This window comes from Glycine max, chromosome 3 (genome assembly GCF_000004515.6).
Source record: "Glycine max cultivar Williams 82 chromosome 3, Glycine_max_v4.0, whole genome shotgun sequence".
NCBI lineage: Eukaryota > Viridiplantae > Streptophyta > Magnoliopsida > Fabales > Fabaceae > Glycine > Glycine max.
The window spans coordinates 37,877,188-37,948,024 of record NC_016090.4 but is presented as its reverse complement, the minus strand read 5'-3'; the positions used below and the strand labels follow the sequence as shown (position 1 = coordinate 37,948,024).

At 30.8% G+C, this 70,837-nt stretch overlaps 8 protein-coding genes and 1 pseudogene across 11 annotated transcripts; 4 read left to right on the top strand and 5 right to left on the bottom strand.

The window, feature by feature from the left end:
- The first annotated feature begins 9,436 nt into the window (after positions 1–9,436).
- Positions 9,437–12,399, top strand: ALMT6 (aluminum-activated malate transporter family protein). The gene is made up of 6 exons (XM_003520515.4): positions 9,437–9,821; positions 9,919–10,065; positions 10,395–10,670; positions 11,409–11,518; positions 11,600–11,743; positions 11,873–12,399. Exons 1-6 carry the CDS (start codon positions 9,485–9,487, stop codon positions 12,221–12,223), a joined length of 1,365 nt encoding a protein of 454 aa, XP_003520563.1. The 5' UTR covers positions 9,437–9,484; the 3' UTR covers positions 12,224–12,399.
- A 1,467-nt stretch (positions 12,400–13,866) lies between these two features.
- On the top strand, positions 13,867–14,238 carry LOC102663458 (antifungal protein ginkbilobin-like protein). Its single transcript, XM_006577629.3, has one exon. It carries the CDS (start codon positions 13,867–13,869, stop codon positions 14,236–14,238), a length of 372 nt encoding a protein of 123 aa, XP_006577692.1.
- Positions 14,239–15,164: 926 nt separating this feature from the next.
- On the bottom strand, positions 15,165–18,482 carry LOC100801672 (protein trichome birefringence-like 10; annotated as a pseudogene).
- A 2,738-nt stretch (positions 18,483–21,220) lies between these two features.
- LOC100801125 (protein trichome birefringence-like 10) lies at positions 21,221–26,038 on the bottom strand. 2 transcript variants are annotated; one of them, XM_003520514.5, is made up of 4 exons: positions 25,173–26,033; positions 23,816–24,205; positions 22,758–22,916; positions 21,221–22,052 (listed from the first exon to the last, which is right to left on the bottom strand). In XM_003520514.5, the coding sequence occupies exons 1-4, from the start codon at positions 25,658–25,660 to the stop codon at positions 21,677–21,679; spliced, it is 1,413 nt and encodes a 470-aa protein (XP_003520562.2). In that variant the 5' UTR covers positions 25,661–26,033; the 3' UTR covers positions 21,221–21,676. The 2 variants fall into 2 exon arrangements, with proteins under 2 accessions (XP_003520562.2, XP_006576890.1); XM_006576827.4 differs by lacking the exon at positions 22,758–22,916 and having other exon boundaries at positions 25,173–26,038.
- A 14,041-nt stretch (positions 26,039–40,079) lies between these two features.
- On the bottom strand, positions 40,080–43,196 carry LOC100500689 (F-box protein At2g27310). The gene is made up of 2 exons (XM_003521194.5): positions 42,983–43,196; positions 40,080–41,338 (listed from the first exon to the last, which is right to left on the bottom strand). The coding sequence occupies exon 2, from the start codon at positions 41,320–41,322 to the stop codon at positions 40,201–40,203; it is 1,122 nt and encodes a 373-aa protein (XP_003521242.1). The 5' UTR covers positions 41,323–41,338; positions 42,983–43,196; the 3' UTR covers positions 40,080–40,200.
- Positions 43,197–48,372: 5,176 nt separating this feature from the next.
- LOC100795112 (outer envelope membrane protein 7) lies at positions 48,373–48,993 on the bottom strand. The gene has a single exon (XM_003521195.4). It carries the CDS (start codon positions 48,793–48,795, stop codon positions 48,547–48,549), a length of 249 nt encoding a protein of 82 aa, XP_003521243.1. The 5' UTR covers positions 48,796–48,993; the 3' UTR covers positions 48,373–48,546.
- Positions 48,994–50,554: 1,561 nt separating this feature from the next.
- On the bottom strand, positions 50,555–53,536 carry LOC100793721 (small nuclear ribonucleoprotein SmD1a). Its single transcript, XM_003521192.5, has 4 exons — positions 53,369–53,536; positions 53,200–53,276; positions 50,892–51,083; positions 50,555–50,781 (listed from the first exon to the last, which is right to left on the bottom strand). Exons 1-4 carry the CDS (start codon positions 53,380–53,382, stop codon positions 50,720–50,722), a joined length of 345 nt encoding a protein of 114 aa, XP_003521240.1. The 5' UTR covers positions 53,383–53,536; the 3' UTR covers positions 50,555–50,719.
- A 2,358-nt stretch (positions 53,537–55,894) lies between these two features.
- Positions 55,895–64,853, top strand: LOC100793183 (mRNA-capping enzyme). Of its 3 annotated transcripts, none has more exons than XM_041014072.1 (18): positions 55,906–56,200; positions 57,025–57,145; positions 57,999–58,147; positions 58,698–58,781; positions 58,861–58,923; positions 59,117–59,248; positions 59,347–59,547; positions 60,220–60,339; positions 60,891–60,937; positions 61,864–61,951; positions 62,165–62,302; positions 62,824–62,946; positions 63,040–63,138; positions 63,470–63,559; positions 63,661–63,742; positions 64,040–64,170; positions 64,291–64,430; positions 64,713–64,853. In XM_041014072.1, the coding sequence occupies exons 1-18, from the start codon at positions 56,186–56,188 to the stop codon at positions 64,750–64,752; spliced, it is 1,863 nt and encodes a 620-aa protein (XP_040870006.1). In that variant the 5' UTR covers positions 55,906–56,185; the 3' UTR covers positions 64,753–64,853. The 3 variants fall into 3 exon arrangements, with proteins under 3 accessions (XP_040870007.1, XP_040870006.1, XP_040870005.1); XM_041014071.1 differs by having other exon boundaries at positions 55,909–56,200; positions 61,864–62,026; XM_041014073.1 differs by lacking the exon at positions 62,824–62,946 and having other exon boundaries at positions 55,895–56,200; positions 61,864–62,026.
- Positions 64,854–65,542: 689 nt separating this feature from the next.
- Positions 65,543–67,118, top strand: GIP1 (putative aspartic proteinase GIP1). Its single transcript, NM_001375860.1, has one exon. It carries the CDS (start codon positions 65,713–65,715, stop codon positions 66,994–66,996), a length of 1,284 nt encoding a protein of 427 aa, NP_001362789.1. The 5' UTR covers positions 65,543–65,712; the 3' UTR covers positions 66,997–67,118.
- The last annotated feature ends 3,719 nt before the right edge of the window (positions 67,119–70,837 follow it).

Genomic DNA, 70,837 nt, shown 5'->3' with positions numbered 1-70,837 from the left:
ATTATTTCACACTATAATACTTCAATGCATAATAATTTTACTATTAGATAATAATTTTTTACATTTGTTAATATGAATCATACTTTTAAATAGACTAACAAATGAGGTCATATCTAAATATAGACACATGTGATATGTAATATTTAATAGGTCCATATTAGAGTTGTAGAAATATAGAGTAAGTAAGATCGAATTTAGGATCGAATTTAGTAGGATTTATTCTGATTCAATTTATTTTCACCCCTACCTACACAAGAATACAAATAAATTGTTTTTGTGATATTTTGATTTAAATAAAATACTTTTATATTGGTGTATTTTGACTTATATAAAATACTTTTATATTTTTGTAATCAATTTAACTTTTTTATATCTTTAAGTAATTTTTTTATTATTATAACATTTCATTATTGTGTCTTTTATTTTAATATTATAATATTATATTTCTACTATTGTAGATTTTAGACTATTATTATTGTTTTGACATTTCCCCCTAAGATTATTGTATTATTTTACTATTATTTTTTTGTATTTTAATACTATTATTTATATTCATAATTATTATATTTTGCGTTATAAATATTAGTCAACATCTTCATTATTATTTTTAATATATTTATGATATTTTAAATATTTGCCATAATTTCATTATTATTTTTTTGGTATTGTCATGAGATAGTTTTTCTTTTTTTACTGGAAGAGATATTTATTATTCTATCATGGACAATTTTAATATAAATTAGTATTAAATTTTATTTAATTTCTAATGTTTTAACTTTAACACAGTACTATACAATAAATTTGATGTATTCCTACCTAAATAATTTAGTTTTATCTTTTCGTCAACTTCAAAACTTTACATTTGAATTTCCAAGAAAAAAACATTATATTTTAAAGTAATATTTTAAAAAATTTCATGTTTATAATATTTTTTTATCATTTTAAAATATTTTAAAGTAATATTTTAAAACCTTTCATGTTTATTTTACCTTTTTAATATTATTTTCTTACTATTTATTTAGACAATTATATTATTATTGTAGTAACTCTAATTTTACTTTTTATATGATTATATATTAATTTTTCTTATTTCATATTTTATCTAATATTTTTATATTCATTATAAGTTTTATATTATTTTCATTTTTAACATTATAATATATAAGAAAAAATATATTGTGATATTTTAAATATTTTTTATAATGTTATTTTATTATTATAAAACAATATTTATATATAATATTTTAAATATTGGTTATAATCTACCAAATTTAATATGTCTATAGATTAGATAGAGATGAAATATATTTAAATTTCAATTTCAATAAAAGAAAATGACAATAAATTCTTGTTTTTATTTTAGCTGAAATGAGTTTCATTAGCTCCTATATGAAATGAGCAAGTTTTGATATTGAACTTTGCTTCTTTATTTTACAAAATAAAATAAAATAAATATATTCTTCATCCCTCTAATATTTGAAATTATTATTTTTGCTCTTATAAAATACTAAGTTTTGATTGGGGTACATTGGAAACATTTTTATTTGATGTCATCCTTCGGAAATCTAAAATCATTATCTTTGGTCCTAAATTAAATTTTACGGTAAATACATAACATATTATTTAAGGATCTATTTTTTTTTAGAGATATCATGTTGACATGGTACTAAAGACATTAGTGAGTGTCACCTAGGATGGCCATACATAGCTAATTAACCAATGTTACATACTAGTAGAGACAAAACATAACTTGCCAACTTTTTGAGAAATGAAAAGTAAAGAAAAAATTATAATTTATAAGGAACGAAAATCAAAACTCGTCCATTTTATCGAGATTAAAATTAAATATGGCATTTTTATATTTTATTAAATTATATTAAAAATATTAATTGATGATATTGATTGGACTATATTATATAAAGATCTTTAAAATGACTTAAAAATATTATTGGTTATTGATAAATTTCTGAATTTTATTTTTAGTTCTTAATATTTATTTTAAAAATTTTGTCCCTGTAGAGCTATCAAAATAATTTTTTATAAGCAAAAATAAATTTATTAGGGACTTGAAATTTTTTATAAAATATTAGAGACTAAGATAAAATTTTAAAAAATGTGAGAACAATATTTAAGCCTTAAAAAATTACCTTATTAATTTATTAAAAACACTAATTTTATAAACTACTAGTAGAAGTTAATACAGAAAAAAAAATTCAAAAGGTTATTAATTTTTAAAAATTTATCTGTATATATAAATTTGGCAGATGATGACTATTTCAATTTTGAGGTGAAAAAGGCGTGCATTATATAAATTGTTGCTTGAACTATTCATGCAACTTTACAATTATAAGTGAACATAATTTTCTGTAGGTTACATGCACTCAGTGTCTTGTCATATTCAGAATTATGGGGTTGCACACGTAGACGGGCTCAAAGTCCTCGTCAGAAAGTTCAACTTTCAAAGTGGTCTGGTTCTTTATCAATTAAGCTTATCTTCGCAAGTAGGTAGCATATATATGTTCCGAGGTGTCAAACACTAGTAATCAAGGGCGTTCATAACCAAACAAAAAAATATCTTATTAGAAAAAAATGAATGAAACTAATAAATTTTGTACTCTTTAATTTTTTTAAATACTAATTTATTTAGATGTTTCGTTTTTATTTATAAACTAAAGCTTAATCGTATATTAAACCCACCAAAGAAATACACATGCATGTAATATGTGCTTGTGTTGTATTCACATAGATATCGATATCATATGTGTTCCAAATAGTAGGCTCACTCTTAAAGTTATTTTCTCAGTGATTTGTTACTCTAATAGTAGTTGAGCGCAAGTCTATATGGTAAACAAAGTGATAACGTTTACAATATAACTTCAATATGAAATTTGGGTAGAGTAATAGGATCAGGAGAAGATACTTGTGGGTGGACAGAGTCTTAATCTTTATAGAGGAAGTGGTTGTTCTTAGGAATGGTGATTACCAACCCAAGTATGTTGGTGTTAATAATTAGCAATTGCATTTCGGTGTGAGATGAAAATAGTCATAAGATGTCTACTATTTTTCCCTAGATCAACGAATGTAGTTTTGTTGTCCTAGGTACTTTATGTTAGAATGCAAAATGTGATGTGCCATGCAAAGTGTTTATATAGGAGTTTCTAGGAAGACGTTAAGTCTTAAATATGATTAGACGTACTATCTCTTGGAATTACTTTAGAACATGCCTCAAGAACCTTTGGGTGTTCATGATATCCTAGTGACTAGTGTGATTGCTTTGTGGGCATGTCAAACAAGTATATGGTGAAATTAATTAAACGGTGCTATAGAATTTCAGAAAATCACACCTTGAGGATTGGACCTTTCCAAAAGTTCGTTCTAAACGACATATAATCACATTCTTTCTAGTCCGATGAAGTAGTCAATCAATCTTATATATGCGTACTAGTACAAAAGTTAGATTCAATGCAATAACATCCTTATATATGTTTTGCTTGTTCTCATTAAAAATATATAGTTGAATTATTTTAAATCTATTAGACAAAAAATAGTAGAACTTGAGACTCAAACATCGACTCATTTTATCGATGGAATACCCACCTGTATCCATTGTAGTCCCACAAAACATTACAATATTATTTGGTGGTTGTGAAAATATTGAAAATTGATATGAAAAGACAATATAAAAGTATGTTTACTTCCATTTTCATTTTTAATTTATAAATCCATCACCTTATTTTTAATATGTTTCCTATCTTCTAAAATGTGTAAACAACAGAGAAAACAGGAAAATAGTTGTTTTCGCTATATCTTGTACAAATATTTAAAAATATTGAAAATAAGTTGACAATTTTGTAAATTAAAAGTGAAAATAGAAATAAATGGATCCTAAGAAATTAAAATTTCCACGTAACCATTTGTAATTTTGAAAGAAAAAAAAAGAGCCATTTTTTCGAATTTATGTTTGTGAGGGAATGATGATTTTGTATGAAATTCATGAAAAAATGTCGATGCTAAATTGATTGAGATTAAGATAGACCAAGTTTGGAAAAAAGAGGCGCGCCATTGAATCCATGTGTCTTATATTAATAGATTTTACATTAATTTTGCTCTTGGGTGGGTGGAATTTTAAGACAGACCGAATTCTGCCACTATGATATGCATCTAATGACAATATAAACAGGGCAAACACTCACAGAAGCTGAACCTTACATAAGGCTTATATCTCACATTTAATTAAATTAAACAAGTGAATCCTTTCATTTCACTACTTTGCACTCTTTTTTCTTTTACTTTATTTCTTATTTCAAAAAGTTAGCGGCCAACATAGCTAACGCGTGCACGTATCTCATTTGTGTGTTGACCCTAGCATGGACGTACAGATATAGTACACATTAAGCCCTAAAGTTTTAGTGCATGCTTTTCACCATGAAATTATATACCACTGCACTAACTCATGTTACTTTCAGTGATCAGAAATTTACTTTTCTTTTAATTAATGAAATTATGAATTCAACTTTTACAAACAAAATAAATATTATCAAATATTTATTTTAAAATAAATTTACTCGATTTAATACAAATTAATAGGACTCAAAATGTAATTTCTTTTTTGTTTAAGTGAGAAAACAAAACAAAATGTAACTTTTGAATACCAACAATTCGAACTAAAAAAAATTATTAACCAATTCACGTTCCGTACTTGATATTGATGTTTTCCCTTTGTGAAGCATTCAAGGTGTCAATTGTACTGATGCTGGCAAGGTAATGTGCAGAAAGTAGATTTTATTTTTGTTGTCTTTGGAGAAAAAAAAAGTACCACCTTTTGATAGTGCTAAAAGCACTGAATATGAAGTCCCGGAGAGGGAGCAAAATATTTAAAATCTAAGTTTAGGGCGTATAGCTCGTAAAAAAACAGCAAAAATGAAATTTTAAAAAATGGATTAGGTTTATGTGAAACATAAACCTAATACTTCATATTTTTACAGACAATGATTGACACAATAATAATAATTTGTGTCCTTAAATTAAGTGATCCAAGTTTGACTTCAGATTTTATGTGAAATATTAAGTGAGTTGCTAATATTAAAGAAGAAAAAACACATCTTATATGTATTCAGGTCTCCTTAGTCATAAAAAAATATGGCTTAATTACTATTTTAGCTCTTAAATTTGGGATATGTTCTTCTTTTAGTTTCTGAAATTTAAAAATATTTTTTTTTAATTTTTGACATAATAAATTAACATTTTGTGACGAATTTGTGACGAATTTTAACTGTTTTAAACTAATTTTTACTTTTTAGTCACTTGAATTTGTATTTCAAAACTATCACAAAGTGATAAAAAAAATCTGTCACAAAATATTTAAAAATCACCACAAAGTGTCAAATTCATTATCTCAGGAACTAAAAAAATTAATTTTTCAAAATTCAAGGACTAAAAAAAGCTTTTTTAAATTTTAAAGACTAAAATAAACACAAATCCAAAGTCAAGGACTAAAACAGTAATTAAGTAAAAAAATTAAGTCTTGTTGGTATGTTCGGATCTGATCCAACCAAAGAAGAAAAGAAAGAAACCAACTTAATTGATTTGGTTTGATGGGATTAACCAATAAAAACTCCTAATTTTGTTGTTTATTTTTAATATATTGGGTATGATATTATATATTGATTATGGTATTATCTTTACTTTTTATTATAATAATTATGGTCCTTGTTTTAATTTTATGAAATGAAGGTTTATCTCAGTTGTTGATTGAACAGGTACGTTGGTGGTTGTAAATCTATTAGTATATGATAATGAGTTGTTCTTAATTTATTTTAAAAAAGTACTGCTGCGGCATTTATATGGGTAGCAGTGGCACTCTAAAATAATGCTACAAAAGTTTGATGGATGACAGGGTGAGGTCCCTTATACAACTGATGTTATATGTATCTGCACAACTCAGGTACCGATCGAATACCATATTGCAAGACTATATTCTCCACTTCTCCCGATTTACGATTTTGTTCCGCGACATAATATGGATTTGCATAATTACAAAATTGATGCCCCCAGTCCTCATATTCCTCAGGCCCATATGATGCATGGTTTATGAAAGTTTATTTCATTTTTATTTATTAATAATTATAAAAAATACATTATTTTTGTTTAATTTCTTATTTTTAATTATTAGTAAGAAAAATTATGAAAAGGATATTTTATTATTTTTATATAAATATTTTAAAAAAATAAAGTAAATATAATATTTTTAATTATAAATAAAAAAAATAAAAATTCAAACAAATGTAATTTACTGCAATTCATATATATAAAGGAAATAATAAACCATTTTGATCACATACCGTGAAAAGTTGCACAAAGTGTGATAACTGATAAGTTAATTTGTAGGTAGTGTGATGATACAGGTCAACCCAAAAATAAATTATGTGGGAGTGAAATGACCCATTTTTAATTTAAAAATAATTTGTGAAGATCTAGCTTTACATCTAGTTTATAAGTCAACCCAAAAATGAATTAAGTGGGAGAGGGATGGATGACCCTTTTTTTTAAAAAAAATAATAATTGAAGATTCCTATTTACAACTATAGTTGGTAAGTTTATGTTGAACCAATAATCTTAAATATTACTCGCTCCATACCAAAAATAATTATGTTTTATTTTTAATATTTATTGAATTTTACAGAAACGACCTCAAACATACTTTTCCCAAAAATGTTTTTATGTTACACTTATTTAATTGGAATATACTTTCATGTGACTTTTTTATCCGTATACTTTCATGTAATTATGTATTTGATATGTAATTAAAATTATTAACTTTAACTTTATACTAATTAGTTTAAAAGTTAATCATATCTAGTTTTATTTGATTAACAATGTAGAATTTTATATCACAATATAAAAAAAAAGAAGTAAATTCTACTTTTTTTTTCCTTTTCTCTTCCCATCTTTCTCTTTTTTGTGCAAAAATTTACATTTTTTTAATACTTTCTCAGTTTTCTTTTTGCTCAAAATTGCTTGAAACAATAAAATAGAATTGAATTGTTGAGTGGGATAAAAATAAATATCAATCCACTTTTCCCAAAATAGGCGAATGGATGAATAAGAAGTCCTCCTGGTTGTAAAAAAATAATATTAATTAGAATTATTCCCGACCAAGGCAAATTAAGGCATACATATTATAGTGGTTCACGTAGTTCTTCGCATTTTTACGCATTCCTGATCATGATAGACATTCTTGACCAGAAGGTCACCCAAAATATGATAATATGTTGAATTGTTTGTACATATTACAAATATCTGGCTGTTTAGAAAAGAAGAAGAAGAAGAAAAAAAAAAAGACAAACATCTGGCTGATCCACTAGGTTCGCATAACAATTAATCAGAAAGTTTCAGAAAGTTGTGAGCATTGTAGTGTCGGGTCGTGGTATTTCTGTGAGCAACATCTATTAGACTGCATGCCTTAGTGGGGGTCATTTTAGGTCTACATTTTTAGCTAGCTATCCCATTAGGCCATCAGATAAGTATATCCCTACTATACGGAATTCCGCACAATAAGATAAGGGGCGTGTTAAAGCTTTGGATGATTTCTTCTATTCATGTTCATCTATCTATTTGAAAACCATATCTCAGTAAAAAAACTTTCTTTCTTTGTAATGGTATCGTTTTTTCTCTTGATCAATAATTAAGTATTAGTATATTTTATTTAAAGAAACAGAAAGTAATTAAATTTAAAGGTAATTTTATTTGTTCTAGATAGAGGACCACTATTCCCCTCATAAGGTACACTAAGTCTGTTTGCAAATATGCGTGTTCCACTAAGGTCACTAAGTAAGGACGCCCTACTGCTTCCAAACGAGGGTATAATGTGCATAAAAGATATCATCTCGGAACTTGTTTCATTTCATTCTCTAATAGTCATGTCTTGTATTTGGGGTTGGACGTCCACTAATTTCGTGCTTCACAATTCACGAGGAATAATGATACATTTTATAACATTTTCTTAACATACTTGTTAGTATTAGATGGAAATTATCTGAAATTCATGACAAAAAGAAGAGCAAGAGATTTATAGGTATTCAATACCAATTTAAAGGGAAGAACTATTCTAAATTTCTAATAGAATATTTTCAGTCTTTACGCGTCAAACTTCCATGATGTATATAAAGACTTGGACAGTTAAGTTAGTGTTTGAAAGAAGTTAAGAGTATGGAAATTAAAAAATATACTCGATGTCTCTATTTACATTATTTTTCTATAAAAAACATGATAATGATTCTTTGCTGTTGAGACATGAGAAATGTTAGTAAATATTTGTATTATAATTTAAAATTTATAAATATATATATATTATTTATATTAATTTTATTTTATAAAATAAAATATTTATTTTAGAATCTGTTACGTAAAATTAGATTTTTTATTTTTTTAAGATTTTGTGTTGATGAGTCAATAATTTGTCTTGTTTGTTTTGACACTTGTAAGCTGATTTTCAACGGTCATATCTTATTTTCAACGATCATATCTTATTGTTGCATAAGGAGGTCTATGTTTATATATATTTTTCTTCCTCTCTAGAAAACACACAACACAATCACAAGCCGATTTCTTTCTCCCTAAACTTTTCTCTTTCTTTCTTTTATAAAAATTTTTTGAGAGCAAAAGCATTTGTGTTCAAAAGATTTGGGGATCCTTTCGCTGCACACGATCAGAACTAATGGATTGTCGTATATCAGATTTTCCTACTTGGGACGTTTTCTCTCTAAGGATAACATTTGCGCGCTTCAACCCAGACTAATTATTTCTTTTCCTAATTTATTTTTTCCTTGTGTTTATTATATGATATAGTGCATTGTTAATTCATGTGGGGTCAATTAAAATTATATTGCTATTATTATTTTGTCATCTAATTGAAGGCTTTGCATTTTTTTTTTCTTATTTACTTCTTTTATTTTATTTTATTTTCTAACAAGAAATACATTTGAAAATTAATCCTTTGATTTCTATTAATTGTATATTAGATCCTATGCTTTGCGGTTATATGTATTCGATGTAAGGTTAAAAAATGATGAGCTACTATTAAACTTAATTATGGTAATTTGTTTTTACCTGGATCAAAAGTGAGACAATCCAATTTGAGTCAGGTAAGATCATTATTAATAATAATATTTTCCGTCCAAATATTTAATGTATTAAGTTAATGGATTAGCTTTTTCCTTTAGTGTGAATCTAAATCTAGATTTTAATAGGTCCAGAAGAAAAGGAATCAATAGTATCATTTAATAATTTTAGGCAAATTAATAAATGTCGTCGTAGCATTTGTTGGATCCTATAGAAATTAGAGTTTGATCTCCCATCACCATCAGTCTCCACTTATATGCCATAGTATAAATTGGATATCTGTCCAAATAGAGTTTCCCCAAGAGAATGAGATATAAAATTCCTAGAAGGAAAAGGGAAAGGAACTGAGAGAGTAAAGACAAAAATGGAATCCACACACGTAATAGCCATTACAAATGGAGAAGAGAATATGATTCGTTCATCAAAAGAGAATAAAACATTCCAATTTCAACTTCCACCCATTATTTCCCATCTTGGGAAAAATGAAGTCCACTGTGTCTCCATTACTTCTTCCAATCCCAGACACAAGCAGGTGCAAAGTGGTGGCCATGACACGAGGAAGATAATCCACTGCATCAAAGTGGGAATCTCCTTGGTTTTGGTTTCACTCCTATACCTCTTGAACCCTCTCTTTAAGCAAGTTGGAGAAAATGCAATGTGGGCTATCATGACAGTTGTAGTCATGTTTGAATTCTCTGCAGGTACGTACTTTCAGCAACATTCAATTCAATTAACTCTTATTATTCATTGCAAAAAATGAAACTAATGTACATATATTAATTTGATCAAACACTTCAGGAGCCACACTAGGAAAGGGCTTCAATCGTGGACTAGGAACTATTATAGGAGGAGGACTAGGTTGCTTGGCAGCAGTTTTTGCCCAAAGCATTGGAATTGGCAGGGTTGGCAACTCAATTATAATCGGTGCTTCAGTATTTATATTTGGTGAGCTTTTGATAAATAATATCTCTTATAATTAATGTTCTAGGCTTCTAGTAGTAGCTAGTTCTTTTTTTGGGAAGTCATTGTAACATTGGTGGAGTGATTCATAGTTTTACTCATAACTAATTTCTTTTTCAAAAACTTCATTGATTAATTTTAGTAAAAAAAATTCTTTTAATCACATCTTTTTTAATCCACAACAAAAAATTCGTACCTTACTTGAGAAAATTGAGTATGATTTCACTCAGAAATGGAACCAACAAGCATTATAGTTAGCAGTAACTAGTTAATGCTGTTGGTGTTTGAACATTATGCGTTATGGTTAATTTCAGGATCAGTAGCTACATATCTTCGACTGGTTCCAAGCATAAAGAAAAGATACGATTATGGGGTAATGATATTCATGCTGACTTTCAATCTAGTTGTGGTTTCTGGCGTACGTGGGGATGTGAAAGTGTGGGAATTAGCCAGGGAGCGTCTCTTGAATATACTAATGGGCTTCATTGTGTGCGTTTGTGTGACTTTGTTCGTCTTCCCTTTGTGGGCCAGCGATGAACTTCACGATTCCACAGTCTCAACATTCCTGGACCTTGCCAATACAATTCAAGGTATATACTACGAGCTCATCTTTAGTAATTTTTTCTAGTCAACATGAATGAAATACATAGTCTGAATTTCCTTAGGAATAATTGTATTTTTACTAATAACTTGATTTTTTTAAAAGTTATTTAAAAAATATTAGCCACAAATATTTACGTAATGTATCAAAAATCAGGATGTGACCCCTGTATCATATGATGGGTCCCGGGAAGAGAGATTTTTAAATCAAATATTGTTGGTGAAATCACTTCAAATGAACTACTTTCTTTTATCTATTAACAAAAAAGGTTTTTCACATAATACATAATATACAAAAATAAATCTTATTATTATTTCAATATATATACACAGAAAAACTAAGAGAGGCCAAAGTCTTGCCTTGCATAAGTATTTTTACCCCATTTAATATTTTTTATTTAATATCAGTATAAATATATTTAATATTATATATATATATATATATATATATATATATATATATAATATCAAGATCGATATTACATATACATTTAAACTATAGAAAGATAAGTAGCTTTAATTATATTTTTATTATTATTCCATTTTTACAAAATTTAGCATAAACGATCATGCATGATGATAAATCGTTATTATTCAACAACTACACCAGTAAATGATGTAACTCTTCAGTACAAACCGATCCATATACTCTTACATAAATAAGTGTGGATGGGATTCAATATTATAGCTAAGCCAGAGAGAAATTTATTTATCCTCTTTCATTGTAGGTTGTTTTGGGGAATGTACCAAAATCGTTAGTGGAAAGGAAAACCAACCCCGTGCTAGCTTCAACGTTTGCAAGTCAGTGTTGAACTCCAAGTCAAAGGATGAATCATTGGTACGTCGATTTTCAATTAGATATCTTTCTTAAAATTGAATAAAAAAAAACTATATATTAAGTAATGTGTTTTTCTTTCAGGCAAATTTCGCAAAATGGGAACCCTGGCATGGAAAATTCGGATTTTCCTACCCTTGGGGAAGGTACTTAAAGATTGGTGAAGTTCTTCGAGAACTGGCTGCATTTATTCTTGCAGCAGGACACTGCCTTGAAGCATCAAAAGAGGTAGGTTAATATTATTCTTTTCTTTGGGTCCATATCTAAGTCATAAGGGTATCTTATAAAGTTGCAAAACGACAAAAATAAGATTTGATGGGCTCACTTGTTTGGGTTCAATGAATCTTTTTTTGTCAGCCCATGGCATCTTTGAGGCAGTCACAATGGGTCCATTTAGAAACATGCGAAGCAGTTGAGACGAAGGTTGTGTATATTCTACGAGAACTTGGTGAAAGCATGAAGCAAATGAGGAAATGTGATGCAAAGGACAACATTTGGGACCAGTTGAAAAATGCCAGAGAAGATTTAAGCTTGATAATTTCCACATCCAAAATGGTGGAGCTTGAGGATTGCCAAGTGCTAGCAATTGCTAGCTTCGTGTTCTTGCTCATGGAAGTGGTAGGGAAGGTTGAGGAATTGGTCAAAGAGGTGGAGGAGCTAGGAGACATTGCTGGTTTTCGCACCACCACAACTTCATTGTCTTCGTAGACACCAACTTTGTATACAATGATAGTATGTATAAACCACTTCCCAATTTTGGGTCATGAATTAGAAATATGTATTTGAGTGTATCATCCAAGGTATAGTAATCGAGGTCAGATGCAATTAGGTATTTAACTGTGTTTGTATTAATGAAAATGAAAAAAAATTAATGAAGTGTCATAACTGCTAAACAGGGCCTAGACTCAAAACACTTTTTTTTTCTCACTATGAAATTAATTCGGAGAATATTACTTTAAAATTACAAGAAAAATATTCATGTATTAAATTAAAAAATTAATTTCATCATGGATCAATAAAGACAAAAAAAAACTAATGGATCAAATTTTTTTTTCAGGAGTACATCAATGTCTATTGCTATTTCTATAATACTTTATAACTCATTTATACTTTATTTCATATTATTTTGTAAGAATATAATATTATATACTGTATCTTTTAAAAAAAAGAAATATTAGTCTATACAGGTATTTATATTTCATCATGCTTATGCTATCACTCACGCAATGTTATGTTTACACAGTTTTTATAAAAATATCTGAAAAAAATTAGCAAAATGAATGGACGGGGTTCTGTAGAATTAACCTTCTATCATATTGAACAAACAAACCAATTGAGGTTGAATGATACGTCACGAATCCGTTCATCAACACAAAATACCAAAGTTTAAATGGCCGGCAACAATACACAGCACTTCTCCACTTGCAACCTCCGCTACATCCTGTCACCCTGTCACCCTGTCATATCACAAATTCATATGATTCAATCAGCTTTTAAAAGGGAACTTAATCTTTTAAATAATATAAAATATATTAGTAGTTTTATTAGTTTATAAAGTGATATAGCCTTTTATCATACATATAAATAAAATTTAGAGTAAATATATATATATATATATATATATATATATATTTGAAATCCAAAGTTTTAACATTCCAAATTATTTGATCAAATTTTAAGCTGTCCGTGACTCTAAATGACGTTATCAAGCACAGCGCCTGAAACTTTCTCCAACACTTCATTTGGTAGTGCATGCACAAAAGAAAACATAGAATTAAAGTTATTTCACCTTGTTTGGTATAGCACTATATGTAGCTGATAAGATTGACGGAAAGAATAAAAGTTCGTGGACTCCACATATTTTAGTTAATAGTATAGTATTCTTTATTGAATTTATGAAAAACAGAGATGGGAGTGTGAAAAAAAAAACATTTTGTTTATTCTATATTGTAATGGGTTAAATTATCTTAATATATTATTTTTCTTTCCTTCATATTTTTTCTCTTGTTATCTTCATTCAAATAATAAAAGAAATCAGTATTTCGTTTTTTTCTTTCTTTTAATTTCCTTTTCTCATCCAAACAATCTTATTGAATTTAGTCAAAAGTTACTTATGATTTCTTATTTCACATCCAATTAATCTTCCTGTATTCTTTGTGGTGGGATATCAAATAATATTCTGATGTAACACGGACAATGTTTAGTATTGAATATTAGACATTAACATAGATATAGCAGCAGCCAGCAGATAAACCAAAAAAATCAATGAAGGACCTCACCTCACATAAGAGTAAACGCCTCTAAATTAAGGTGATAAAACACATCGTGTTCTAGAATTCAATCAAAGCAAGATGGGCATTAATCCAACAAAATGCGTAACAATTGCAATTGGTTTGTTGTGCCTGTGTTGTGTTGCTGACAGTGTTCCCAACACCAGCATCATCAACGTTCTCTGCAACAATGGGGTGTACACTTCAGGGGAGTTAGAGGAAGAAACACCAGCACAGAGGAATTATGACTACCACAACATTTCACCCTATCCTAATGCCTATGCCTATGGACATGCTACTTGTAACCTTAATCTGACATCCTCTGATTGCAAAACATGTCTTGGTGCTGCTCAAACGGCCTTCTTTAGCACATGCCAGACACCACGGATCGGGGCTCGTTCTGTGCTCTATGATTGTACAATCAAGTACGAGCAATACCCATTTGACGATTAGAAATTGAACATTGAGCTTTGGTGTTCGTTCAACTTTCCATCATAATAAATTATCGTGACGATTGCACAGGTTTTGTATGTCAAGTCATAGTACGCGTATGGATCATCCAGAATTTTATTGAAAACTAGTTAAAGTGATTTTTCTAAAATTTTCACATGTTTGGTTTTATGTTTTGAAATTTTAATTGTGTCGAATGACATTATATGAACTATGTGACTTACCTAATGGGAGATTTTAAATTTAGAACTCATTTAAAGTTTGAAATAATTTTTAAGTGTATCTAACTTCTGAGTCCAAATAAATCCGTGTCAAAATTCTTAAATGGACGCAGAAACAAGAATTATGTGCTTCAACTTTACTCAGATCTATTACTAAATGGATTTCGAAACAGAGGGTAAGTAGCTTATACTATTAACTTATTTTTAGAATAAAACATAACAAATTATGCCAATTAAAAATCAATTTTACACAATCAATTTCGCAGACACTTGTCCAAATTCATACATGCATACACAGTTGGGTTTTCAAGATTACATCCGAAAGGCTTAGTAAGTTTGTAATTGTAATGCAAATGCATACCATATAGTGTACCATAATTATGCCTTAACTAAGTCAAAATACTTCGTCTTTCATTTCTAAAGTATGATTTTTTTTAATCCTATTTTTATGGTACATAACATGGGTTCAAACTTCAAACTTACATGATTCTGTCTACATGTTGAGTTAGAGATCAGTTGCGTGATTTTAAAACTTCCGAAGGGGAAAAGAAAATCATCAAAAATAGGGAAAAGGTAAAATATTAAAATGCCTCGCTTGCCTGGATATATTTTTGGGAATTTTGAAATAATAATGGTTGCGTGATATATTAAAAAAAAAATGGGTTTTCTTTCTAGGAACATCAATATTCTAGTATCGATATTGAGGATCCAACTAATCCAAGTCAAATTGAAAAAATCATTATTGACAACTAAACTCACCTGAGTTTTCAAAAGTTGCATTAACAAAAACTCAACTAGTTTTCAGTATTATTGAATATAATCACTTTTTAAGTATAATTTTAAAAACACCGCAATTGAAATGGCATGCAAGCCCAGTTTTTAGGCTCAAACGCGATTAACCAAAGGCATTGCCGAGTATAGTTCACTCAAAGTGCAGAATGCCAATTCCAAGAAAAGTTATAGACTAATGTATATGGTTCGTACGTAAGTATTATGCAAAGGATTTTTTTTTTTTTCGAAAGGCATTATGCAAAGGAAATTGAACATACAAATAAATCTTGAAACTTGAACCAGATTGCTTGTATGAAAATTGAGCCGTAATAATCTTCTATATAACCGTTTAAGTTAAACAATTAATACTAATATACTACTTTTTTTCATATCACTTTTTTTTTTAGATAAATTTTTTGAAGTCAACTACTCTAAGGTATTTGACTTTTGTATGATAAAAACAATTAACCAATAATAAAAAAAAATCTCTCTATATACAATCTACAGCCAGCAACATCATGGACTCCGATCATCATTTGAAATTTACAACAAAAAATGTATGCCTTCTGAGAGACTGACTAATCAAGTTTGGATCTCTGATTATTTTTTTCTTTTTTGTACAAGATATCCTGAAACTCACCATCCAAAACTAAGTTCCCATCTATATATGTTCACCTACAACGGCAGACCACTACAATTCTACAAAACAATCATTTTGTAGGAAATTAAAACAGCTTAATTTCTTTGGTTACTAAGAATAAAATCCTATATCATAAAGGAAACTAGCCAAGAGTTAGATGCATCAACTAGTGAGACTCACCAGATACAACAACAAGCACAAAGCCTTATCTCAACGTGTGAGTTTGGTTACATGGATCACTCGATGTCATTTGGCGAATATATTTTTCTGGAAAACAATTCAGAAACAATGTAATTAAGATCTCCCCAAAAGCTTCCAAAAAAAATGTAATTATTTCCCACAAATAAGCTAATCCAAATATGCTCTAAGAAAATCCCTTTTTTGCACAATCTGTATCTGTATCACATGATTAGTGCCTTCTTTCCCGTCATTGTTAAAACGCCAAAACAAGGTGGCACTCAAAGATTGAATTTTTAAGAATAAAAACAGATAAATAAAAAAGTCCTTACATTCTGACAGTTTTCTGAAAGTTCCACCAAGGTCCAGCATTGAGAATCAGCACATCTGCATCTCTCCAACTATGAGAAATCCAGACCATATGATCCACTCTCAAAGTCATTCTTACCCCATCAGGTGCACCAAAAGGAGGCCGTCCCTGTACTACAAGAAATCGTGATTTGTAGTATTCAATGGTACAGTTGAAATCTTCAAAATTGAATGCCAAGAAGCCCATGTGCCTTGTAAGTTGACTTCCATTAACCTCGTAGACCCTAGCCTTATTTGCAATTGCCGAAAAGAGCATACAAATGAGTGATTCCCATTGGTTCCGACCAATCGAATCGCCAACATAAACTAGTCGCTTGTCCCGTAGCATTTCCAACATCTTCCTTGCATCAAATCTGTAACAAGAGTACACTCCCTAAATATATGTCCTTTCCCAGATGTAAGTCAACAGTAGATAGTTACAGCCTTACAAGCACCGAAGAAGAATCAAAACAAAAACAGAGCAAACTGTCCAGTTAAGAGCAGGAAACACCAAAACAACTTAATAAATTGTCATATCTCCGTGTCTGTTTTTCTTTTTCCTAAGGAAGAAACAACAAATCATTTTTGATTTGGGAGTAAACAAAAAAAAAAAAAAGAACAAACATTTCCTTCATACCAATTCATACGAGTAAAGTTAAACACAAAAGGCACAAGCACTTCCTTCATTCCAATTCACACAAAGTTAACCAAAAAAAAAAAAAAAGAACAAACACAGTTAATCAAAGTTAAACAAAAAGGACAGTTCATGAAAACAAAACAAATTCGGGGCATGTACAAAATACTCCGCATGAACGGGGTTACGGGGGCGATCCCATAAGCAATCAACAACGATACAAAATTCCAAAATCATTTTGTGTTCAGAGAAAAAATACGAACCGAACCGAACCAAAATCAAGGTTTACTTTTTTGTCCTCATTTTTTCAGCACTGTCTTATTCTTATATATACCAACCAACCCCAAAACAAAACGAACATGGATAGCCAACGAAAGATAACCTTTTTGTGTTCATTTTTTCAGCACCAACCAACCCAAAATGTAGAATTAAACTCGAAAAGAGAACAAATGAGAAAAATGGAAAAGGTGGGGTGGGTTAGAACCTGGGCAAGTTGCAATCTTTGGGTTGCCAGCGCCATTTAGTGTAGAAAGCGTCAGGCCTGCCATTCTGGGAGCAGCGACAACCTTGATCCAAGAATGAACAATTTGCGGAATAGTAAAGGGGATAGGTCTCATCCCAAACTCAATCCCCATCAAAGACATCACACTTATCACCATCTTGGCTCAGAAACTGAACTGGGTAAGAAGAAGAAACAGATGATGATGATGATGAGGACAAATCCAAGTGAAGGACAGTGGCAGTGCCCTGGAGCGGAAGCCTTTTTAATCCAAGTAGAAGAAGCTGGCAATGAAGACAAAAGCGACGAAGAAGAAGGCGAGTACGGCCAAGGAAGACTCGAAAGGGTTAAAGCGTTTAAATTTCTTGAAAAAATCCAAGTGGGTCGCGGTTTCGTCGCCTGAGTCCTTTGGTGTTGCGTTCTTGCTCATATCGTTCGAAGGAACAAAACATTTTAAGAAGACAATGAATGAATGGTTTTGTTTTGAGGGAAAGTGATCGGAATGTTTAAGGTATGGGGGTTTTGCAATTGGTTTGGAAACGACAGCCACTCACTCACTAACGTAACGTGTGACCGCGAGTTGATTGGTGAGAGTTTGGGAGAGAGAGAGAGTGCTATTTTGGGGAAATGGCGCCAATTTATTTGGCTTCATTCACCGTTCGCTGTTAGTTATGAGCATGGCATAAAATACTTTGTTAATAGTCTGTCAAACAAAAATAATTTGTTAATAGGAATTTAATACATTTTGATGTATATATTTTTCAAAATACACTCACAGTTGTAAAAAAAAATACTGCATAATCATTTAATGATAAGTTAATTAACTTTTAAAATAATTTAAATAATGATTTATGATTGGATAAAAATATATAGACATTAATCTCTATATTTTTATCAATAGATTATATTTCTGTTATAATAAGTTGCCTTCGAGTTAATTTCATCACCCTCATTCATTGTCAGCTTATCTATTTCTAAATATAATACTATTAATAGAGTAATTGGTTGGTGGTAACTGCTAAAAATCATAATAATAGTGTAGTGTCTATTAATACTGTTCTACACCTCCATTAATTGCATTCCTATCCAAAGCTAGCTAATCAACATAACTCTAAATGTTACCTTGATTTCTAGTCTCATGAGACCAAATGTTTTACTTTGAAATTTAATATTTTTAGTAGTTTTTTCTTAAATTAAATTTAATCTTATCGTATATTATATTTGTACACACACACCATGTATTGCTAATTACATGCAAGTAATGTCTGATTGTCTTGAAGCTGTCAGGATGCTAGAGGATAACAATAACGCTGGAGTTGCAGCTCTTATTGAAGAGGTTTTGAGTGTCAAATCTATTTTTTTTTTTTTTTTTGAAGGAGTCAAATCTCTATTTGAGCAATGCATTTTGGTGCATATTCGAAGAGAGGCAAATGTGTTGGCAGACTCTTTCGCGAAAGCAGGCTTCTCTTTACAATGAGTTTTGTTTTTATAACAATGTGCCTAATTTTGCTGTTAATTTCTTTGAGGAGGAGGATATTGGTTTAAGTTATTCTCATTTGGGTATTAATTAATCTCTTTGCCTGGGTGTTTTTTTCCCAGGCAATTCAGCAAAAGTTTTCTTTTTGTTTTTGTTATATTTGGGATGATCAAGACCAGCTCTGGGCATAGTTTAGGACTACGACTGCCAGGATGCATAGTTAAAAGGCACCCCAAAAAAATTATAATTATATGATTATTTTTTTATATTATTTTCATAAATACGTTGGAATTGTTTTATCACTATATATCTCTTTTTATTCAAATTAAAATACAACATGTAAGTAGAAAGCACAAAAATTTAGTTTTTTTTCTCTAATATGTTATATTTATAAATTCATATTAAATAAATTTCCAAGTAAGTGTGAGAGATTAATATGTAATAAATCTATTATAATAATTTAAAGTATTTTTTTAACAAGATTGGAAACACATGCAATAATTCTAATTGTAAAAAAAAAAGTGTTAATAAGCTAATAAAGAACAAAAATATATGATGTGGAGATAATAGAAAAGAGAAATAGAGAGAAAAACGAAATCAAGGAGATTTTTAAGAAATAAAATTGCATAAAAAATTATATATACATATTGTGTATATCTTTTTTTTTAAGATTTGACTTTATATATAAATATTTGTGTGCATGTAATTTTTTGGATGATATAAATTAAATGAAAAATGTAATGCATCTTGTTGAAATTTGTTTAAATCATATGTTTGATGAATGTAATCAAATATATTTTTTTTAATGAAATCACATGTCTATTTCTTATACAAAATATGTTTATATATTTTAATATTTATATATAAGTTGAACTATGATTCTTTTAAATAAAATTTTATATTGGAACCTTATATTAAAAAAGTAATTGGAAAAAAAATTTCACTAAAGATGATGTTAGATTATTTTGATAAATTTTTTTAGTAAAATCAATAAATACTTCTTACAAATAACATAATATATATATATATATATATATATATATATATATATATATATATATATATATATATATATATATATATATATATTAGGACCCTTATATATTCTTCCGCTAGGACCCCTAAAATGTTTGGACCGATCCTAGGGTTGATCACATAGATTGGAGTTCATGAAAGGCATGATATTTGCACGATACTTCTTTATATTTTTCTATAAAATGTCAAATTATTGAAGAGAAAGATTTTTTTTTAAAAAAAAAGGAGTATAATAAGCTTCTCTTATAATAAGTGTTAAAAATACAAAATATCTTTAATCTGATCATTAAAACATTTAATTTTTGTTAGTGTTTCTCTGATACGGGATTCATCTCTCTCAATTAGGGGTGAACAAAAATGATTTGGGATAGGTTTATCCTTCTCTCTTTTTATGATATACATGTTTTTTATTCCCCTTTTTATGGTAAATAACATGGGTTCAAACTTACATGATTCTGTCTACATGTTGAGATATCAGTTGCGTGACTTTAACTTCAGAAAGGGGAAAAGATGATGCATCAAAAATAGGGAAAAGGTTTTGCCTGGATATATATATTTGGGTACTATGAAAATTTAATATTTTCGGAACTGTTTGCCTGATATTATTAAAAGATAATGGTTTTTCTTTCTAGGAAATATGAACGCCAATAATATAGTATCAATGTTAAGGATCCAACTAATCCAAATCAAATTTAATAAGATCATTACTCACAACAAAACTTGTTTCCACTATTATTCAATCATTTAATCTGTTGTTAAGTGTATTTAAAAAAAAATTGAGTCAGTTGATTAATTTAACACTCAAAACTCTGCCAAAAAAAAACACTCGAAACACCTCAGTTGATATTCAAACCCAATTGTTAAGCTCAAACGCGATTAAAGGCATTACCGAGTATGATTCACGCAGTGTAGAATGACAATTTCAAGAAAAAGCAACATAACGTACACTAGTAACTTGAAAATACAAAAAATTCTTGAAACTTGATCCAGATTGCATGTGTGAATCGATGATTGAGCCATAATCTTCTGTATCACTTTTTGAATTAAAAACTTAATATTAGTACGCTAATTTGATCAAATCACTAGTAAATGTAATATCTCCAACTAGTATCATGCATATGAATTACTCCAGGGTATTTGTCAATATAAATAACTAAAAACAATGAACCAAAAACAAAAAACAAAAAACAAACTCTTTCTATATACAATGTACAACAACCAGCAACTTCATGGTCTCTGACTCTGACCATAATATGAAATTTACAACAACAAAAAATGGTGTATGCCTTCTGATCAATCAAGTTTGAATCTCAGTGGTTATTTTTTTCTTTTTTGTACAAGATATCCCTGAAACTCACCATCAAAAATTAAGTTCCCATCTAGATATGTTCACCTACAATGGAAGACCACTACAGAGATGGCCAATCAATCATTTTGAAGGAAATTAAAACAGCTAAATCTCTTTGGTTGCTAAGAATAAAATTTTGTAAACATTAAGCACACTAACAAATAGTTAGATGCATCAACTAGGGACTGACCAGAAAAATCTCAAATTCAACTTGCAACTTCTCATTCAGCAAGGGTAGGGAAAGACTTGTATGTATAACTTAGACCATTCTCTGCAAACTCTATAGACCAATTATGGTGAAACTTGAGAAATTTTTGTTGCATTCTGTCTCCATTCAAAAAAATCCTCCCACTTGAGAAGAAGTGCATAAAGAATCTCGTTCCATGAATCAGGAACACCAGGTAGGCACCAATGGCTACAGTCTTGCCGCTGCATAGAGGCTGTGCTGTCTGGTCCGATATAGTAAATAGATGCATGGCCGTCTCTTCTGCGTTGTGACATTTGGGTGACATTAAGCAAGTCCAGATTCAAAACTTCAGATTTATTTGTGCGTTCTGACAAGACATCAATGAGAGTTCTGAAATGGATGTCAGATACTGTTGGCAAGGAGCCTAAATCGGGTAATGTTTCAGAGTGACAACCACCACCAGTATTCCAGTCACCACCCCTGCCACATCCAATGAAAGTGTTAACGACTCACTCATCTTCCATATGTTAGCAGTCATTTAGTAATTGCAGATTTAGAAATTGTTGTTAAAAAGGTATAGACAGTTTGTTCAAAAAGAAACCATTCAGAAATTAACAGCAAAGACAAAACCAGATCAGCAAGATATGACCCAAGCCACGCAAAATATGGATAGGCACCAATATACCAGAAAAAGAATAACCAACAAATAAGTAATGCATACAAATTTAAGATTTGTTTAAAATTTAGTTTTCCTAGCATTCAATGGAAAGATGCCCAGCTATCATTAGCATCATCAGAAGAGGAAGAATTTGAAAACTGAAGTCATTAACGCCACCTACTATGCAGTTAATGTGGTAAGTCAGTATAACATATGCATCTGTTAAATGGACGGCTCTTTAAGAGGCAGTAAGTATGTGTCATTGAGTCTTTAAACATTATGCCACACCAAAAAAAAAATACATTCTGAAAATAAATAAAAAATGTTTGCAAAAAAGTGTAGTGAAAGGAAAATTCTGGAAAAAGCCAAGTGATCGTATAAATTTAGTTAAGTTTACATCAAGCCTAATAAATTTATTGGAGAAAGACCACTGTAACTGAGTTCACCATTAAAAAATTATTGGCAAACAAATTTTGAGCAAATAAAGATACAAGTACAGGTAAGCCAGTTTGAAAGTTTAGGCAAACCTGAAATGGACAGGAGCATAAGTTCGGAAAATGACATAAGTTTTGTTTATGTTTACTTCATTGGCAACCCAATCAACTACTGTCTCTATTGATTTTCTGAATGCGTCTTCTGTAGTCATATTCATCTTCACTTCCTCCCCTATTTGGAAGTAACAACCCCTAAGTAATAAAATAGCCAAAGATCAAAGTGATATATAATTACTTCAATGTTGATAGTTTAATCACAAAATATTAGCACAAACTATTAACAAAGTAATTTAGACTACGCCCAAGATTTCTATATCATGGAGAAAAACAGCATAAATAATCAACTTTTGTATATTGAACTTTACTTCAAGACAAGTGAATCAGAAGAGATCCTAGTCCCTTTATATAAGCTTTTACTGCAATGAGAATAGTTGCTACTTTTTAGAAATATATTATCTAAGCTAAACACGTATATCACAGCCTTTATATAAACTCATTCCTTCATCTTGCTAACAGAAGGATCCATCCTTTGCAGTATTCTATGGTAAGAGGAAAGAATATCAATCTAACACAACACAAGAAGATTGAAAGACATATATTATGCCCGTGGTGGGTACAGGGGTTTAATACATTGGGTGATTTTTAATCACAATATATACTTGGTCCTTGTGAGTTATGATGAGATAGAGGTCCGTTTAGGTGATTTTCTCATTTGTAACTTGATCAAAAGCAAGTTCTTTTGTATTTGGCATGGTACTTCTGGAACCCTTTTATTAATATATTTTTTTGTTTTGACTGATAAAAAAAAAAAGCTATCACTGTGTTCGGCAAATTATTTTTCAGGAAAAATAATCAAATTATTTTTAGCTCTCTCTAAAAGCTGCCAAAAACAATGCAAGCATTTCCCACAAATAAGCTAATCCAAATATGCACTAAAAACCTGATCATTTTTGCTATAAACTGTATCAGCATCATATGATTAGTGAAGTGCCTTCTTCGACATTTACATGTTAAAACGCCAAAACAAGGTGCCACTTTAAGATTTTATTGTTAAGAATAACAAAGGAATAACAGATAAAAAAAGTCCTTACATTTTGACAGTCTTCTCATAATTCCACCAATGTCCAGCATTGAGAATCAGCACATCTGCATCTCTCCACTTATGAGAAATCCAGTCCATATGATCCACTCTCAAAGTCATTCTTACCCCATCAGGTGCACCAGAAGGAGGCCGTCCCTGCACTACAAGATATGGTGATCTGTAGTATTCAATGGTACAGTTGAAATCTTCAAACTTAAATGCCAAGAAGCCTGTATGCTTTGTAATTGGGCTCCCATTAACCTCATAGACCCTAGCCTTATTTGCAATTGCCGGAGAGAGCATACAAAGCAGTGATTCCCATTGGTTCCTTCCAATCGAATCACCAACAAACACTAGTCGCTTGTCCCGTAGCTTTTCCAACATATTCTTTGCATCAAATCTGTTGCAAGAGTACAGTCACTCATTATATTTCATTCCAACAACCAAGCTAAAAGAACCTAACATATTATTGTATGCACAAGCAAAATGCTACTCAAGATGTAAGTCAATAGCAGATGATTACAGGCACCCAAGAAGAATCAAAACAAAAACAGAACAAGCTGTCCAATTAAGAGCAGGAAAGGCCATAACAGCCTACCCCCAAATCAAAAATGATTTTTTTCCTCCTTTGGAAAAAGAAAAACATACACAAAGTAGTTGTTGAACTTGTGCAATACGCCAGAGTTTATGGATAGACAGATAATGACAAATGAAACTAGCAACAGATGACACTGACGTTAGGAATCATCGCCAGTAAAAAGAACAATAACAGAAACGCTCTTTCATATATAATCGCTGAAAAAACTCACCCTAAGTTTACTTCACACCAACACCTTTTTTTCCCGTTTTCAACAATCCAAAAAAGAAAAAAAGAACAAACACTTACTTCATACCAATTCACTCAAAGTAAAGTTAAACAAAAAAAAAAAACAAACAAACACTTCCTTCATACCAATTCATATTAAGTAAAGTTAAACACAAAAAGAACAAACACTTCCTTCATACCAACTCATGAGGTAAAGTTAAACACAAAAGGAACAAGCACTTCCTTCATACCAATTCACACGAAGTAAAAAAAAAAAAAAAATAACACAGTTAATCAAATCAAAGTTAAACAAAAAAGGATAGTTCATCAAAACAAAACAAATTCGCGCATGAAGGGAGGTGATCCATTAGCAATCCACTACGAGACAAAATTCCAAAATCATTTTTTGTTCAGAGAAACAACACAAACCAAAACAAAATCAAGGTTTACTCTTTTGTCCTCATTTATTCAGCACTGTCTTATACCAACCAACCCAAAATCTAAAATTAACGTCGAAAAAAGAACAAATCAGAAAAATGAAAAAGATGGGGTTGGTTAAAACCTGGGCAAGTTGCAATCTTTGGGCTGCCATCGCCACTTGGTGTAGAAAGTATCAGGCCTGCCATTCTCGGAGCAGCGAAAACCTTGATCCAAGAAAGAACAGTTTGCAGAATGGTAAAGGGGATAGGTCTCATCCCAAACCCAATTCCCATCAAAGACATCACATTTATCACCATCTTGGCTCAGAAACTGAACCGGAGCAGAAGAAACAGAAACAGAAGAAGAAGAAGAAGATGAAAAATCCAAGTCAATGATGGTGGTGCCTCTGGAGCGGAAGCCCTTGTAATCCAAGTAGAAGAAGGAGGCCATGAAGAGAGAAGCGACGAAGAAAAAGGCGAGTACTCCTAAAGAAGACTCGAGAGGGTTAAAGCGTTTGAATTTCTTGAGAAAATCCAAGTGGGTCACGGGGTTGTCGCCTGAGTCCTTTGGTGTTATTGCGCTCTTGCTCTTGTTCATCGCGTTGGGTATGAAGGAAAAAAAAACATTCATTCATTCATTCATGCTCTGCTCAACGGCTTAAAGGAGGGTGGGGCTGTGACACAAGTGAGAGTGAGGATGAGGAAGAAGTGGGGTCCACAGAGGAAAAAAAAAAGACATTAATGGCAGAGAAGGAAAGGAGTGTATACAGTAGTTCGTTTGTTTTTTCTTTCTCAAAAAGTGGTTTTGGGGGGTTATTGCTATTTGTGTTTGCTGGTGGTGAGTAATGAAGAAGAGAATGAATGAATGAATGGAGGTTTAAAAAAGGTGTTGTTTTTTGAGGGAAAGTGATCGGAACAGTGTGGGAGGCAGGGTTTTGGGATAGGCACTGAGTAACGTGTGAGAGGCGAGGTCCTGGTGTTTAGGGAGAATGGCGGCAATATATTTAATAATATTTTTGTTGTTAAATGTGTAATTGGTTAATAAATATCATGTCAACCTATTCAACACAAGGAAATATCTATATAATATTTTTTTTACTTTTTTATTTTGTACGTGAATATGAATGGATAAATAGTTATTTTTATTTTTGAATTTATCGACAAATATGTTCCTAAAATATGAATAACATTTAGTTTCCAAAAGTATAAAAAATACAATAAATATATTTGACCGTTAAATTTTGTCCGTTATCATTAATAAAATAGTCAAGGAAAGAAGTGAAATATGAGATATATTTATTTTTTAGGATAATTTGAAAAAATTTGTAATGATTGATATACTATTATTTTATTTGGATAAATTGGTATAATGTTTATTTTGAATAATTTCTACTGATAGACAAATTATGATTGATAATCAATATTATCGTTACTATTATTTTTGTTTTATATTATGTTTGTCAATATATTTTTTTTAATTAATTATTGTAATGTTATGTTTGTAACGATAAAAAATGACAAAAAATTATGATAAAATTATATTTTACTCTTAAATGAGACGAAATTTTGGGTCTAACAAATTAGTCTAATAGAAATATATTGATATTTAGGTTCAATAATAAATTATTGACATTTTCATTCAATAATAGTAATTTATTAACATTTTTTGTTCAATGGAACGTACTAACATCTAGATCCAAAAAAAATTGCTGACATTTTTCTTAAATAAAAACAAAAAATTATTAACATTTAAATCCAAAAATGACATCTTATGGACATTTTTGTCTAATGTGGTCAGCATGATCACCACGTTGACAATCATTTTTGTAACAAATTCGTTCTTTTATGTCACGTAGTTTATTTTATTAAATGTGATAAACGAAAATTAACAACAAGATATATTTATCGCACTTTTTACACTTTTAGAGACTAAACTGTGTATTTTTATCTTTTATAGATGTATTTATCAACTAATTATATATTTAAAAACAAAATGACTATCTTTATGAATATTAATCATGTGGACTGTGAATGTGTGAACTCGAAGAGATGGATTCCTAATTGAAGCAACCCATTGTCTCTTCTAATTTCAAACACCAACTAAATATTGTATTAGTTTAATCATCTTTCCCAGAGTTTATATTACTAACATTTAATTATAAATTATTATAAATATGTTTTTTAAAATAATTATTATCAAAATCAATAAATTTAACATATATGATAAATTATAATAAAATGTCAATATAAAATTATTTTATATTATTATTAAATAATTTATTTTTTCATATTTTAATTTTTTTCTATATTAATTTAAATGGGGTTCGACTCTACTAAAATAAGACGATAAAATAAATAATTATTTTTCTTTTTATGAATATGGGATATCCCTGTCAACCGAGAGTCAAAGAATAATTTTTTTAAAAATAATGAATAAATTATCATAAAAATATTGAATAAATAAGTAATTTAATTGTAAATGGAAATTTTAAAATATGGATAAAAAATTAAATAAAGGAGTCTAGTTCAATTGATTAAATATGATGCTTCAATTATTGGAAACTTTCTGGCATTCCATGGATAAAAAAAATCACAAACATTATATGCATGTTGTTATTTTTGTTATGTAAAACATTAAATGTTATGAAATACAGGAGTGCATTAAAAAATGATCAATATATGAAATGACATTCAAGAAGTTGAATGTGTCGAAGGAATTTATTTTGATAGAAATTGACGTTTTCAACAAATTTAAGCACATGTGGAGTTTAAAGGCATTAAAAATAATGTTATTTTGAATTTCGAAAGATCAGTTCGACTAGTTATAAAAGAAGTTATATGGAAACATCAAATAATATTAGATTTGTGTATGTAGGAATATTTTTATACACGTGCATAAAATTCAATTTTTAGTATTATAAGTTTATACATAAGACTTATGAATCATTGTCAAAATTTTTTATGGATGAATCATATTACTTAACTCTTTTAACAATGACAACATCTCACATCTAAATTGATTACTAGTTAAAAAGGTGATCTTGCATGTATTCATCCCCACCTTTTATGAATTAACATCTCTCAGAGTTGTTACATCTTTCTAAATTTCTTACTTTTTTCAATTGCCTTTTTTTCTCAAAATCTTTACTTCCAATATCTACTTATGATTACTTATAAAATCACTATCAAAATCAAAATAATTATAAAAATAATCTTTAAATAAAAAACACTATTATAAAATTTACCAACAAATCATCTTATAGACCATTATATGATATTACTATGATTAAAAATGGATATCTTTATCAAAATTACTATTATTATATACATTAAGTATTAAACAATTATCTTATATGTTAAAAATTATAAAATTATTTGTTTGATTAAAAAAAACCTACAATCGAGAATGAATTATATGTCTCATCTTTAAACATTCATTTGTTAATAAAATCATTTAATAAAAATTACTCAATTTGTTATAGAAATGTATTATTTTCTAGGAGTAAGTGTAATTTTCACAATTAACATTAATAAAAAAATTATGGATTTTATTTATTTAGATTCATTTTAGAGTAGTTAAATCTTTTTAAAGATATAGGTAAATTTAATTGAGTTTAATAACTTTGTATTGTCAATATTAAAAAATATATTGTCAATTAATTATAAATTGCTTTATATGAATTTTAAAATAATTATTATAAAAGATAATAAATTTATCATATAATTAGTAATAATATAATAATATAAAATTATTTTAGATAATCATATATAGCCTATTTTCTTAATTTATTTTTATATTGAAAATGAAAATACACATGTTATAAAATGAGATTCTCATCTTTATTTTCTTCTGGTATAGTGGGAAATTATGACAAAAGCAAATTAAACTAAAGTACTCGCATCCCAAATGATTCCTTCAAGCCTTCAAGCATATCGATAGAGGCACATCTCAAGTCCTACTTTGAATGTTGTAACAAATACACCATATATCTTTATAGACTTGATACACACACTCCAGCTTATGTGCTTTATTATTATCTTAATTAGATATTCTCAATATCTTTTTATTTTGGTATTTTTGGAAGTGTGTTTTATGGGTTATAAAATATCTCATTTTGATTCTTATACTCTCAATTTTGTAATCCTTTTGATCTCCACTGTCTAAATTTATTTAACATCGTTACATTTGAATACTTTAAGCTTTTTAGGGTTTTTTTTGTTGTTGTTGACTCTTGTCCTCTCTTAGTAAACGAGGCTAGTGTCCACCATGACCAAGATAGATCCACGCATGGTGACTTTCAAGAACGAGTCGAGAGCCTTTTTGGCATTGGGATGGAGCTTGCAGCAATCATGCATAAAATGCTTTTCACATTAGAACAACGTATTGTCTCTCATAGTAGTTACTACACCTCTCATCACGAATGACAAACCAACAATGCATCCCTTGCGAAGGTTTGAGTAGACATGGCAATGGGGCGGGTCGGATACGGGTATTGTTTCTCGGATTTTTTACTCCGATTCTTCAACATATCCCCATACCCATACCCGATACCCGACGGGTTTGAGTTTATTATCCCATCCTCGTACCCGTCGGGTATCGGGTATCCCGAACCCCGTTCCACACACCATTTAGAATTTTTTTTTTTGTAAAAAAATATTAAAAATTTGATTTTAGAAAAAAATAAATTGATTGTTAAACATTTATTTTTAACTACTTATATATCAATAAATTTATTATAACGCGTGTGTCTACATAAATAGTTAAGAAAATAATATTAAATTATGTAAAAATTCTAAAATAAAATTAACTAGTAATAAAAATTATATGTCTTTTGATTAAATTATGCAAAAATTCTAAAGATTTTAAGTGGCAGGGCGGGTTCGGGTTCGAGGTCGGAACGGGTCTAGTAATCCCATACACGTATCCATACCTGACTTTTGGTTATTGGGAAAAATCCGAACCCGAACCCATACCCGATCAACTCAGGTATTACCCGTCAAAGTCAGGACGGATTCGGACAAATACACACATGTACGGATTTTCTTGCCATGTCTAAGTTTGAGTCATCGAAGGAGGTCAGAGTCTTTACCACAACATCATATAGAAGCGTCAAGAAGTTATGAATGTGAGAGGATGGTATAGGGCATCTGGAATGACCGAAATGTGTGACAGATAATTTGGAAGCAAATAGAAGGAAAAGAAAATCCTCGATGACAAGGGAAAAAATAAGGAGAAAGAGACTTTGTGTTTTTATTATGGTGGTTAAAAATTGCTAAAATCTTTTTAGCAGTTATACATTAATTGTTTGTTCCTATTTTGTAAAGTTTTAAAGGAATTACACGTAATGATGTTAAGCGACTTTAGATCAGGAGGATTAAAAAAATTAAAAATTGTAACTTTAAAAGTTAAAATAAAATATTTTAAACTATACCAATTAAAAGAAAAAATTGTTACAATTATAAGAAACAAAAGATAATTAAACCATATTTTACATGTTATATTTATAACTATTAAAAAAATACTCAATCATATCAAATTATTTTTTATACTAATTTGAGTATTTGATTTACTTACTCTTTTTTTTTTCAATTTACCATCCTTTATTTTAATTTCTGAATTGAATTTCAATAACTGTTTTTAAAAAAATATTAATAGCTAAAAATAATTTTATATCATAATTTAAACATTTTAATTGTAAATTAAAAAACATCATTTATATACTTTAAAGAATTATTTATTATAAATTTAATTATAATACAATTTATATATTTAAAAATATTTTTTATTATATAAAATAATATTTACCATATACGATACACAAGTTAAAATACTAATAAAATTAAAAGATCAATGTTATTACGATAATTGTGGGGATATATTATTTTATTTTGGTAAAGTCAAGGTATATAAAATATTGAGCATGTAAAAAAAAAATCTATATACATAAGTATTTATTTTAAAAAATATATATAAATATTCACTTTTTCAGGGTGTGGCCTATATTGGCTCTACCATTGTGATACTGATAGGTCATACAAAGAACAAAAATCTAACCCGTCTAATTGTGACAGCCATCAGATTAGTCACAAGGCTTTGGCTGTTTGCTCGCTCTATTTATATTCTTTCCTTTATTTTTCACAAGAATTACATGTTTGACGTATCATATAAGACTACAGTTTGAAAGAACAAAAACCTATGCCACTCTTGTGCTACTTTCTTTCTTTTGAGTAATAAAAAAAAGAAGTAAATGCCATTTTGGTGTGAGTGTATATTATGTTGTCATATAATTTACGAAAATTTTAAAAAAAGTTCTTAGAACTTAAAAGTGTCATTCGTCAATTTATTTAATTTAAAATTCAAAAATTGTGTGAATTTAAGAACTAACTGATAATAAGTGATTAAATTTAAAAAATTAGATAAAAATAATTAGAAAAATTCAAAGATTTATTTGAAACTTTTTTAAGTTTAAGAAGTAATATGATAATATTTTATACTTTTAGGACCAAAATAGTCTTTTATCCAATAAAAATATATTACATTTTTTTATTTCTAATAGTTATAAAATGTTTTAAAAATTTATATGGGAATATGATTTTTCCTACATAAATTAATGAGTAAATTATAAAAAAAATTAAATTAATGTTGCAAGTGCTATCATTTTATTCTTTGAATATAATGAAGAAAAAAAATACTTTATAAATATGTGAATCGTCGTTAGAGTCAGTTCCTTGTTAAATATTGTGATGTTAATTTTAATGGAGTATCTGTATAGTTCACATATTCTATAATTTTGGTTATGTTTGGAAAAATATTTGTTAGTTTTTAACTTTTTTTACTAACTTCACTGTTTGGTAAATACGCTTAAAAAGTTATTTGAAATAACATTTTTTAAAATGTTAATTTTTAGGTTAACTTTTTATATATTTTTTTACTTTTATTATATATATATATATATATATATATATATATTTCTCTTGTTACTTTTTTTTTTTAAATTATGATTTTATCATTTTTTAGTTATTTTATATTTTTTAATTACTTTAATAGTTAGTTTTATGAAATATTTATAATTTAATAATCTAATTTTTCAACTTTCAATTAACTTTTCACCTTTTAACTAGTTTTTTCAATTTTCAATTAATTTTTCAACTAATTTTCTCCAACATAACATATATGATTATTTTCAAGAGTTTAGAATTAGTTGCGACAAGTCTTAAAATTTTCAATTAATGTCCTGAATTTGACATTAAATATTATATTAGTTCTTAAACTTTGACATTTATTGTTGTCATATTAGTCTATTGATTATTATAATAAATAATTAAATTAAATTTTAATGATATTAAATAAATAAAATTAAAATCATAAAATTTATTAAAACAATAATTCAGTTCTTAAATTCTTAATTATCTTATTTTTAAGATTTGTGTTCTTTATTAATTTTTATATATTATTTGAATTAAAGTATGATTAATAATTTAATATATGGTTTATTTAAACACAAATATGTAAGTAAATCAATTTCTTTTTAAAAAGGTGGGTGTGGTCCAAGTAAGAAGCAAAGTTAGAGGACAATAAAATGGTAAAAAAAATAATTGATAACGAAATGGGATATTGAAAGTTTGAAAGGTGACTTTTAAATAATTTATATTGCGACAATTTTATTTTTATTTCTTAAAATAAATGGACTCCCTCCTTAATATATGCACACTCACGTTTAGTTGAGATGAAAAAACTCAATATTTTCCAAACCTTAACTAAAATCTCCCGTTTTAAAAATTCTACAGCCAATCTCAATCCAACTACGCACGCAAGCAGGCATGGACGGGGTATATAGTCAATAGTTATAAAATTTTTAAACTATTTTTATTTTAAAACTTGTATATAAAAAACAGTAAAAAAAATAAAAGTAATTAAAAATAAGGAAAACTAGCTACAACTAAAATACACCTTTGTAACTATACATAAGAGAAAGGTATTGTTTTTCTAACTCAACAAAATCCTTAAGTTTTGTATATCTCTTTGATGCAACAAAACAAGTATAGTATTATATTTTAGAAAAAGTTAGCAACACATTTTTTTTTACACTTGATAACACGTTTTTTAAATTGATTAGAATTCGAATAAATCTCACAAAACATTCATGTGGATCACATTTCCTATTTAGTAGTCCCATTCTCATAATAGTGGGATCTATATAAATTTTAATTAATAATGAATATTATGTTGGGAAGTGGGAACATGTTAGAGAATGCATTTATATTCTCATTTTTTATTCCATTCCAATTTTGCATCTCAGTACAGAAATAGTTGTCTTATTCTTCAGCAAACACATACACAGTACCGTATTTGACTATTTGTATGCTGTTGAAGAAAAAAGACGAAGAAGTTCAAATTTCAAAACTCAACATGGCAACAATCAAAATAGAAATCTGGAATTAATTGAAATAATCGAAAAGCACATGCTTATCTGGAATCTCTCCAATTTGCAATCAGAACTTATCCATATATAAACATGGGGCTTAGACCTTATTGTAACAATTTGAGTTAAGGTAACTAGTAACTGAACCAGTATATCCCTTTATTAATCTCTTGCTTAATCTGAGACCCCACAAGGGGAGATTATATTGAACTTTCACATGAATCATGATGTGATTAAGAAAGTTAGCCATTAAGCACTCGTTCTAATAGACCTGCGAACCTTCTAATTGCTTATTAATTGGTTTTATTTTCCTCAGGTTCATTCTCTTCATTACTTGATTGACATTAATTTTATCTAATAGGCATGGGTGGATGAAAAATGTGGTTGAATAGCACAACAGACAGGGTAACTAAGAAGTAGTTTCAATAATTATTCTTCACTTCCATTCGACAGCTAAAGTATTGCACATTTCAATTTAAATTAGGTCGTGCATTGTGTACATGTGTTCCACTTTCCCATCACTACAATTAAAATAATAGTAATATTTTCATATATCCTTCTTCAACTTTTAGCCAACTAGGCAACTAGAAAGTTTTTCACCAATTATACAGGTATTTTATATTTAAATAAAAATATCATTTGAATTGTTTTAGATAAAAATATCATTGTTATTAAATAATAGTAAAATTATATTTTTTAAGAAAGACTTTTAAAATATTTAAGATTTTACTCTTGAGTAGATTGTTGGCATGATATGTGAGTATAAACCCATTCATTGAAGAGATGAAGACTTCTTTTTTGGTAATAATATATATATATAGGATTCACTTATTTTAACAGTAATTCTCTTACAATTATTTTTCATTCTCATTATTATTTTCTTAAGATTTAATTAGTGTAATAAACAATTAATCTTAATCATTAGATCTTAAGAAAATGAATGATGAGAATAAGGAGTAACTCTAAAAGAGTTTCTCTTGAAATAAGTGGATCTCTTAAAATTAAAGAGAATTTTTTTAAAATAAATTAATTCAATCAACAAATAATATTTATATCACTCTAATTTACAATTTTATTCTGTTATTTTGTATCACAATATTTTTTAACATAAAAGTGTGTCATTTTGAACCAACCAAAGTTAAAGAAGAGTAATATCACTATCTGGTTTTTTTTTTTTTTTTTTTACTTAAGTGGTGTTTATTTAGTGAATTGTATGAAGATTCAAATATACAATTAGGGGATATCCTTAGTAAAAATAAAAATATATTATATAATATATATTAAAAACACTCTTATTTAAATATAATACTCTCACTTACTGATTAAAATTCAAATTAATTTACAATATACAAATAGATTTATAATACAGGCCGTGTTATATTTACATCAAGCAACAATTAATGTACTCATTTCTTATAACATAAATCATATAAACAAAATAACTAATTATATATATTCAGAAAAAAGACAAACTATATCATTTAATTCGTTCGTATTTGCATATATTTATATTTTTCCCAAGTTTTCACATAACATAATAATTTTATATATTAATTACTAACTTTATTATAATGTTATCCTGAAATAATTTATTTTATGGTCACGCTCGAAAATGGCGTGTGGCCAATTGACTTATATTTGTTTAATTTGTATGGTCTCAGTTATCGTGATATCATGTATTTATTTTATCTGGATGCCGAGGAAAATAGTGATCCTGATATAATTGTGCTGTTGTTCTTATTCCACCAATGAAAATTTGATATCTCATTTAATTGTGCTAGGTTAAGTAGTTGGAAAAAGAAAAAGAAAAGTAAATAAGTAATTAGAGAAACAACTTTGCTACTTGCGATAGTCTTATTGATTGATACTTATGATTTATACTAAAAATAAATAAAAAAATACCAACCTATATTTTTTTTTCATTGCCTTAACACCCTTCATCTCTCTTTACTTACGTTAATAAACTCCAATCCCTCATCTCTGCATCCTCTGTTCAAGGAAGATGGTGACAGTAGTACTGATGCTAGTGGTCGGTAGTTGTGTATGATGGTGTTAGTTAAGTAATGCTATTTGTGTTGGAACTACAATAATTTATGTTCCTACAAATTTACAAAGCCGGGAGCAAATTACATCAGTGTTATATGAAATAAAGCTAGCGAGGAAGAGGATGACAAATTACTCTTGAATTCTCGTATGATGTTCATTTATGTTAAGAATGACATTGTTTTTTGTGATTTGTAGGGACTTAGATGGGCTTTTATGGCCGAAAACTTTATTAGCGTAATGAGAAAGGGGAGCCTGGGCAGAGAAATTGATTAGCATTATGGGAAATTAAGGTGGAGAAATTTATTAGTTTAATGCGGTGGATGTCACTAATGCCGTTGGGTGTAATGCAAAAAGGAAACACTAATTAACATAAGGGAAATATGATATGGGCATTAAGGACAAAGTAAAAGAAAAAAAAATATAAGTGGATGTTTTAAACATGACATTTTTTTTATTGGCTGAGACAATAAGGGACACAATTAGGGTATGGATGACTTGTTTATTTTGTGTTAAAAAGTAATTTGCAAATATTTTTTTTATAAAAAAAGAAGAATTTTCTACAATTAAATAAAAACATAAACATGCATTAAGAGAGATAAAAAATTTGATATTATTAAAGATATAAAGATTGCCTTATTGGTAAAAGATAAAACAAGAAACAGATAAATCATGAGTTCGAATCTTTCAATGATAAAAAAAATTAACAAAAACTAATAATTAAGTAATATTTATTGATAAAAATATATATTTCATGCGACTATTAAGGATTTTATTGTGTTAGATAAACTGGATGAAAGTCTTTGTAAGAAAAATACTAAAGACATGGCACATATGTCATGTTAGCGTCCATGTTTGGTTTTGGCTTTCTGCCTTTTGGGACAATATCATGCTTGCCACTTTCGATGAATAAACAAGATGATTGAGAATTGAAGCTGGATAACATATTCTAGACACGAATTGAAATCCCACATGACACCAACTTTTGTTTCCACTTATTCGTCAAGGAGACACATACAAGAAGTTTTTTCGAGCAAGCTAGGAGCAATTTATGTTTGACCTTTTAGCCTATGCAAATAACATAAATTATATGTTAACAATGACGTGTGAGAATGATATGTAATCTTTTATCAAATAAAAAGAAATATTATTGAGGTAACTTGGGAGATATTAGAATTCAGAAGGAGTATAGAGAAGTTTAGATGAGAGAAAAGAAGAAGAAAAACTATACTAAAACGAACCTAATTTTTTCCCACATGTTAGTGGTCAATTAATTCAGTAAGTGGTGGCATTAAGGACCAAGGCTCCTTCATCCATTGCAGAAATTGTTGACAAGAGATTTAACATGTAACTAATAGTTTTGTACCACCGACAGGCCAAACCTACGAGATCCCCACATGTTTGATGTGGCTTTCTTTTAATTATTATCATAATCATAAATAAAGCCAAATTATACTGCCAAGTTTGAATGAATAACAGACACGCTGATTTTAAAAAATAAAATCCACCGAATCTAATTATGAAGCCTTATTGCTAGATGCACGAAGCTCGAATGTCGAAATGGTTGCCGTAAATTAAATGATACTTTCTCTATCTCCAATAGAAGCAAAAATTGCGGATGGGTTTGGATCGATTTTGAGTCCTTCGATCTAAAGACTAAAATAATTTGTAATTTGATTTGGTTTAAATTACTTTTTTGAAGAAAAAAATAATCGATTGAATATGATAAAATGTAGTTTAAATTAGATTGGATGATTCAATTTTTGCTTACACACTCTTACTGCCATTTTAATTTTTAATTATTACCCTTTAAATTAGGTTGCATGATTCGATTTTTTTTTCTTGGTCAGGAATTTTGCCTCCCCTATCGAAAAGGCTAATTGGAATGTAAATGTTAATCCAGAATATAATGTTACATTCTCAATTAGCATTTTTAGAATGTTAAAGAGGTGCAGGAAGTAATTTGTGAAGTACAAGAAGCAACTGCCCTTGATCCCCCATCAATCCATAGTTTGACCCAAAAATTGGAATCCGTACAAAAAGGAACACTGGCCTGTGTGATGACCAGCAGCAAGAACCCAAATTCGAGCATAATTCTATACCTTTGCTTTGGGCTAGTCCACCCAGCTGTACACTCCCCCAGTCAAATTCCACTTAGGAGTGTTTGGCAGGGATTTTTTTTTCTTTAATATCTGGGAATCATGATCACCAGAAAAGTTAATTCCTGATAATCATGATTATTATAATGTGTAAAATATTAATTTTAATATGTTTCCTGTGAATTAAATATTTCTATAAAATATGTAATTAAAGTTTTTCCTTTACTCAAGTAAGTTGGATTCTCACCCTTTTCCTTGAAAATGTTTTTGCCAAAATGTGGGCTAAAATTGTTTTTCGGGAATCTTAGTTTTCTGACAATTTTTTTTTATTAATTGCAAACCAAATGTGAGAATCATAGTTTTTCAATTTATGATTCTTGATAAAGTATAAACTTTTCGTCTACTAAACCTCCCCTTATAAGTTATGTTTGGATAAACTTCAGCCAACCAGAGCATTTCTAAGCAAAAAATAATGAATATCTCAATAAGTTAAATTAGTTAATGCATAAACTAAAATTTATCTTTAAGAGATTCTACACATTAGCTTATGCATAAACTAATTTTAATTTATGAAAAAATTTATTTTATTTTTTTATTTATTTTTTCTTTTAAAAATACTTATAAATAAGTTTATCCAAACAAGTTCATAATCAAATACGTTATAGGTCCATGACGGATAGATTTTAGCAAATAAAACATACATATTAGTTTCATAACATACCCATAATATTCATTCCCATTGCAAAATTTCCAAGTAATTAAGCTGATGAATGCAAGAGATATCAGGGACAATCTATGATGATTCCCCCACCAATTTGTTGTAAGCAAATGAGCATGCATCCATGTGTCACTAAACTGACAACTACAACAAAGCAGTCTATACTTCAAAGAGTAGATAGGAGATTGCATTAAAACATTTAATTATCAGCTCTACTTGCACATAGCAAAATTGTATCCCATCACAGACATTTTAGTGAAAATTAAAGAGACATGCTGATAGCAAATGCTGTAATACTTTCTCCCTTGCCAACTGCATGAAAATTTCTTTTAACAAACTGTCCCCCACTTATAAGCCCCTGCTAGATAACCAAACGTGTTTTTCTTCATCTTGTAGCATTGATTTTTTCCAACCACCAAAACCATATAGCACAAAATCCGAATAAATATGGAAGTCAACATTTCAAAACATGAACCATAAACTACGCTCGTCTTCCTACCCATATCCCAATTAAAAAAGACAATTGCCAATTATATAGATACACACCACTTGCTCAGAAAATTAAAGAGGTGAGTACCATATTGAAAAGCGAGCCTGAATCAAGATAATTGGTTTATTTCTCCTTTGACAATGGTTGCATAGATACACTATTATATAGAAGGCTTAAAAATTTGACAGAGAACTAAAAACTGCATAAAAGCAAAGAATGATATTAGAATGAAGAAAAATGCTACTGTTGACTTGAAAGTACCAAAAATAGGAATAATAAAACAATGTGGGAGAAGAATCAAAATCTCTAGCAGTGGCATATCACATATGGTGACTGACGCCTGACAATGGGCAGTGGCGGGTGAAAGAGAGTCATAGAGTGAAGGAGAAGGAGAACACATTCAAATGGTAGCCATGGTTCATTTAGATCACATAAACCTAACATGTTTTCATATATATGAGACCAGTTTTGTAATTTCCTAAAGCGGGTATCCTATCATGTCTCCTCCCCTGACTTACGCTGTGTTTGTTACATATATTATTTCTACTCATCTTTCCATCTCTCTCCTCATCTTTTTTCTATTTCTTTTTAACCAAACAACTTTATTTCTCACCTATTTTTACTCTATTATTATTTATTTCCATCTACTCTATTTCTCTTATCTATATCAAACACAATATTAGATAATCATCAAAACCGGTTTTTCTCCTCAAAGTCTAAACAGGTTTGGGCGAGTGCCCATGGCGTGAGTTTGTTTGCCATGCTCGGAAAAGCAGCCCTGCAAAGTTTTTCAAGTTGCAGACTGCAGAGGAATATTATTAGCTATGTTTAATTTAACTTAATTTTTTTTATTTCTTAAAAGAACTTTTAGTAAAGGTAATCTTTTCAATATTAAACTAAACCAAAAATGCACAAAGAACAAATATAAATGCAGTGAGAGACATTCTTAAAAGTAGGGCATTACTGTAGAAACAAAAATGAAGATGGTTATGCTTCATAACTTCGAAGAAGGAAACCAAGTGCAGAATTAGTATTTTTAAGCAAACAGAAGCGATTCTAGTGGAAGATTGAATAAAGTTAATAAAATGAATCTTGTTAGTATATTTTTTAGCTCTTGTTATGCTTATAGCATAACTTAATTTAAAAATAGCTCCACATAAACAACATTCCTACTTCGTAGTCTGAGTGAGGTTTAACACAAATGTTTTTGTAATCCCCTCTGCTGAATTTGTACAAATGATCATACAGGTAGAATTATAAATCTCAAACCAGGGGCGTTGCTGTTTATTGATTTGTTTATTATGGTAAGCAAAACCACATCTTACACAGGAGTGCCAAGGTCCAGCATTTGTTAGAGCTACATTAGCATATTCCACTAAATGACTATGCGCTACCATTTCATAAAACACAGTACCAGAACGTCATAAATGCTGCAATGCCACTTAAAATACAAAGTCTGTCCAACCGACTTTCGTTTCTCATCTTCTCCTCTTTCAACTCATTCTGTACTTTTGAATACATATGACAAGACTCGAGTACTTCACCATAATTTTTGCTCCTTCGGCTGCTAAGTGCTTCCTTAAGTATAAGCAAACTGTTTCTTCCATTAACATGAGCACCTTCCATGTCTTCCAACTGCATGCTCAGCTCTGTTAATTTAAGAGTTGTTTGAAACCCATCTTCTTCAGTGTGAATCACTCTAAACTTCATAATAAGGATACACTCTGCTACCTGACAAGGAAGAATGTCCTTGGCGGGTAGAACTGATCCAAAGCGGATAACAAAATCCTTATCGGTTGGCCAGTGTCTTTGACCACCAAGAGGGCTCCAGCTAGCAAGATTTGCAGCTTGCTTTATTTTCCTGTTTACTATAATCCAACTAAGCTGGAGCCCTTCACGGAGTTCCCGCCACAGCTTCCCATCTTTCCTTTCCCTCTCCAAGGATGTAATTGGTGGCAGACCATCAGATACAGAAAGGTGAACCGCTCCATCATTGTTATCATCTCTATCTGCATAAGTGAGAATATCAATCCGGAAAGGGCAGTTATAGAACCAACCATCATAGCCATTTGCATTTGGAATTCCCCACAGAACTTTGGAACAGATTGGTTTCCCCTTGAACCTAATATCTACTATAGAAACAAAATCTGATGGAGAGATGCTTTCAGATTCATTCATGTCCCCATAATATTCAGCTTCAGTCCAATTGTCCGGGTACTCGAGATAGTTGTTTGGTTGATACCCTACAACCTCCTTGTTTACAATAAGTGGGAAACAATCTGCATAGAATTTTCTGAATCCACCAACAGAAGATATTAAACTTTTGACATCCTCTCTATTGGTTGAAGGCCACATAGAGGAACATACGTTCTCCCATAAACTCTCTTCTTTTGAGATGGAACACAGCGCTGCACAAGTACATGCTGCACTAGCCAATGTTGCACCATCAAGTCGACGAAATATATCATAGAAGAGATCACTGTTTAATGAGGGAATACCGTCAACTGGTGCAACTGACATGGGGATAATCCTTTGACTGCCAAGCAAACATAATTTAAATCAAAAAACAATTGAAGAAACCTGCATTCTTTTGAATACAAGAAAGTAAAAACATTTTTTTTCTTTCAGAAATTAGTCAATAAAAAGGCATAAAATGTTTTGCTAACATGGCCAACACAAAAGTATGTAGTGTCTCATAGTGCTCTCTAGGATTACCAATAACAAATTATATCTGAACTGAAAAATTATATAACTCATCAATCCAAAATTTAAATTATGACTAAATAATAAAGCTATGCTTGTTTCAAGATTATGTTTCACAATTGCATAATACTCCATTATGATAAAATGAACAGCCTTTAAAATGTCAAGTTCATTTTTAAATGTTTAACATCAAAGCATAATAGTAGCATGAGAATGGGCAGATGGTATACTTGGTTTAATATATTTCAAACACAATATCCCAAAAAGATGTGAGGAAACCTCATTTGAACAAAAATAAATAAATGAAACAGTTAGATAGTACTCTAGACTCCAGGGAAAGTTAAATGTGGAAAAAAAACCTATGGCTACGGGAGATGTCTCCTAGGTACTTACCCCGGATTCAAATATAAGCAAAAAAAAAAATTGTTTCACTCTAACTAAAAAGGTTTGTTAACAACAATAAATTGCACCAATCTCAATCAAAAAATAAGTTATTTTCCTAAAGTGTCTTCAGTTAGAATTTGATATCATGAAAGAAAAAAAAGGAGTAATTGGAATTAAAACTCCAAGTAAATGAACGATATTTTAGAGACTCATTAAATGAAGTAAAATTAGTTGAGATTTGCTTATATTTAAATCCAAGACCAAAGCATTTTTTTTTTTGCTTATATTTGAATCCGGAGGTTGTAATTTCTAAGACCTACTCCCTATAGTAAATCACTATTCACAGACAAAAGTCCGGAAAGGGAAGGGAAAGGAGCCACACAGGATAATGATCAAATTGACATAATTAAGACTAATTCTGATTTCAATGATTTCCTAAGGAAGAGTATTAAATCTACAGAAGTTTCTTAACTTGCAATAAAAATTCATAAAACTTTGGTAATCTAAAAAGTTCATTTGCAAATCAGAAGGTTGAAATTCAGTTCCAATACTATGCTGCAAAGCAGGTGGATGTTAGCAAGTAGTGACATACAAGGAGATATAAGATTAGTCTAGTGGTGAAAGGAGAAGGGAAGGGGGTTCGAATCCCCCGCTAACAGAAAACTATCAATACTAACAACTAACATTTATCGATATAAAAAAAAAAAAAGGAGTAGTGGCATACATTGCAATTACAAAAATAATACATGTGGAGATTATAGACAAATAAATATACAGACCTGTTCTAGAACTTGTTGCTATACATATAGGAAGCAATCAAATTATTGCATTGATCAGTTATTTCTTAACTTAGGATCCAATTGAAAGGCATGGTATGGGACTTGAGTCCCACATTAAAAATATGGGATTTTGGTGTAGGGTTTGTAGCTACAACAACTAACTGTTGCAGGGCTACACATAATTAAAGCATAATGTAAACCCTTTAGCTGAAACATCCAGAAATTGCGTAAAAAATATAAAAACCCACAAAGTAGGAAAAAAAAAAACAGAAATAAAATTGAGTATAGAGAGAAAGGGGAAAGAGAGTTGTGACCTCAAATAACAGAGAAGAACGGCATGAGAAAGGTGAAACAGCGAGAGGATTTGAGGGAGTGAAAATAGAATGCAAGATTTGAAGCGAAAGAAAGATGAAAACAGAGAGAGGGAGACTTTGAAACACAAACACGGGTTGGGTTGTGAGTGAGCGGGTGGGGTAGCGATTTACTGCGCGTCTCCCACATCAACTCTCTGAACTGCCCCATCAGTCAACCACACATACTTTGCCACCTAATGCTACATAAATAATAATTTTTTTAAAAAAATATGTTTTTAATAATTGTAAGTTGTAATATACCTATTTTTTAGTTTATCATCTATTTTTTATTTATTTTATTAACTGATATTTTCAAATTTTTGTTTTTTATATGCTAATATCTATTTATTAAGTGATGACGTAGTATACTAACATAATGATCTGATAGATTAATATATTGTTGCATTATTATTTAATGAATTTAAACTAATAATAAATATTAAAAGTAAAAGTTTAAAGTAAAATAATTTTTTTTAAAAATAGATAGTAAACTAAAAACAAGTATGATACCGATATAAAAATGTATTTAAGAAAAAAATAAACATTAAATTTAGTCTTAAATTTGTATTCCATTGATGTTTAGTTCTTAAAATTAATAAAAATTCAAATAAGTCAATGAGCATTTTTTAGAGTTTTGTTTGATTCTATGAAATTAACTCTTAATTTCATTTTAATTTCTAAATTTATGTTATTATTATAATTTAAGTCTTTGGACTATGTACCAAAATAAGAAAAAGAAAAAAAGTTGATTTCAGGTGATTAAATGAAACTCTGAAAGTTTCAAAAAATTATTCAAGTTTTTCTCATACTAAAATGACAACAATATATAAATTATTAAATTTTTCCATAAAAAACATCATAGTTTACACAATTTTTTTTCTCTCTCTCTTAATACCTCTTATTATCTTTGTTATCCCATTCTATTTATATTTCTTTCTTTTCTCTTCTTCAATTTTGTATTGTATATGTTTCATGATTAAAAACTCATTCCCAGATATACAAACCGAAGAATATAGTATTTTTATGTTTGTTTGGAGTTTTAGAAAAAAATATTATTAATTATTGTTCTATTTCCATAAATCTAATTACAAAATGATTTATTTTATCTTTATTCTCATGGTTAAGAGTGAGAAAGTTAAATTCTCATGAAAATGTTAGAAGTTATTTTTTAACTCTTTTTTTACAAAGTTTTTTTAACCCATTTATAACTTTCATTTCAACTCTTATTTTTAATTTCAATTATTTAAAAATATTTCTAAGAATATTAAAGTTTTTTAAAAAAAACAAGTTAAAATAATCTAACCAAACACATTTTTGAATATTTCAGGAAAATAATATTTTTGGAATTATGATTTATGATAATGCAAAATCATATCTTGAAACAAACATCCTAATTATTTTTTTACGAGAAGTAACTTTATTGAAATCGAATAGAATTATTATGAAATTAATTGTTTCTCTTAAATATTTAATCTACTTATATATTTAGAAGTTAAAACCATCGAAAATTTATATTGATACTTATTTGTATACCCAACTAAATACTTTATGAATGTTTAATGTAATTATATTTTTTTTACACAAGTTAGTTATACGTAATATTATTCAATAATAAAAATCTTTCTAAAAAAATTAATAAAAAACGACACTTTTGGTTTGTTTGTTTGTTTATGTTTTCTGGGACCATTAAACAAACAAGCGGAAAATATCTATTTGTCTCGCCATAAAGAAAATACCTATTTCGTTTGCCACTGTCAAGTTCCACGACGTTTCATGGGTGTGGGATATCCAAAATAAATTAATAAAAATTATGAACATAATTTTTTAATTTTTTATTAGAATACTGATTATTTTACTTAAGATATTAATTAAAGAATTCATAGTTATTTTTCATTAAAAATTACGGTTAAAATTTATTGAAAAGCAGTGTAAAGATGTATTAATCCTTTATATAATGTCTTAAAAGGTATTTATTTTGGTAAAAAAAAAAAGGTATTTTTTAATATTTTATTTGTATTCTTAGTTGAAATTTGTTGGGAGCCATAAAATGATATCGATCTTAATCTTTATTATTTAATTAATCTCATTCATAATGTTGTGATTCTAAGAAAAAAAATAGTAATCTAAAAATTATTTTTAAAAAATGTGATAGAAGACATATTATAGACACTCTTCTAAAACCTGTTGAGGTTGTGCCTTTCAATGTTGTAAGATGCTTTGTTTGAATTGGAAAATATTAAACTATACGATGAAAGGAAAAATAAAATGATAAATTACACCTCTCTTCAATAATTGTTAAACTTGACCTAATTTTCAACTCAATTTGGGTACTAAATCAATGGATTACCGTTTCAGTGCATTTTTTTTATCAATGGTACGAAAGCCTTCCGTATAAAGGTTTTTACGAGACAGATAATTTTATATATTTGGTTCGAATATAAATTAAATAAATTATTGTTAATGGAAATAATAGATGAACATTCAGTTTTTTATATTATAAATGAGTAAATAGTATATTATCGCAATGTAAAAGAACTTTTATAGTGTGACTCAATCATATATTGTATAATGTCAACAAAGATTTCTTATTTGACAAATGTAATTTTTTTAAGCAAGTAATGTATACATATTAAATTCATTATAAATTAAAATACTTGAAGAATATTCATTTTTATTATTTTCTCAACTAGATATTCTTAATAATTTTTTAGTAGTTAAATAAACTGGTACTTTGTTTGATAAAGGAGAAATAAAGTGAAGAGGAAAGAAATATATGAAAATAAAGTTAATGTTTGGTTGAGAGGAAATAAAAGAAGAATTTTTTTTATATAAAATTTATTGCTTATTTCTACTTCATTTCTGTCTATTTCCATTCACTTGATTTTTTTTTAAAATTTTTCTTTGTGTTCAATAGAGAGAAAGAAAACAAAAGAGAGAAAATAGGTAGGCGAGAAAAGAAGAAAAAAAAGATAAATATGTAAAAAATATAATAAGATATGGTTTAATGGAAGAGAAATGGGATGAAAATAAGATGATAAGGTTGTTTATTTTTTAAAAAAGAAAAAGAATAAAATAGAATATTAATAAAAATATCATTTTACCTTTGCAACATTAGTGTTATTTTTATCACCAATACATGTAAGCATAATCGATCATGTTTGGTACTTCAAATCTCAGTGCATGGGAGTTTCGTTGAAGCGTAGGGGCGGCAATTTGATTGACTCCACAAAAAAGAGCATAAATACTGAATATACATATAAGATGAGCAACAAGGGTGCAAGCTTCTCTTCACTCCCATAAATGTAATGTTGTCATCACTCACGAGTGCCACAAGGAGGATAACTTTGGCAAAGCATTGAAACAATGATTATTTCCACGTTTTTCTACAAAAAAAGCTCTGCAGATTGGACTCCACTCTTTTTTCATTTTTTGTCCACATCATTTCATGCTTACCAAACGAGTAAACTTCATTGTCTCTTCTACGCTCTTACTTATTGTCTCTTTCCTTTTCACCTTATTTTATGAAATACCAAACAAAACAATAAATTCAACACCTATATTTTTATTTTATTTCTTATTTATTTTTACTCATCTCTTGTATTTTTATTCATTCTATTTATCAAATATATACTCAATTGATTAAACAAGATATATAAATTACTCATCTTTTGTACTGTCTTTAATTTTCATAAATAAATAAAAAATATTCTATTTTTCACTTATTTTGTTTCATCGTACCAAACTCACCTTAAGTTAATTGAACTTATTGGGTTAAAGGTAGTTAGTTACTAATAAACTCCAGCCAGATGGCCCCCCAAAAGTCAAATTCCCACTCAATTTACTTATTATATTTCATCTTTCGTTTTAGCAACAACACATACACCTCATATCTTCAATCTCTTTTGTTGTTTTTTTTTTGCCTCCACATTCTCATTTGTTCCTTCTTTTCACATGCTTCGTCCTTTTGTTAGGTTGAGATTTCCACATTCTTTCTTGTTCCTTATTGTCACATGCTTCGCCCTTTTGTTAGGTTGCGACTGTGAAAGACAACTGCTGCTGAGATATGATAAGCCATGAATGTTGCTAGATTGATGGATTGACGAGGGAAGTACCAGACCTGTTCGAAGTGATTCTACTAAAGTTCGTGAAAGTTCTGACTCTACTTGTTTCTACATGGGTGCTTTTATAAAAAAAATACAAATAAACCAACCAAATCACTATTTTTCTCCAAAAACGACCCAAGTCATATCGTGTAGCATCGGTGCATTAAGCTTGACCAATCCAATATGTCAACTAGACCAATTACAAGGCTGGTACAATGATTGAATTGGCCAGTCCATAATATGTAGCGTGACAAAAATGAGCATAATTCTAATAATTTGAGAATTAATTTAACGACATTTTGTATGGTTTATTTAAAGATTAAACCAATAGCACTCTGGCCTCCTTTTGCCATGTTTTGGGCAAGAGGGTAAACGTAGCTAATTCTAGAATATCTTTCTCAAATAATGTTAACCAGCAAGTTAGTTATTAAAACTAAAAACACAAAAATCGGACATTCAGATTTAATTAAAGTAAAAAAAAAAGAAGAAGAAGAGAGAGAGAGAATTAAAAGGGAAATTAAGTAATTATCATTATTCCACTCAACCCTGGCATCTCTGTTAACTGTTAAGTATCCCCAGTAATGTCGTGCAGCTTTCTTTGATCCCTGTGAGCCTATGTGACAATTGAAAAACTATGGGAGAGATTTTATTTGGGGTAAAGCTCATCCTCTACCATGGGACAATATTTGCCCTCGTAGAGAAGATGGTAGTCTAGCCTAGGCTTTAGAAACATGGGATCTATGAATCTTGCCTAAATTGTTGCATAAGCTTTTGTATAATTTTATTTTATAAATATAGTAGTTCTAAAAAAATATCACAGGTATAGCTAAATGGTTAACAAGAGTAGCACTCTGATCTGTGCATTTGTTCCATTCCCAATTTAATGTGACAACCTGAGGAGAGGAGCTCACCAAATTAAATAATAACTAACTGTGGTGAGTAAAGGAGCACAAAGCATCAAAATGGTCAAACAATAAGCATTAAGCACCATCCTCTCTCCTAAAATGTTAATTCCTCCCAAAATAAAAAACAAAAAATATAGACAGGCATTTAGGTTGGTACATCCTAGTGTTTGAAAATCTGGTGTAAAAATATGAAAAATACTTTTGCAAAAGAATCAAAACTCTTGTTTTTTTTTTTTATGTATTTCATTTTTATCTATTGAATTATATTAAAACGCACGTCAGAATAATTTTAACTATAAATCAAATATACACATATATCTAATGACAAGGGAAACAAGCAGAATAGAACAACCTGATATTTTTTTCAATCCTAAAACCAAATCAAACCAAACAGAGCATTTACCGACAACACAATATACAAATTTAACAGAAGCACAACAGGCTAACAATATTATTTCATTTGGACAGTAGTTTTGAGATATGACGAAATTCAAAATAACATGAATGAGAGACCACTTCAGACGGCGTCGGTGGTTATAGTATCAGCAGCGGGAGGCACGTCGCCGGCGGGTTTAGAATCGGCGGCGTCGGGAACGTCGTCAGTGGTGGTTTTAGGAAGAGCATCGTCGTCGGGGTCACGTGGCGGGTCGGAGTTGTCAATCGAAGCACGTGCCTTGGCAAGGAAGGGTTTGAGAGCGAGCTCTATAGCGAGCCACGCGAATGCTAGGGCTCCCGCCACCACCGCCGCTTCTTTTGCCTTCCCCATTTTGAAACTCTTGTCTTCTCTTATCTCTTCTCTGTATTTATGCAAAGATTGCGTGCTCCCACTGTTTAGCCACCACCACAATTTCGTAAACCTTAGCTTCTTCTTAAACAAGACACACAACTTGGGGCAACTTTAACTTTGACCACTCGCTCATTCTTCCTTTTTCACACGTAACGTTACCCACCAATTTGAACTATTAATGATAACAATAGTTTTTTTTTTTTTTTTTTTTTAATAACAACAGTAATCTGTTTGGAATTTTTAGGCTTCGTATTGTGTATATTTTGTCGAGATTAAAAATTAAATGTGTGTTGTGAATTAAGTTATACTCATTGGATAAAATATGATTTTGATTCTGATTATATTATTAATTAATTAATTAATAAAAATTAATTATTATAAAAATTAACATAAGATTGTTCTACAGTAATTTCCAGTTGAAGTCGTAAGTATGCACTTGTATTACAGTACGTTTGTTTTTTTTTCTTTTTCAATTTCATTTGTGGTAATATGAATTATGAGGTAGATCAAACATTGTTTGAAGAAAGTAGGGGGGAAATCCATTGATGAACGTTTATTCGCAAGCTTTTCGGCAAATCTCAAAATGTCCAATTAAACACTCATGAGAACTTTATTATTTCTAATAATTTTATTTGACTCCAATAAAATTAAGTTTTAATAAAGAATATTTATTGTTTATTATCACAAATCATAATTAGATTATTAAAACAATATTTATAATTTGAGTGTAATAGCAAAAGTTTTCCACTACTAGGTAAAGTCATTTGGAAATGAATCATTTTAAGTGAAATTTTTACTTGAATTTTCTTGGATAAAAATCTCCACCATCAAAACTCCATATCTTTTTCATCAGTTAAATTTTCTTTCACTAGTTTATAATTTAAGATTGAGATTTCACTAAATAAATAAGAAGATTCAAATCCGAAATCAATTACGTGGATAGTATTATTGAGCTCAACTAAAAACAATTTTAAGGATATTATTTAAGACCTTTTAAACATTTTTCCAACATTCTTATTTTCTTTCAATATTCTAAGTCTCTCTATTGGTGCTTTTAACAACCTTTTTTACAGCATTAATATATGAGGTCTCTTAATATATTTTAGTTAAATTCAGAAGACTAACAACGTTTTTCTAATGTTTTGGTATCTCACGAGTATGTCAAATACAAATAAAAAATCATTTAATTACAATATATTAATAGTGTAAAAAATTATGTTATCCACAATTTATTCCTAGATTGCCATATATGATAAAAAATAATCATCTTTATAACAATAATTTTAAAAGTCCTATTTAATTCTAATTAATTATTGTCTATAATTTAAAATAATATAAAATTAATTACTGAGTCAGATGTTATAAAAATATATTCATGGGTGGTGGCAGTGGTGCCAATCTAATTGGAATGACCTCAACCCTTTTGCTACCGTTGCTCACCCTCTTTTTTTGACTTAAAAAAGCAAAACTCCGTATCTATTTTAATGTAAGTGGTTTAACTAGTTTAGTTCGTTTCAAAATCTTTACCAGATATTGCATCAACGTTGATATATTCACTGTAAAATCAATTCTTAGAGCGGCTTTTATGGCTTACTTTCTCCCTCTTAAATGGAGTCAAGTTTAATATCCAATATATGTAAAAATACTCTTCAATTAACACCTTGTGAAACTACACATACATAGGCAGTTTCTTTCAGTGGAGACTTGAGAGATATGGCAATTATCCAACAGGAAGGAATTATACACGAGAACTTCAAATTATTGATGCAAGAAAATGGCAACATGAACAAAGTCTGCATGACTAACTAACAACAGCACTCCTGCAACGTCTTTAAAACTTCTCTCCGAAAAATTCCCTACAATAAAGGTACAAGCAAATGCCACAAATTTTGTGATGTGCAACTTAACGCCCACGACCACGGCCGCGTCCACGTCCTCGCCCCCGCCCTCTTCCCAAAGGCTTCCCTGCAAATAAAATCAAAACTTTGAGAACCAGATATCCCTTGATAACAGTCAACCTGAACATAATTAACTTCTGATAAACATTTTAGTGACAGTCAAATAATATACAATACCAGCAGTTGGCTTCTTAGGCTTGATCTTAGGAGCCTCTTCAACCAGTAAAGTCTCAAGATTCAAGCTGTCAGGAAGGATATAATATCGAATGTTGTTGCCTCTCACACTGAGATGATCCAAAGTAACTGGGTTTTTCCCTTTCAGAGTTAGTTTAACTGTTTTCAAATGTGTATTCATACTGATATCAACACCTGTGATATAGCATCAAGTCCATGGATCAGTACAACTAAAGCTGCAAAACACTTCTCTAATGGCATCCCAAATAAGGCTTAAAGACACAAAACGTCAAACTCTTTGTTAGACATAAGCTCATATTCATCCATCAATTAAAGACAACGGAATTCAGACTCTAAGAGGTAAAGTATAGCTATTCTAAATTACAGCATTAAGGAAACTTGTTCCAGAGGCTAAGAGGTCCAATACTGTCATGGGGCCATAAAATTAAATCGCAATAGATTTGCCTCGTAAGTGAGGTATTCAGACTCTAGAGTTCAAGGTGCCTCATACAAAAATGTCATAAGCAACAGACATTTTCCTAATGAAGGAGAAATTAGTTGCTTTTTTTACATCAATATTATAAAGGAGAAATTAGGGTCAGTACAAATAAGAGGAAAACAGGCTAGAAAGCATGGATACAAGTCATACAACACAGGACACAAATACGATAAAACATTGCTACCATCTAGAAGTGTTTGAGCCTCTTAGAGGACAGGACATTGCTCGAAACAGAAAAAGACAAGAAACATCCTATTCATTATGTAAGGCATAACATCCTATTCAAGGTGCCTCATACAAAAATGTCATAAGCAACAGACATTTTCCTAATGAAGGAGAAATTAGTTGCGTTTTTTACATCAATATTATAAAGGAGAAATTAGGGTCAGTACAATGAGAGGAAAACAGGCTAGAAAGCATAGATACAAGTCATACAACACAGGACACAAATATGATAAGACATTGCTACCATCTAGAAGTGTTTGAGCCTCTTAGAGGACGGGACATTGCTCAAAACAGAAAAAGACAAGAAACATCCTATTCATAATGTAAGGCATAACAGTGAAGAGAACATGAAAAAAAATTCACAGATTCAGGAAAGCTGTTCAATCTCTCTATCATGTCAAAATTCAGGAATTTTGAAAAGCCATAGCAGCTCATCAATGAAAAGCCACCAAAAAATAATCTATCCCATAGCTAGTTTAGGTGCAATAAGATTAGAGACATTTCAAAGTTCAAAATTGATCGTATTAGTTATGCAACCTATCACGCTTATGACAGAGTTCCCATCTTGTTGTCTCTTAGAGAATGACAGGCTAATTAGCTATTCACTTTGACAAGAAACAGAGTTGTTAACAGAGGAATTACAAGCAAAGAAGTCAAATACCAACCATTGCAAAAAAGTTGAACAGGAATATATGAAGTTAAAAAATGGATCTTAGTTTAAGCATCGCCGGTAATGCTTTGCAAGTAATACATGATTACGACTTTTTTCTTGGGACAAGAGATTGTTGATTATGTTGAACCTACCTCCATTAGCAACGCAGACACTTGATAACATAGAAGAATATATTAAAAAAATCCCATGGATTTCCTTAGAATTAATCTTCCAAACTATAAATAATCAGAATCTTTGTAGTTTATATTATAGACTATTGTTCTATACACAAGAGAAAGAGCTTGGGTGGGTGTCAAATTGTAGCATCACAAAAGAAGGGGTAATTTTATTTAAAGAAGACAAAACAGCCTCGGCTTCACCTTTTTTTGACTATGACAACAAAATCTATTCTAGCATGTTTGGGGTGGTGGTCAGGTGAACCAAATTCAACTTTGAAACCACAGTGAGTGTGAAGCAACACATTGTTGCTTAGGAAAAATCATGGTGACACCGTGGTTTTGAGGTAGCCACCATGATTTTAAAGGTATCCAAACAGAAATCCATTGGGCACAAAGTCATACTCATTTTATGCGAATAACGTGTTGAATCTAATCATTTGAATGCTATGCACAAGAAGAAGAAAAAATGCTATCTAATTCCCAAAACCCCCAAAAGGAAGGTTTCGAAATTCCAGGGTAACGATTAGAGAATGCAGTGAACAATTGCATTAGGTTTAGGAATTGAACAAACAGCGAGCATCCCTACGAGGCTACAACATGACATTAGCAACTAAATCGAAGACCAAATGCTTTAGTGCTAAATCTTAGAATAAAAGGTTTAAGCGCGAAACGAAACTAGGGTTTAACAAAAGCAGCAACAAAATGGAGCGGTGAAGAACAAAAAGATTCGGAGAAGGACGGAAGAGAGAAGAGAACCTGTAATGGTGCCATGAACAACTGTTCCGTTCTTGAGCTCGATTGAAACGGTTTCGTTGTTCAGCTTCATGAGAAACCTGTTCCAGTTTTATACACATTTTAGCTTCAAATTGAAAAAAAAAAAAAGTGAGAAAAAGGGAAACGCGGAATGAGAATGAAGATGTGAGACCTGACAAGCTTCATGGCGGCAGAGAAGACGGTGACTGACGGCAGGGTTTTGAGGTCACACACAAGACTCGTCGGTCGCTTCAACAGCGTTTGAGTATTGTAGTAGTTCTCAGTCCTCACTGTCCTATCCTCGGTGAAACAAACCCCCAACCAAAATAATAAAAATAAATAAAAGAGGTCAAATGTATTCAATTTATAGATTATTTTTTATATCTGAAAATTATAATAAATAAATAATTTTAAATATAAATTATATTATAGTTAAAATTTATAATAAATAAAATATTTCTAACATATAAATCCTATTTTAAATTAATAATAATAAGTTTCTATTAATAAAAAATGTTTTTAATTATTGATTTTTTTTAAATAATTTAGAAATAAAATGAAAAATGGTCATTTTAATTTTAACTATGATACTTTTTTTAAAAATAAAACTCAAATTAACAATAAAGATGAAAACTTGAAAAGTATTGATTAACAGAAGTAAGAAATTAATCGCCGAACATATGTGAATCAATTGATACAAAATATTTTAACTTTTCAATGGTATTAAATTTGAGTTCAATATACAACAACATTGAATACTGAGTTTGAATATTGAGAATATTTCATTCACAAGGCTAAAATAATGTAAATGAGGATGTCCCTTTTTAACTCCTGTCACCATATGTTGAAATAAGTCATGTGCTAAACATCATTAAATGTTTTGATCAACTAACATGTGTTGTTTTATTTTAATTAGAGGTTCCTTGATATGAATATTGAATATGTAGTGTATAAATACTAAAAAAAAAAATCTGTTGTCTATCATGGTCATAAGTTGATGAATATTGTCTCTAGCAAATGATACTTATTCTATCTATCTAGATTATTTATCTTGTCTTATATTTAACATGGAGCAAATAAAGATGGAATAAAATACAAATTATGTTAAAAATATCATTTTATTAAAATTACATATAGTTTTTTAAAGAGTATCTTTAAAATTATTTATATTTTTGTTAAAAAAATATTATTTTAATTTAATTAAATCAATATCTACTACTTTCGTGACAAAATATAAAACATTCAAACTACTCTACATATATCCTTATTATAGATGACACAAAATAAATATCATCCTACTGCCTGTCACATACTTATATATTAACATAATATTGTAAGTCTTTTTATATTTTATTGTGACTAAGCATAGCATGAGACATGTTGGAGATAGAGAAAATACTTTCCAGATAACAAAATAGGTAAAAATACTTTGTTATCGAATTACAACATGAAAATATCAAACTCTATCCCACTGAAATAAACTAGAAAAAGCAAGAACATAATTCCCACTGCAGCACAACAAATAAAACCCAAAACTTATACCATTTACTAAACTTGCCGTTCTCTATCACTGAAGATATTTTGTTCTAGTATACTATAGACAAATTGCATATAAAAAATACTTATCTCATTTATTTGTAGTAATTAAAATACAAAGTTTAATCAGCTTTTTTAATTAATGAAATAATGTTTTTGTCAGCCGAAAAGTGTAAACACAATTGATAAAAACATAGTAGTAATATAACTCATTTGACAACCTATATTGAGATTGTAAGGAAAGATTTAGGTTTAATCTCTATAGAATGCATATTTGGGAGAAATGATAGGCTTGTGATTAAGTTCACTATCAAAGAAAAATCAACACTGGATCCAAATGATTGAAGTCTGTGAGATATCTTGAAGTCTCACAAAAGAGTAAAAAATCCTAATTGTTGTGGTTAAAAAAAAGATATATCAAACAATTTTAGTTTAGCTTAGAGTAGTGTGTGAGCTTTTTTTTTTTGTAACAAAATCATAAAACAATGTTTGCCTTAGTGTAAATCCTAGTATTTATAGTTGTAAGGATATGTTTTTGCGAAAATTATACTCAACTGGTTCTAAAATTATCATTGTGCCTTAATCAACAATATATTTTTGTTTTTAGTTTTTAATTAAAAATAAAAAATGGTTAAAAGATGTAAATAACCGTCATGTTTAAGAATTATCTTTTATAATAATCATCTAGTGTTGCGGTGGTTTTCAGAATTAATTAGAGTACAAAATTGTCTAAAAAAATATGTAGAGATAATTGTCATTATAATAACTAGGAGAAATAGGCATCTAACTATTTTTTTTAAAACAAAAAGGAAGATAATAGAAGTTAATAGGTAATGTGAAAGTAATAGTTATTATAGGGATAAAATAATAATAATGAATGTAGTTATATGAATAAAATGAATATAAAAATATGTACATCAAAATACCTAATATTATTTATATATAGTTATAGATTACATAGGGAAATGTGTGCACTGAGATATTAATTGCCATTATAATAGGTTTTCTTTTTTTTTTAGGGGAGCCATTATAATAGGTATATATTATAGATAATGACGGTTGAAAGGTAATTTTAACATAATTAATTTGTTTTGCAGTAAGAAAAATAATTTGTTTAATAAAAAGATGTTTTTTACATAATAAATTAAAAAATATAAAGTTGAATGAAAAGAAAAGAAAAACTGATGGGAAAACATTAAGAAAAAAAAACTAAAAAAACAAGTGAAAAAGAATAAAAAAAAAGAGAGATAAAGGAGGGGTGGCTATGTCGGTTCTCCCCACGGGGCGAAGACCCGGATATGTATGGTGGCGCACAACAACATAACAAACAGATCCTTCAATTCTTCTCTTCTCTTCTCCTCTCCTCTCCTCCTAAGATCGATTATTGCTTTCTTCTTCCAACCAAAACCCTAACCAACGTCACTCTCCTACTCTTTCTCAATCCGTTACTGCTATGAGCTATCACATGGTAGATTCATCCTTTTCCAGAACCATAATCGTTACTTTCTACATATATTTTTGTTTTTACTTCTTTACTTGTTCGTTACTCGCTTTGAAACTTCAATCTAGGTTTATTACCAAACATCACGATTCGTGACTTGTACGAAAAATCAACAACGCGTTATTTCTTCTCTGCTAAACCAATGCTATTCTTTTCCTAGAATCAAGGACACCGTGTTTTCTCTCTGTTTTTTGTTTTCTTGCCGGATTATTGTTATTGATAGATGAAATGCATCATGTGATGTCACATTTTAAAAAATTAATGTAAACGGTTTCTCAAATTCACCGACACATGAATGGTTGAATTTTGAATCCACCTCGATTATGTTGTGGCTTTCAATGAACTTCACTGTGCATAATTATGTGCACCTTTTGCTTGTTCTCATATACACGTGTGTTACCAACAAGTGGTTGTTGTGAGTGATACTAGACTTGGTTATGTTAAGCAAGGTCTTAAGTGCAAACTTTGTGGATGAAAAAAATGTGGTTGGAAGACGAGAATTCCACTAAAGGTTTTCAGTTAGGTTCTTCGACGGATATTAGTCATCGGCAATCGGCAAAGTCAGTGGATGTTTCGTACCAAATATTTCGTAACAATAACATGCTAACCCCAAAAAATATACACGTGTGCTTGGAAGCATAAGTATTGCTCTTCAGCTATGCTCGTTCAAGTCATTTTACTCCTGGCAATCTTACGTGATGCATTTTATCAGATAATTGTTGAATTGTAACTTTTGTCATTTTTGTTGAGATAGCTCCTGTGCTGTTTCTTACTATGAGTTCTTTATGCAGCATAATAATGAAGATACACACAGAGGTTTGAAAAGAAAGCCCCCACATATGGATCGAGGGCAAGAACGGAGGCCATACAATACGAATTCTAGACCTTATGATCGGAACACGGTTCCTGATGGTTGGCTCTTGTTTTTATTTGTTTATTTATCTATTTTATATACAATACACACGGATTTGGTTGTCAATTATAGACTATTACATTGTGAAGATATTGGCCGGCACTTTAATCTAACTGTAGTGTATGAACGTTGGAATTTATATTCATTTTCTCTTTTGCATTAGGGATTTAACTATACAAATTAAGGACTTGCTGTAAATAAATGAAGCTAAAAGTTGCCTTTGGCATTGGAGGATTGTTTTTTCCCTGCACAAACTAGAGTTAGTGTGTTTTGGTTCAACTTATTTTAGAGAGATAATCTTTCCCCCCGCCCCTGCCCCCTCATAACAGTTCCATGAAAGAGCTTTTTGGTAAAAAAAAAAAAGAACAATTATATTCCATGAAAAAGGCTATACCAAATGTGGGCTTATATGGAGATGGTTGTGTGCGTTAAATGTCTCACTTGTTCAGCATGGACAAGTTATTTTGTGGAAGTGTTAACTATATGCTGTAGGAACTGTGATATACACTATGCAGGTATAGTCCATGGCCTTTATTACAAACTACTTTATTTTTTAGCTATCATTATTTTGCTTGGAAATTTAAGTTGATTACATCCCTTGAACTCACTATTGCAAGTCCCTATTGCATGAACAAGACCTTTTTCTTTACTAATTTGCCATTTTTATTTTTGTGATAGTATATACTATGTATGCCTGGTTTTCTTACAAGTTCTTTTTTCATAGTGGCTTCAGGCTACAATTTTCTTTACAATGTTGAAATCTCTTTACTGATCTTCACTCTTGCAATAATGTTACTCTATGATGTGCTTTTTTTTATAGATTTTCATTTTTAGTCGATCCATGTAATGCAGGTTGGTTAGACTGCCCACCACATGGGCAAGAAATAGGATGTATAATCCCTTCGAAGGTTCCACTTGGTGATTCCTTCAATGATTACATTCCAAGTCAAAAATATGCTCCCAAGCAAGCAATTCATCAACAAAGAGTCTTAGGTAGAGAAGTAAGTACATCAAATGCACAGTAATCATCAATAACTCAGATTACTAGATTAGTATGTTCTTCTTTGGGAAGATAAATATACTTTTATTAAGTAGATAAAGGGAGATAATAATAGATTGGTGTGCACAAGCTGCTGATATATATTTTGATGTGACTTTTCAACATCTTTTTATGTGACCGATCTTTTTAATTGGCCATGTTAAACATTTTATCATTTTATTATTTCACAACATTTAGAGGAACTTGTTCTATTGTTCACACATGTCACAATGTGATGCGCTTTACATGAATTTGGTGTTCTTAGGGAACTTCTATTGACAAAAAGACGGCTTAGATTGCATTTTAGGATTTGATGAAAAAGACATAGAAGCAGGAAGAATGAGGATAGTAAATGCTTTATATTTCGTTTGAGCTAATAAGCAGAAAGATGAATAATCACAGAAAGGGACAAATTTGCAACATTGTGGGGGCTTTTACTTGTTTTCTTTGTAGTGTTGCATATAAACTTGTTGCAACTAGCATCAAAGTGCTTAGCTTTATTTATTTTGCAGCTTGGTTTAGTGATTGATCTGACAAATACTACTCGCTACTATCCTGTATCAGATTGGACAAAAGAAGGGATTGGTCATGTCAAGGTAGCATATTATCTTTCGTCCTATTGTTTATGAAATGTTAATTGCAATTGAGTTTAGATTTTTGATTTGCTTGTGGCAGATAAGATGCACAGGAAGAGATGCTGTACCTGATGATGAATCCGTAAAATTCTTTTGTGATAAGGTAGCTTCCTTTTGTAGTGTTGACGGTGTTCACTGTACAGTTCATGAGCATTACTTCTACTCATTCTTTTGCTCAATGCTCACACTTGATAGTCAAGTATTGTCTTCTTGTTAGTGTTCTTAGCAATGCTGGTACAATTCTTGACATCTTACTTGAGGTTTTATGATTTATACTTGTTAGATATTCATTTTAGGTTCTGGATTTTTGCTCCCAAAGAACAAACACAAAGAAATATATACTTGTACATTGCACACATGGGCATAATCGTACAGGTTATATGATTGTTCACTTTCTTGTGCGCACGGAATCTCTTTCTGTTACTGAGGTGAGTAAAATAATCGGACAGTTCATAGGTTTGTTTTCAATACCTGTTTGACTCTGGTAATTAATGTGTTATGCAATTTTGTGCTTGTTATCTCCCAGGCGATAAATAAATTTGCTTGTGCACGTCACCCAGGAATTTACAAGCAGGACTACATTGATGCCCTTTACATGTTTTATAATGAAAAGAAGCCTGAAGATCTTGTTTGTCCTCAAACTCCTGAATGGAAGAGAATTTCTGATCCTGATTTTCATGGCACAGCTGTTCCAGCTGTGGACAATAGTGCACACATTCCTGAACAGGTATGTTCGCCTTGTTGACTCAGTTTATTTAGCTTCTTAGTGGATATGGATTTGTAGTGCTGCCACTGGGTTGAATACCTTACTTCTTGGCATGTAATTTACTTCCAACAAGTTTGTCCGAGCATGAATCTGCCAGTTAGTTATGCTTTATTTTATTTTAGGTTTATTTTGTTGAAGCGTATCTGATATGGCCTGAAAATAGAATTGGTTGCACCCTTTGCATCTTTCTGTTTTCTTTGTTGAGACTTGGATGTATACTCTGATAACAATACCTTTTATTTGCTAATTTGCTTTGATGTATAATTTTTTACTTCAGTTTATTTCCCATGACGCTAAACAAGTTATGAAATATTCTTTATTGTTAGAGAAAAATAGAAAATGATTGTATTTTTTCTTTCAATTGTCATCTTCCGTGGTCTTATTGTGTGTGCACGTTATCTGTTTTATATGGCTTGTATTTTTTATGAAGTTTTTTAAATAACAGGCTATGAGATTAATATGTGGTCATATTAATATCGAATTGTTTTCCTCATATCACTTTCATTTTTTGCATACGTCTGTGTGCTCTACTGAAATAGAAATATGATTTTTTTTAAGAACCTTAAATCAGTTCACAATTTATTTCTGGGAGATATTATGTGGATTTTCCTTATGTTTGGTTTGATCTTCTAGGAGAGAATTGTGAGGAATGAGGTATTAACAAGTGATGATGCTTTGGGAGATCCAATTCCTCCAAACCAGCTGCGTCCAATGCAAGAACTTTGTTATCAACTGCTCAAGTTGGGCACAGGGGTGGGTCTCTGAATTGGCTTTTTGTTGATTTCTATCTATTTTTCTTGAATATGATTTACATTCAAGTTTTCAACATACTCTGGATAGTCATGAATGCCGTTTTTGTATCACATGTTAAATGAATTCATGCATCACATGTATGATTTAGTTTTCATAGGAATTAGTGTTCAGGAAGTAGCACCCATTCACTCTGCCCAGGAAATAATCCCCACCTAGTCTATTAAGAGTCTAAATGTATAGATTTTGTGCATAACCTAAGTACTGTAATGCACAATCAATCAATTTCACTTAAGAAATACTTCCTATCTCTCTATTTATCTCTTTCGTCTCCCCCTAAAGTCAACACAAACAACCATATCAATATTACACAAATAAAGTTATGCATGTCGGGTGCTATGGGTTGTATTTGATGCATCTCAGTAAAATTCCAAAAGAAGTTTGAAGCCAAGTAATTATTTGATTTGGAAACATTAGTTTGTTATGCATAAAATTATTTTATGAATTAATTCCATTATTTTTGGGTTTTCAAATTTAATATTATCCCTTTTTAGGGAAGAGGACGCTCGTTTCCTGGATCACACCCTGTTTCTCTGAACAGGTTCAATCTTACCACATTTAATCATTTTGTTTTCTATTGCATTGAGAAATAAATGTAACTTCAGGATGGACTTGGCTATTTTACTGAGATGGACATCAGTTGTTTTTCCAATCTACCAAGTCTAAAGAATTAATAGTACCTAAAGTATGTGTTCTCTACTGTCAACCTGCCTTTCAACTGTTTAATTGCAAATGTGCTTCATTGGTAAAGAGAATCTTATGCTGTTAACAAATATTTTTAACATCAGTTTTCTGCAGAAATTCTCAAGTAAATGGAGTGGCTGACATTTTTTTCACTACATTAAACATTCTGTCTACTTTTTAATAGAATCTGATGGAGAATAATAATAACTAACACTGTCAGCAATGTAACAGGATCTTTGTGATTTATTAATTCTTACACTAGGATTTCAATGAAGAAGTCATGGTTTCATATTGTACGTTTGTTTAATTTTGGGATGCATTGTTTGCCAAAACCTTTCAGACTAATTTCTATAGATTAACATGATGGGAGTTCAAATTCCAGATGTCTATCCTGTGTATATTTTAATTTAGCTTTGGCCAATTAAACAAATTTCTGCATTGACTATCAAAATTATTTCTGATTCATATTACTATGATTTCTTTGAGAGTAAATTACATGAATCTTTTGTATTTGCAAAATATGCTACCATTAACTTCAAAGTACTGTTTGGCCCAGATTTGGCAATTGATATGTCAAGTTAATGGATGTTCTGTGATCAAATGGCATTCCTTAATTCTATCATTTTTCAGTTTTTGTTAAAAAGGGAACAAAATATTCATTTGATGCAGTTGAGTTTGAGTTGGGTGATTTATTTATTAAAAATTGATTGTAAATCTAAATTTTCATCTTTGTTAATTATCTACTTTGGTTTGTCAACTGACTTAAGATTTTTTTTTTTGCAGGGACAATCTGCAACTCTTAAGACAAAGATATTACTATGCCACGTGGAAAGCTGATGGGACACGATATATGATGCTGATTACTTGCGATGTATGTTATCTGATTGACAGAAAATTCTTTTTCCAAAGGATCAATATGCGATTTCCTTGCAGATATACTAATGGGGTGTGTATGTTTATTCAATTTACTTTGGTTGCTAAGTGAGTATCTTGGATGTCAGGAAGCTGTGTCTTGGCTTTTGTAAATTTTATTTTAGATTCTCTAATGGATAAGTCAATTGTTTTCAATCACAATCATTTCAAGGGTACACCCGAGAGGAATCACCACTACACATTACTTGATGGGGAGATGATTATTGACACAGATCCGCATACACATAAGCAAGAGAGAAGATACCTCATTTATGATTTGATGGCTATCAATCAAGTTTCTTTGACAGAGGTACACATTTATTAACAACTGCACTGTTGAGATATTATTGACTTCTTGGTGGATAATGTCCTACACCTACTATATTATATGAAGTAAAGAAATTTAAATTGGTTTCCTCTTGTTTATGTTTGCTATTTCGAGTTGCTGTATTTAGTGGTCAACCAAAAACCAAATTGTGTTCCAATTACGGTATTTGCATTTGTCAGTTAATTAAAGTATCTCCCAACAATCCCGCATTAAAATGAGCGCCTGTAAGCTTCTAGTTGGATTTGAACCTACCTCTGAATTATGGGTCATTTCCTTATCAAGTTTGAAAACCCAGGATTATTAGTAATCCATATTTTTGGATCCAATTGAAGTCTGGCTGCAAATGTAATGTATTCTCATGAGTTTTGGGTAGTTGTTAAAACATTAAATAAATGACAGAATACTAGATAATGCATGCCTGGAACCATTTAAGTCCTTGGATTGATGTTCACACTTGTGCTTGGCTGAGTTTTGACCTGACCATTTGGTCTAAATGCCCGCAGCTGCCCTTCTATGAAAGGTGGAAATTGCTGGAGAAAGAAGTAATTGAACCTCGTAACATGGAACGCGAGGGCCTCTCAAAGAGTATAAATCCTTATTATAGATATGACTTGGAACCATTTAGTGTACGTATAGTGATTATTTTACTATTCTATTTTTCTGAAACATTTTCCAGTGGGATCGGCTATTTGTTTATTTTTTTGTATTTTTTGTTTCAGGTGAGGAGGAAGGGTTTTTGGTTGCTATCTACTGTGTCAAAGCTCCTTCATAAATTCATTCCACAACTATCACATTCATCAGATGGTCTTGTATTCCAGGTAATGATTAGTATCTCTAGAGGATCGAACCTCCCAAGTTGAGCTTGGATGTAGAGGATAGTTGGATCAATGAACACTTGGCTTGTAGGAAACACCAGTTCTTTGAGGATGATGTACTGAATTGATGCTCTACTAGGGAACAGTCCAAATTTCTCAGTTCTTGTTTTTCATTGTATTGAGTCAATATTGACGATTGAGAAATCTAAATAAGGATGTAATTTTTTGGTTTATAGAGAATACTTACTGGCTGAGAACATCCCATTTACAAATATTCATATATGCTGTTTGGTTTATGTACTCGTTTGTTGTTAATAATGTTGGATTCTATCAGGGTTGGGATGATCCATATGTCCCTCGCACACATGAAGGTCTTCTGAAGTGGAAATACCCTGAGATGAACTCTGTTGATTTCCTCTGTGAGGTTGTACAAGTACTTCTCAAGTTCAAAAATGGGCTTAGTGTGGTGTTAAATTCCTCTCTAACATGACAATCCAATTATGTTGAAACCATCTTTGTTGACAGGTGGGAGCTGGAGATCGTCCCTTGCTTTTTCTATTTGAACGTGGAAGGAAGAAGTTAATGGAGGAGAATGTTATTTTTAAAGGTTGTACAACTTGTAGACCATCATTATTATTTTATACCACTATAATGTAATTAATGGCATTATTACTATTGTTATTATTAATTGGTCCAGATGACAGCTAATTGCATGAACTACCCGATTTTGGCCATACTTGAATTGTGATTAGTAGTGAAATATATATATATATATACAAGACTCCATTTGCAATTGATTCTGTCTTTAGTTAGTTATAACATAACTCTCGAATTGATTTAACCGAATATCTGGAAAAATCAAACCATAATTTGCTTGCAATTTTTGGCTCCAAATGATTTTCAGATGCATCGGACATTTCTTCCTATTCAGGGAAGATCATTGAATGCTACTGGGATTCCGCGGAGCATCATTGGGTTTGTATGCGGATCAGAATAGACAAAGCCGCTCCAAATGATATCAATACCTATAGAAAGGTTATACCTGTTAAATTTTTCCATTCTATTGTTGCCAGCGTCTTTAAGTTGTCTATGCTTTTGTTTAACTAGCTCATGTGAAAAGCCTTCTGAACAGTTTTTGTTAATTTTTTAACACAGGTAATGCGAAGCATAAAGGATAACATCACAGAAGAGGTCTTATTGAATGAGATCAATCAGATCATTCGCCTACCCTTGTATGCAGACAGAATACAAAGGGATATCAAGGCTCACCAGCATATGATCTCTTCGCGGCGCAAGTGAGTTATAATAAAAGCTAAGCATGTCGAACGACATCGTATTTTTATTGAAGAGCTAGCAAAGACTCCTGAATGCAGTGCCAGCAGAAAAGCTGTACAATTTTTTCTAGGAGATTGTATTTGTGCTACGGCATTGTTCGGCTCATGCATCACATAGGAAAGAAGCTTAGGTTATATGGTTTTGTTTGGCTAACAAGATTTTGGTCGCTGTTGTATATTAGCAATTTTGCCTATTATTTCTTTTATTTTCATTCCTTTTTGGTATTTCTTTTTTAACTGCAGATATCAAGTTCACAAGATCATATTGGAAAAAGCTCAATAAAAACGGCTTTGATAGGTTACAGTAATTCAAATATTGCAACTTCATACCATTTTATTTTTCTAGAACTTTTTTGATACTTGATAGAGTGCGGCTCTTGGACACCTCCCACTTGTTCTAGTTTTACTTTTTACTTTGTTTTGGCATCAGTCGTTCAGTGAAAAGTACATTAATTGACCATTTGACCGTGTACTGCTGTATGCCTTTATTCACTTTATTATTTTTTTAACTTAAGCAAGTCTTTTAAAAATAATTATTTCTTTAAAATAAAGTTAAAATAAGTTTACACTATTTCGTTTATCTATATTCTAATTCTATTTTTGAGGCCGTGTTATCAAAATACATCTATAGATCAAAAGGGTGTGTTGTCTTGTTGTATAGTATTACTGCACCTTCTTCAAGCCATTTGTTTCATCATTTGGTCAAGAGTTGAGAGAACGTTTTCTTTTCTTTTTATAAAAAAACAACTCTTATTTTCAGAATTTCAAAATATAGAAATGTTTGTTTTTGACTTTTTGTTTCCTAAATCTGTGGTATCACTATCATGTTACGATGGTTCATAAACTTTTGTAATTTTTATATGTCATCACTTGCGCTTCTGTATTGTTATGGTTCATAACTCCTATCACCACTTCTTTTTCTGTCTTGAAGTGTCAAATATCATAAGATATGTAAATTTCCTAGGATGTGTCTGCACATCTTTATCCATATTGATAAGGTAGTTTGCCCACGCCACACTATACTAGCGTACTTTATACTACTACATGCAGCATATGAAACTAGAACGATGAGTTGCACCGACAATATTTGTACACGGGTGGACGCAATTAATTTGGTCCATCAAGGGGCTATTTTTCCGAGAATCCGTCCCCTCGTAATTATATCATCAACTGTTTAACACTTTAACTCCAACACCAACCACTGTTTCTTTGTTTATCTCCTTGCTCCAGCAAGCAAACCAAAATGCCTCCTCCTCTTCCATCTCTCTGCAACTTCAACTTGGCGATACTCTTCCTCTTCCTCACACCCACTTTCCAAATCCCCCTCATAGCCCCAATCTCAAAAGACGACACCACCCAACTCTACACTCTCTCCGTGTTCCTGAAAACCCCACTCCAACCCACAAAACTCCACCTCCACCTTGGCTCCTCCCTCAGCTGGGTCCTCTGCGACTCCACCTACACCTCCTCCTCCTCCCACCACATCCCCTGCAACACCCCTCTCTGCAACTCCTTCCCCTCCAACGCATGCTCCAACAACTCCTCCCTCTGCGCCCTCTTCCCCGAAAACCCCGTCACAAGAAACACCCTCCTGGACACCGCCCTCATCGATTCCCTCGCTCTTCCCACCTACGACGCTTCCTCCTCTCTCGTCCTCATCTCCGACTTCATCTTCTCCTGCGCCACGGCCCATCTTCTCCAGGGCCTCGCCGCCAATGCATTGGGCCTCGCCTCATTGGGCCGGTCCAACTACTCCCTCCCGGCCCAAATCAGCACTTCATTAACCTCACCTCGTTCTTTCACTCTCTGCCTGCCAGCTTCATCAGCCAACACAGGGGCAGCTATATTCGCCTCCACTGCCTCCTCATTTCTTTTCTCTTCCAAAATTGACCTTACTTACACACAACTCATCGTAAACCCCGTTGCCGACACCGTCGTCACCGACAATCCACAACCGTCTGATGAGTATTTCATAAACTTAACCTCAATCAAAATCAACGGTAAGCCTCTTTATATCAACTCCTCCATCCTCACCGTTGATCAGACCGGCTTCGGTGGGACCAAGATAAGCACTGCGGAACCCTACACTGTTTTAGAAACTTCTATTTACAGACTATTTGTTCAGCGTTTTGTGAACGAGTCCTCTGCTTTTAACTTGACGGTGACGGAAGCAGTTGAGCCGTTTGGCGTGTGCTACCCTGCGGGGGATCTCACGGAGACACGAGTTGGACCCGCGGTGCCCACCGTTGATCTGGTGATGCACAGCGAGGACGTGTTCTGGAGAATCTTTGGCGGGAATTCGATGGTGAGGGTTGCGAAGGGAGGAGTGGATGTGTGGTGTTTGGGTTTTGTGGACGGTGGGACCCGCGGGAGAACTCCCATTGTAATCGGAGGGCATCAGTTGGAGGATAATTTAATGCAGTTTGATCTTGACTCAAATAGATTCGGTTTCACTTCGACTCTCTTGCTTCAGGATGCCAAATGTTCTAATCTCAAGGTCAATAATTTTGCAAATGGAATTAAATAAATTCCAATTCAAAAAATATGTATAGGTAATTTGATTGTTTCTATTTTTTCTGTAACACTATTACCTGTTTTATTACATGTTGTAATCAAATGTTCCAACTTCCAAGTATTGCTTTTTTATTATGTGTTGGTTACCATCTGGCATGTCTGACCTCTTATAAAAAACATGGAACTGAATTTGTTGGAGTAGCATTTTAAGGAACAATGCAGATTATAAATTGAAAATGGAACTCCTCCGGACTTTATCATAATTGCAAATTTGACAAGGCATTGCCAATGCAATTGGAGGAACATTACATTACTACCAGAAAATATAAGCCACTTGCAACATTAGTTCCATTTTTCTGGCTGAAGAATTAACTATAGAAGTCAAATTCTGACTCTAGCTAAAGGAGCAAATCCCTGGAACAATTATCTCACTTTTATTTTTTATATATATAAAAGAAGATGCTGATGAATATATAAGGAATGCTCATCCAAGAACGAGGAAATGAACAAATATACAAGAGTTGCTGCATAGAATAAACATACATGGCACACTTCCTTTATCATCTAGATGCAATAGAATAAAATTCAATTAATTCACCAAAAAAAAAGAGAATAAACTTCCAATATTAATTAAAAAAAACTCTTTAGTCTCTTGTCCTTACTGGTTCAATTGCACACCAATTGAAGCACTCCAAATTTGATAGTAATATATATACTCCACACAGTCTGAATGAGACAAACTGATTCCACTGATTTGCACAAATTTAGCAAGTCAAATCACTTCAAGAATGCGGGCTTCACTACTTCAAGTATAACACAACCATGAGCTACCAAAAACCACGTCTTTGCTCGGACAGAACCTACCAAAAACAGAACCTCAAATATACCAAAACCATGTCAAAACACATATATGAGTTCAGGACCTCAAATGTAGAAGCTTTTCGGCTCAGATTTTGTTGTCAACGACATCACTCTCTGGCTGGGCCTAAAATCCCGATAGCATGGGAAATGGGGGCTTTTTCTTCTTACACCCTGCATTTGTTCTTGTACACCCAATATTTAGGGTGAAAAACTAAAAACACCCTTATGTATAACCTATACAGATTGCCAATCTGTAAGGTCATTATGAATTCACAATCCGTAAGGCCATGGATTTCTACAGTAAGGTTGGCGGCGACAAAGGACCCACGCGGCATGAGGGGGAGGCGAAGGGACCTCGTTGCGCAGCATGAGGGGGAGGGACCTCATAGTGCGACGTGAGGGAAGGGACCTTGTGGCGCGGCTTGAGGGGGAGCAAAGGTGACCTCAGCAGCCTCGCATCGTAGGTGACCAGAGGGAGGAGATGGCTATGAAGGAGGTGGTGGTGTTGCAGCATGGTGGAGGTGGCATATGAAGAATTCACCATTACGGATTGCAAATTCATATGTTTTTAAAAAGGGGTAATTTTGGAAAAATGAAGAATTGTTTGGTGTACCAAAAAAATCGTTGGGTGTGCAAAATAATCCCCGGAAATGGGGCAGTGTAAATGATACTCCAATGGGTACTCGAACCCAAATATATCAACTTGTGAATTTTTAGTACGTTAGAATAGAAGACAAAAGCATTCGAACACCACTGTGGAAAAGGAGCATAAACCTTCCCAACCTTAGAACTAAACCAATGCCAAGACCAAGAAAAACTGACGAGCTTTTCATATTAAGCATATTTGCAAAACAAAAAATTACTTAAAGCAGATACTTCTTCCTAATTTGAAGGCGAGATATATATTTGTTCTTTCTCCACGACTTGGGAGGGAGGAGGGGGTGTGACAATGGATATGGTTCATATGGAAATAGAGGAGATCAATTTCCCAATGTGAAGAGGATATGGTGCAAGAGTCTTGGAAAGTTTGTTAAGTGCTGCAAACTATAAACATATAAGGATACAAATTGCTAATAAATTCTGTTGTAGTTCAAGGGATTCAATTTTTATAAATCTTTAGCAGAGGTTCTGTGTCAACATAGGTAGAAGCATTTGTTTGAAAGCTAGTTCAAAACCGTGTTTCCTCTTTGATGAATTTATCTAATGGAGAGGTTATGACAAAGTTAGAAACTGTGTAAAGGGTTTCACATGAAAGAGGAATTACACTTTCACTTAATTCTTGAAATGTGATATTTTTAAAAGACTTGAGTGCATTGCTCGCAGTGGTGGGAAATATTTACACCATCACTGTAAGTCATTGTGACAAATGTTATGTTGTTATATTTTTAAGTTTGTCGAGTTGAATAGAACAGTTGATAGAAAGTGATTTAATATATTAGATAACGGCTAATTAATAATTATTTAGAATTCAAATATCATTTTTTCTAGTTATGCATGTTGCCTGAAGATTCATCTTAGTGGTCCATAAATTCCATAACTAGTAAAAGCGACTTCAAACCCATCGAAGACAAGTGGTGGTACTATCTCTGTTTTTTCCCCTGTTCCGGTGACAAACCATGTAACAATCATACCCTCTGGGGAACATTGAGAACATGTTGGGTTGAAAAATGTAGAAGCAAACCATGTTGTTGTGTTAAAGTATTATATACTCCGGTGCCATCACGAAATAAATGTATCGGTGCCATGATGTAACAAGAAGGCTGCCACTTTTCTATTTCGGTGCCATCAAGCACTGAATTTGGTTTCTACAATTGCTACATTTGACTTTGAAGCTACACAATTGTTGATTTGCAGTTCCAATTTAACACAATTTGGTTACTACATGCGATCACACGCTCTGTACGCTATTTGTTTCAGCTTTGGAATATGTTAGGTTGAGGCCACAGTCCACATGGGAGGGTGTTTTGTCTTTTTCTACTGTTTTATTCACTTTGTATTGACTTTTGAAGCTTACGTCAACTGAGGATTTGTTATGCTCACTTAATTTTAATAAAATCTTTGACTTATCTTAAAAAAATCGAAGGGATTTTGTAGATGCAACCGTTAATAACTTAATAGTGATTTAAAGATTTTTCATCATTATAAAATTTCCAACAAAAAAAATCTGTTTCGATTATGTCGTGGAGTCATGCTTCATGGACAGCAGAATCAATTGGATTTAAAAACACAATGTTTCACGAATGACTTGATCCAAGGTAATCGTTGATGCACTTGCTTTCCTTCGCAAGCCACGGTGCATCTCGCCAAAACAGAAAACATGTGCTATTGACCGTGTCTTGCCGCTGTTGTTCTCATTGAATACCAAAACCATGCTCACATGCTGAATATATAGACTGCATATATGATATATATGAGCCCACATGTGATTTGTTCAAATGAAATAGAGTTCAATTTCAGCAAAGTCTTGAGTTTAAATTGTGTGAATGAAATTATTGTAATTAAAAAGAAAAATCTTACTTAAAAGTGAGTTAATTAAGTTTTTGAACATAAATTAATCATGGATAAAAAATTAGTAAATATTTTACATCAATAACAACATAATGAAGATATATTATATCACCATGTACCGTGTCCTAATTATTATAGGCCACCTTATAATCTTATTTCCCTTCTTTAATACAATTCAGTTTCCTTAGTTAACCATGCTTATTAAGGTCATTGTTGATTGATCTTCTTTTCTACATTATCATTCCTAATATAGTCATGGAAGATGGACGACTATAATCAATTAAGCCATTATGAAAAAAAACTGGTGCTTAATACAGTTAATTAAATTTGCATCTTAATAGATTTATAGTCATAGATAAAACAATTAACAGCTAAATTTGTAATTAAATGCATACACATGTATGTTTTTGGTGTATAACATACACATATATGCAGTTAAAAAAAATACACACATATGTATACACACGCAATCATTATTGAAGACA

Bases quoted from the DNA above. Each gene is read 5' to 3' on its own strand.
- LOC102663458 (XM_006577629.3), top strand. From the start codon at position 13,867: ATGGGCATTAATCCAACAAAATGCGTAACAATTGCAATTGGTTTGTTG.
- LOC100793721 (XM_003521192.5), bottom strand. The intron at 51,084-53,199 runs GTTCTCTTCTCT...GCTATATCACAG, and splicing joins TGTTCATGGCACCATTACAG to GTGTTGATATCAGTATGAAT. The intron at 50,782-50,891 runs GTATTGTATATT...TTTTATTTGCAG, and splicing joins GCCTAAGAAGCCAACTGCTG to GGAAGCCTTTGGGAAGAGGG.
- GIP1 (NM_001375860.1), top strand. From the start codon at position 65,713: ATGCCTCCTCCTCTTCCATCTCTCTGCAACTTCAACTTGGCGATACTC.
- LOC100793183 (XM_041014071.1), top strand. The intron at 62,303-62,823 runs GTACACATTTAT...AAATGCCCGCAG, and splicing joins ATCAAGTTTCTTTGACAGAG to CTGCCCTTCTATGAAAGGTG. The intron at 62,947-63,039 runs GTACGTATAGTG...TTTTTGTTTCAG, and splicing joins ATGACTTGGAACCATTTAGT to GTGAGGAGGAAGGGTTTTTG.
- LOC100801125 (XM_003520514.5), bottom strand. From the start codon at position 25,660: ATGAATGTTTTTTTTTCCTTCATACCCAACGCGATGAACAAGAGCAAG. The intron at 24,206-25,172 runs GTTTTAACCAAC...CTCTTGCAACAG, and splicing joins AAAGATTGCAACTTGCCCAG to ATTTGATGCAAAGAATATGT. The intron at 22,917-23,815 runs GTAAGGACTTTT...TTTATTACTTAG, and splicing joins TATGAGAAGACTGTCAAAAT to GGGTTGTTACTTCCAAATAG.
- LOC100795112 (XM_003521195.4), bottom strand. From the start codon at position 48,795: ATGGGGAAGGCAAAAGAAGCGGCGGTGGTGGCGGGAGCCCTAGCATTC.
- LOC100500689 (XM_003521194.5), bottom strand. From the start codon at position 41,322: ATGTCAGTTGCACCAGTTGACGGTATTCCCTCATTAAACAGTGATCTC.
- ALMT6 (XM_003520515.4), top strand. From the start codon at position 9,485: ATGGAATCCACACACGTAATAGCCATTACAAATGGAGAAGAGAATATG. The intron at 10,066-10,394 runs GTGAGCTTTTGA...GGTTAATTTCAG, and splicing joins TGCTTCAGTATTTATATTTG to GATCAGTAGCTACATATCTT. The intron at 11,744-11,872 runs GTAGGTTAATAT...TTTTTTTGTCAG, and splicing joins GCCTTGAAGCATCAAAAGAG to CCCATGGCATCTTTGAGGCA.